This window comes from Sorex fumeus, unplaced genomic scaffold, assembly GCF_029834395.1.
Source record: "Sorex fumeus unplaced genomic scaffold, SorFum_2.1 ptg000008l, whole genome shotgun sequence".
Lineage (NCBI taxonomy): Eukaryota > Metazoa > Chordata > Mammalia > Eulipotyphla > Soricidae > Sorex > Sorex fumeus.
In genome coordinates this window covers 32128543-32200631 of record NW_026606065.1, presented here as the reverse complement: position 1 = coordinate 32200631, position 72089 = coordinate 32128543, and the positions used below count along the sequence as shown (strand labels likewise).

Here is a 72089-nt window from a genome sequence, read left to right as displayed (position 1 = left end):
CCAAACCATCCCAGAGACTCATGCAATTTTAAAGTTTTCTTCTTGGAAACAAGTTGTCTCTGAGATATACTCTCTGATCATAACTAACAATTTGCACTAGTTCCATTGACTTCCCCTAGCTAATAGTATCTGTGACTCATATGCCTGCAAAAGATCTTGCCTTAGTCTTATAAAATATTCAATTTTCAAATAAATTTCCCTTATTCTTTGCTTTAGTTATCCAAGAAACTATATTTTTAAGTGACAGTCGGAAGCCTCACTAGAAAGAACCTTACCATTCTGCGTATCTAGTCATTCTGTCCAGCATCTCCTACCTTGGCTCATATGTAGTACCATAATCTCTCTCAATAGCACGGAAGATGTCAAGAGGCCAGTAACTCTAATTCCTCATAACTGTAGGACAAACTTTCAAATTTAAAGGACTCAACGTATGGATTCCAGTCTCTTCCCAAATGCTCTGTTTGTCAGATTTATGAGTAGATGGGGGCAGAGAGAGGGGTATTAATGAATAGTAACATCACCGCACTCCCTGTAGTAGAATTAAGACAAGAGTTGGTTAACAACAGCCAACCTTGCATACTACCTTCATCTTCAAATCCTGTTAGCATCTACTTCCTGAAGTTGTTCATCCTCCAGAATTTAATAACATGCAAAACAACAATACTTCTCATCTTTGCAGTGTCGACAATGAACTAATTAACTCATTGAGCCAGATTTGTCCCAGCAAGTTAAGGGCTTTGGGAGGTCTATTAATCCTTTAAGGCCACTGGAGCAACATTTGCAGCTAATGGGCTCTTGTCCCTCACTTACTACCGGGGAGGGACTGGGATATTGTTAAGAAATAGAAGCCATTAATCCTCAGTGTACCCAGAGGGGCAGGTGAGAATGACTTTGCACAAATTGATGAGAAAATGTGTTTTGTTTCCTTCTCTTTTTAAGGCCAAAAAGAAATCTGAGTTATATCTAAGATAGAACTTAAAAACTTTTAGTGTACAGTCTATTTTCAAATTTGAAATCTTGCCAAAATTTATTCAATTGTTTGAAATTTTAGATTCAGTTGCTGAGCATACATTGGTAAGAAGCTTTGTTCTGGGGCAAGGGTAATTCTAGCACTTGAAAGATGCTCCTATTTCACATGTAGCCCTTTAGCACTGTCCTCCCAAAACTCAGATTTGCTCGAGCGGGCCCAGTAACATCTCCATTGTGAGACTTGTTGTTACTGTGTTTGGCATATCGAATACATCATGGGTAGCTTGCCAGGCTCTGCCGTGCAGGCGGAATACTATTTCTTGGTAGCTTGCTGGGCTCTCCGAGAGGGTAGAGGAATCAAACCCGGCTCCACCAGCTGGCCGCGCACAAGGCAAACACCCTACCACTGTGATATCGTGTGTTTTTGACATGAGGAGAAGAAAATTGTGAATTTGTTTCTAGCTTATTATCTGACTAAGTACTTCTTAGATCTTGTAGAATATACCTCTGGAGGATATTGGTTTGTGTTGGGGGAGAATGTGAAAAGAACATCTCCAACATGATTCCTGGTCTACAGAACTGGGCAGAGTAAAATGGGAATGAATGAATCCTACCCTCCAAAAACTATAGCTGATAAGAAGAGAAAGAATTTAGAATCTACCTCTCCCTGGAATTTTTCAGGAGACTAGACATCCTCATTGGCATATCCTGGAAGTCTGGAAAGACTCAAAGGCATAACCTAGTCTCTTGACCTTGAAGACTGAGCAGTGAACTATGTGAGTCTTCTATAAGTTTCCAATTCTCCTGCAAATGATTAGTGGTTGAATTGCTAAGCTCAAGATGTGGAAACTATGGGTGTAAATTTCATGGTGGAGGTGGAATTAGAATTACTTAGAGCCCGGCAAGCTACCGAGAGTATCTCGCCTACACAGCAAAGCCTGGCAAGCTACCCATGACATATTCGATATGCCAAACACACTAACAAGTCTCACAAATGTTACTGGGCCCTCTCGAGCAAATCAATGAATAATGGAAGGACAGTGACAGTAACAGTGACAGAGTTAAATTTGTTGAAACAGAGAAAAATCATTCTCTGTAATGTAAAGAAATGTAGGGCATTTAGTGACCCTGTTGTCACTGGTAGTGACCACATTGTCCTATCTATGGCCATGTGGTACAAAGCAGGAGGAGGATGGTACCTTGGTTGTTACAGAACCTACAGCTCACAAATGTTTTTATAAACTTATGTTTATTACACATACAGAACCATAAATCTCAGTGTCTATAGCTACCCTTGGGAATGAAGAGCAACCCGCATTCCCTTTCTGTTGAAATTCAGCCAAAGTGTCCAGAGCTGTGGCTCGGTGAAGAACGCCCCAAGCAAAAGGACAGCCTTGAGCTTCACAGCTGCAACAAAGTGCAAGATCTGAGAGAAATTTTAAATATTGCTAGTGTTGGTGTTTATCAAAATCCAGTCTTTTCTTGGTGCTTGATGTAATATTTAGGTCACCTAGGAAGTACACAACCTCATGGAATTCTCTCTTCCTATCATTTAGCTCTGTATCCTGGGGTCATTCCTTCTCTCTGTGCCATTTTTGTGCCATATAAGAAGGGAAGCTTTCATTTAACACTAATCAGGATCTTGTAAAGTAAAACTGTATGAACTTGTCAATGGAACCATGTAGAAATTCAGGCAAAGAGAAGCATGGTTTCCTTCTAGACCAAGGAAGGGGGAAAAGAGGAAGGAGGGAAGGAAGGAAGAAAGGATGGAAGGAAGGAAGGAGGGAGGGAGGGAGGGAGGGAAGGAAGGAAGGAAGGAAGGAAGGAAGGAAGGAAGGAAGGAAGGAAGGAAGGAAGGGGGGAAGTGGGAGGGAGGGAAGGAGGGAGGGAGGGAAGCAAATTGACAAGTGAAATATTGGTTCAATGAAAAAGCAAGAATAAGAAAGACAAAGGTGGAAATTAAATCTATTTTTTTCATACAATAATTTTGCTTGGCAGAAGTGGTTGTGAACACTTCTTAAAGCTTTGCAAATCTAAACATCAGGAATAATAATAATGATGATGATGCTGTTAAGTGCAGAGCCAGGAGTAACCCCTGAAAATCGCTAAGTATGGCCCCAATCCCCCAAATTAATATTAATAATAATGATGATGATGATAATGGTGATAATGTGATAGTCATTGTGGATCATGTAACAATCATGATGGCTAAGTAAACACTTAGAATGTTTAATTCCCTATTATTTTGTCCCAAACCATTTCAGGTAGAGCAATTGCTACCATGTCACATTTTTAGCTAAGTAAAGTTCCTTCAAGAAATTCTATAAGAAGCCAATCGATTTTGTTCCAGATATGTAGGACTCTGAGGCTTTGACCTAACCTAAAGGTATATTTTAGGTGTCTAGTGGCATGAATCGTTCTCTCCTCAAAGCAGTGTTCCACAAATTCTATTTCAGAGCTTTTATTAAGTATTTATGTTCACTGGAAAATACCTGGAATTGCTGAGATCTATACCACTTGTTAAACCCAGCCCATAACTAGAGGTGGGGTAGATTCCATCTTATACATGTGGTGGGAAATAGCAAGGACATATAAGGAAACAGGTTATTCAATAAGAAAAAAAATGTAGGACATGACAAAGACATTTTTCATAAACCAATTTTGAAATGTTTCCAAGCCACAGAATAATAAATAACCAAGATTTTAATTAATTTATGCATCCATGCACTCGTAAAACTTTCAGTGAGATGGTGCCAGGTTTTGGAGACATAATAGAAATAAAACACATCTAGACACTTTCTTCATTGAGGGTAGTACCTACACAAAAATACTAAAAAGTAATAAGTTATTTATATTCTCTACAACTTAGAATAAAGTGCAATAAGTATAATGAGTCCTCAGACAGATATATGACCGACAGACAGAAACCATGTGGAAAGGTATCCACTTTGTGGGAGCAGATGAAAGAATATTTTCTTGAGAAAATTAGAATATGAATTTCATTTGGAAAGATTATTAATATTTAGTGAGGTTGTATCCACAATAATTCTAGTTTTGCCCCAAATACACTTCGGTAAATATCACAAAGTATTTACCAAGGTCACGAAGAGCAATCAGTAGCAGTGAGTCACTTACTGAAACCTCAGACCGCCTGGACATAAAGTTGTCAAGGCTATTTTAGTTCATCGAATAGGTCGAGGCACATGGAGCCAAAATAATTACCAAACTGTTTCATGTGAGGTGTTCTCTGGCAGGCGAGCTTCACTTTCTCACATTTGAGTTGATTATAAAATGCCAAGACACTTGAGAGGATTTTTGCCAAGTCTGTATCTTGACCTGCTAGAGTTGCCTCTGCGATCTAACCCTCTGTCAGGATTTTCACCTGAAGGTGAAGAAGCAGGTTCTAACATAGAAAGACTGGGTTCAAAGTCTACCTCGGAGCTTCATTAGGCTGTGTGATCATGTCCAAGTGATTTGAACTCTTTGTAGAATGGAGAGTTTACTTCTTCACCTCTGGAAGTAGAAATGCTCATTAATCATCCACTAAGAATCTGCTGTGGAGACTAAGAGAGCCAAAGCAGGAAAAAGCAAAGAATACAGGGGTTTGTGCACCATCAGCTCTTGAAAGAGGTTCAGTGACAGAGTGCCAGTCTTACGTGCCTGAGATCATGAGTCTGATCCCTGGTATCAGTTCCATCATTCCCAGGTCTGAGAGTGTGTTCCTCAGAGTACAACCAAAGCGTGAGCCCCTGATCACTGCAACAACCACCCAGGGAAGAAAAGGTAGGGAGTCAGGGTAAACAATGCAGTTGTTTTTACAAATCCATGATGTGAACTGTCTTTCCCATCTCTCCCCCAAATATCTTGTTATTCAATGGTGGTTCTATTAGAAGTAGAACTGTGTACCCTAAGTATTCATATATTAAAACCATTTGCCCTGGAGCCTCCAAATGTAACCATCTTGGAAACAGGCTCATTTCAAATGTAATTAGTTCCCCGCAATGGAATACTATGCAGCTGTTAGTAAAGATGAAGTCATGAAATTTGCTTATAAGTGGATGGACATGGAGAGTATCATGCTAAGTGAAATGAGTCAGAAAGAGAGGGACAGAGATAGACTCATTTGTGAAATATAAAATAGCATAAATATAAGATTAGCACCCAACGGCAGTAGAGACAAGGGCCAGGAAGATTGCTCCATGGTTGGAAGCCTGCCTCATGAGCTGGTGGAGAAGGAAGCTGGAATAGAGAAGGGATCACTAAGTCAATAATAGTTGAAGGAATCGCTCGGGATGGGAGATGTGTGCTAAAATTAAATAAAGGACAAACATGATTGCGGGTAAAAAGAAAATTGTCTGCCATAGAGGCAAGGGGAGTGTGGGGTGGGGGTGGCAGGAGGGATACTGGGAACATTGGTGGTAGAAAATATACACTGTTGGAGGGATGAGTGTTTGATCATTGTATGACTGAAACTCAGTCATGAAAGCTTTTTAATTGTATCCCATGATGATATAATAATAATAATAAAATATGCAATTAGTTTACATGGTGTTCAGACCAAGTCCTTGATTCAAAGCAACCGTTGTCCTTATAAAATGGGAATGGGCCTCTGAGCTTAGGGCAGAGGTGGAAGATGCATAACAGGCCAGTGAACACCAGAGAGGACCTGCAGACCACTAGTAGCTGCGAGAGAGACCTGGAACAGAACTTCCCTAGCACTCTCTGAAGAAATGGCCAACTGACACCCAGATCTCCAACCTCTGCCCGTCTCTGAGAAAATGCTTCTGTTGTTTCAGCCTCCCAGTTTGTGCTACCTTGTCCCCTTATTCATCATCCAGCTGCTTCTAAATACCCTCACTCCATGCCTTGGCTTCTATACCCCCTCACCCACCCAGAGCACTTTGCTGTGGTCCAGCTTAGAAATCATTCAGCAGTTAATAAAGAAGTAAAACCACCCTGCCTCTGAAAGAATTCAGGGTCATAGTAAGAAATTGGTCAAAGAAAAAAGTCCCTAATAAGGATGAAAGAGTGTAAGCTTGCAAGAAATCTGGTTTGATTAATCTGCGGGTTTGAATATCCTACACAGGTTTCAGGAGGCTCTGAGACCCCTGCCTCCAGGCATGGACCAACGAGGCAGAGCCACACAGCCCCTGCAGGGCTGAGGATTATCTGGGCCACCCCACCGGTGTCAGGGAGCCTCTAAAGTTGTTCTTGGTGATGCTCTGGGGGCCATGATGTGCCAGCCATTGATGTGGATTTGGCCGTATCTAAGACAAGCACCTTAATCTTTGCACTATCTCTCTGGCCCTTGCAAGATATCTAAGGTGGCCCGAGTACAGCCCTGAGAGGGTAGATAGAAGTTATGGCAGGGTTATTGGCTCAGTGATTTTCCAGCTCGGGGTGTGGAGGGGGTCCGAGGCACTGTGGGCAGGCCGCTGTTGGAATGGAGGTGAAGGTACAGATGGGTAGGAAGGAGCGTAGGGGAGTTCCCCACTCACCTCTGCATGTACCACTTTGTACCAGTGATGCCATCAGAAAAACAGCTAGGATAAAACACTGTAGCAGTGTCCTTCCATTGTTCATCAATTTGCTCAAGCAGGCACCCGTAACTTCTCCATTGTGAGACTTTTTGTTACTGTTTTTGGCATATTGAATACACCACGGGGAGCTTGTCAGGATACTAACCTAAATGATGGAGAAATACAAATCCAGTCCAAAGTTAAGGCAATATTCTTTAGCTTACTTGATAGAAAGAGCCTGCCTTTGTGTGCTAATATTATATTACATTGTTTGCCAAATCTTCCTAAGCCTAAATTCTTCATTTGTACAATGGTGCTACTTTCTTTCACGGTCATTTTGAACATAAGATGAATTATTCCACACATTCTCAGCAGCATGCTCGTTATTTGTCAAGCACTGTCTCATGTGATGGGCTGGAGTGATAGCACCGCAGTAGGGCGTTTGCCTTGCACGCAGCCAACATGGCCGACCCGACTTTGATTCCTCTGCCCCTCTCAGAGAGCCTGGCAAGCTACCTGTGATGTATTTGATATGCCAAACACAGTAACAACAAAGTCCCCAATGGAGACATTACTGGGCCCGCTTGAGCAAATCGATGAACAACGGGAGGACAGTGACAGTAACAGTCTCATGTGATCTGGACACTTGTAAAGCATTTGAAAATTTGAATAATTTGATTCAATATTACATGCTTTATCAAACATATAAAGGTTTGAGAAAACAACTAAAGAACTGGTATTCAGATCATTATCATAAGAATTAGACTGGAGGAACAAGGAATTCAAAGCTCTAATGTATAGAGGTAAAAAATGAAAGTGTAGTGTGATAGATGACACATTTTAAATGTAATTTAGAAATGTAATCAATGCCTACATATGCTATTTAACATCCATTATGTGCTCTTAACTGTAAGTAGATCAGGTGAGTGATTTCCAAAACGACACAGTTTCTGGTCTCAGGGGAGAGAAGACATATGTATACGAAATAATCAGTGAAAATATATTTCAATCTGACAATGCCAAATACATGGAACAAAAATGAAAACTTCTAAAAAGTAAATGGGAAAAACACTACCACCACCCAACTTCACTCTCTCTATAGAAGAATCTAAAGGATTGGGGGGGGGGCGGTTAGAAATTACTTTTTCTAAGCCATAGACATCAGTCGCTAGTAAAATTTCCCTTCTGGACATCTTCTGGTTCCTCGCCTCTTGATTCCATTGTAGTTGGTAGGACATGTCACTAGTTCTGATGGATGAATGGAAAGCAAAAGAGACATGAATTGTTTCCTGGTCAATCTGAGTTTCTCTGTCACTGTCATTATCCTCAGGTATGGCAGCAAATAATGCTCTAAATAGTCACTTGGTCTTTGAGTCTGTAGTTGTAAGATTAGCACATGTGAATGCTTCTGACTGCAAAATATGGTAGGACTGGGGGAGAATGTGCAATGGTTAGCATGTAGGCCCAGAATTTTCTCTTACTGGCTTCAATTCTTGGCACCACATAGTCCATGAAGTACTTGTGGTCCCAACCCTGGAGGCTCCAAAAACTGCTATGATAGCCCTGGTTAACCCCTGCACTGCAGGGCTGGAGTAATGCAGCCTCTGTGGGTTGCTTTGAACTGCTAGCCCAGTTGATCAAGAACCACTAATGGGAGCCCCCGGCCTTTTGAGTACCACTTAAAAGGGCTCCCCTCAAATAAACATATAAAATTATGTAAAAGAAAATATAGTCAAATAATATAAGCCTTTGCTGTTTTTGAATCACTGCATGAGGTAGGTTTTGTTCTGTTACCTCACATAACCCAACTAATTCTTATAATTCAGCTTTAATTTGAGAAAGGTTAAAGAAAGAAAAGCATAGAAATATGGGAATGTAGAAACTTAAGTAAGTCAACTTCTTGGGGAAAAAAACCAAAATATTCATGTTAAATGGAGATTCTGGGGAAGAAAAAAACAAAAAAAAAATGAGTTCAGAATGCAGAGAATTTTACATGCCCCAGTAAAAACTGGGAAGTTCTTTTAGGAGCCTAATGCTCATGTTGATACAGACTAGATGAAAGAAGTTAATTTAATGAGGCAATGGCCCGTAAGAATTTGAGAAGGGACACAAATAAAGCCAGCCCATCGGCTGATTGCAGAGAGCATATGGGCTTGAGGAAAGATGTTTCCCATGAAAGAAAAGGAGAGAGAGAGAGAGAGAGAGAGAGAGAGAGAGAGAGAGAGACTGAGAAAGGGAGAGAAGGAGGGAGGGAGGGAGGGAGGGAGGAGGGAGGGAGGGAGGGAGGGAGGGAGGGAGGGAGGGAGGGAGGGAGGGAGGGAGAAAGAGAGTGCACAAAAAATTGCATGCTAATCAGGGGAGAATTTATAGATTCACCTCTAGCCAGTTGAGCTATTGGCTTAATATGTTAGACTCCAGGGGACAACTCTTGGACCTCTGATTTTGCCGTCATCATGTTTGAGTAATGGTTCTTGTTAGCCCTATAATAATGTCCTCTTTTTTCAAAAGTGAAACCTCGTAATAAAATTTTTATTGTAATCCAATGCTAACATGATTCTTCCAAACTAAGACTTATGTTTAGTGGAGTGAAACCACCCCAGAAAATATTCAGGCAACAAACTTAGAAAGATATGTTTGGTGAAAAGAACACCCGGAAGGATTAGTGTTTAAAGAGGGCTTCCTGTGAGTTGGCTGTTTCTTATCGTGTCTTGTCTTTTACTTTTAGATTTCAAACTAGTACCTTTCAATTTGAATTACTTGAAGAATCACACAGCAACACATTAAAGAATTGCAGAATCTTCATACCCCTCTTTGAGTAGTGCTGATCTAGGGAGATGAAAGAAGGGAGGTTCAGGACTAGATATACTAGTCATATCTCACCCACATTAATATGTTGAAGTCTGAAGGGCTGGACCATGGTATAGCTGATAGGGTTCTTGCCTTGCACATGATGAGTTTGAGTTTAATTCCAGGTATCCCACGTGGTCCCATGAGCCTGCCAGGAATGATCTTTGAGCACATAATCAGAAGTAAGCCTTGAGCATCTTGAGGTGATCTCATTCCCCACTCCCAAAAGAATATGTTGAAGTCTAACTTTCTCTGTAATAGTATGAGGAGGTGGGGCTTTGAAAGATAATTGAGATCCTGAGAATGGGGCCCTCAGGAATAGAATTAGTGACCAAATAGATCCCAGAGAGTCCTCTCACGTGTCCCCCACTGTGAGGATTTCCCAGAGGATGGATATTTATGGACTAGGACAAGATCTTCCCCAGACATGAAATCTGCCAGCATCTTAATTCTATTCTTTTTTTTTCTTTTGGGGTCACATCCAGCGATGCTTAGGGGTTACTCCTGGCTTTGCACTCAGGAATTACTCCTGGCGGTGCTCAGGGGACCCTATGGGATGCTGGGAATCAAACCCGGGTTGGCCACGTGCAAGGCAAATTCCCTACCCGCTGTGCTATCACTCCAGCCCTTAATTCTATTCTTTGCAGCCTCCTTGGTGAGGAAATAAAAACTTGTGTTAGCTGCTGGGCTTATGGTATTTTTTTTTTTGTTCTAGCAAAGAACTGAGTCTAGGGAGAGAGGAAGTGGCTCTGACCATGTGTTCAGGAGACCTTCAGCCTTTAGGTGCAGGGACACTGTCAAGCAGGAGCTGACCCACAGCCTCCAGACTCCACCATAAGCTCTGTGAAGACAGGGTCAGCTGTTTTCATTCTGTGGGCTGACCTGACACTTCTTAGGATTCCTTGTTCATATAACACAAAGCTGAGTAAGAGTAACCGACATGAGCTTTGCAGCTGAACACAGCAGAATCACAAGCCGATTCTAAGACTTAACAGCTTTGAGACAGGCAGAGGCTGCAAACCCGGTGGACCAAGCATGGTCCTCTGGACCTCGAAGATACTGGCCCTTCCCTCCCTGAGGACCAGAGAACACATATGAGATTATGTTTCCATGGAATATGGCAGAGTGTGTGCCGCCATGGATTTGCAGTGAGAGCTTGGTTCTGTTATGATGTTATTAAGGCCAGTACTCAAGAAGGTAGAAATTGGCACTCCTGACCTAGGAAGAAGACCAAATAAAATCAAAATTCATCTTGATTAAGTGCTGTGGCTAGGACAGTAACGTCAGATGAAGGATTAGTTGGAGAATGTGGTATAGACCTGAGGACCACAGTGAGGCACTCTAGCTCTCCAGTATGTGGGAAATAAGTTCAGCGTAGTCCGATTGTGGCCCCGTACTTGGAATGTTTGTTTTTCTATCAGAAAAAAAAATGTGTTTCTAGGGCTAGAGTCATAGTATAGCATGTGAAGGTCTTTGCTTGCATGCAGCTAACCCAGGCTCAATTCCTGCCCCGCCCCCAGCCCACTCCAAGTCTTGCGAGGAGTGAACCCTGAATATAGAGCTAGCAATAATGCCTGAGTACCACTGATTGTAGCTAAAAAAGACCACAAAACATAAATAATGTGGTTTCACTCGCATTCTAAATGTTAACTAAAATTAAAATGAACAGAAATTCCCTCTACTACCCAGTGAGGGAAACACAGAGCTGAGAAAAGAAAGGGCCTAGTTTTCCTTTCAACAGATTCAATGGAAGTGGTTCATAGAAAATATGTAGGTTATTGCTATCATTATTATTATCATACAACTCTGTGACTGTTATGATTCGTAGGCCTTTATTTAAGTTTTACCATGTTACAGACCCACCACTGCAATCTTTTCTCTATAGTGTCTCATTAAATTCACCCAGAAGGCCTTGTGAGGTTGCTACTATTTTTACCATTATTTCAGCACAAGGGAAGTTTAAATAATTTTGTTCAAGACACTGATGCCAAAGCTTGGATTGTGTCTAATGAGCCAACCGTAGGACAATGTTAGAACAGATCGGTAGTTAAGTTGTCATCGAGGGAAAATATGTTTCCCTAAGGTAGGAGAACTTGCTTTCAACATAACACTTAAATGTATGTGATGGGGCAACGTGATCTGCTTTGCCTTTAACCTGATGAGAAACTCCATGAAATGCAAAATGAAATAACAATAAAAAAGTAGATGAAGAGCATAGGTGTTTCTTCTATTATGCTTTAGTCAAAAAATGAGAAATTACAATTCAAGTTTTCCTGCAGCTTAATTATAGTCCTCTGTACTTCCAACAATACACTAAGTACTAATAATAGGGGCCATCAGAAAACAGATTCTCTGGAGATCACCCAACTCCATTGGGCCTGCTTAGGACAAGTGATAAGAAAACAATGTTCTATATGAAGGAACAGCGCGCCCCTAGACAGTGCGAACCTTTTTTTCTTGTTAATGAAGTAAAATGAACATTTTTACTGGGGGAAAAAAATCAACAGCAGAAATGAAAAGCCATTCTTGTTGCTAACCTCAGGGCTGCAAGGGAAATGCCCATTCAGCCTGTTAGCTGGGAAGTGATAAGGCACCATCAGGAGACTTTGCCCTGTGTTGCTTTGGCAGAAAGCATGAAGAAAAAAATGGTCCTATTTTTAAAGGCTTTTCTACTTCTGGTATGATTTGGGCCCTGTTTCTAAATCATCTTTGAATCAAAAGTGCAATTCTTTTTCTCCCACTTGGCTGGGATGCTAAAGAATCCTTGGAAAACGTTCAACAAATGTCATGAGCTCTATGTAAATAGGAAAAATGCAGCTATGTAGAAGAAATATCAAAGGAAAGCTTAATACCATCCACCTCTTTCTCTATTTGGAAGTAAATACATTTATTATAATGTACAAAAATGTACATGTATCTGACAGGATTGTTTTTATAGTATTGCAACGTAGTATGTAGGTAATAGCACATAAGTATCTCTAGAATGAATTGAGGAATTAAAAAAAAAACCTATGTAGAGAAAACCTCATTAAAAACAGATTAGAAAGCTGAATGCACATAATAAATCATGTTTTCATCTACCATTTTAAGTTAGTTATTTACCACCAATTTAAAAATGCAATAAATATTAAGCTTTAAACTTTTGTTGTTAGAGATAGAATATGAAAGAGCCAGTAGTATCTCTGTCTCAATCCAAACTAGCAAATCAAGTTCTGTTAGATGAGAAAGGATGTATTCTAAGAATGTATAAGTGTGTGTGTTGTGTGTGTGTGTGTGTGTGTGTGTGTGTGTGTGTGTGTGTGTGTGTGTGTAGCGGGGTTAGTGGCCACGGGGAAGGTTGGAAAAGAGACTAGGGTCTACTAAGTAGGCTGAGGTGGAAGTATTGGGATCAGGACCTAAAGGTTGAGCAGAGGAGAATGAATTCTTCCTCCAGCTTTCTATGAATTGTGAGAGCTTCATTCCTTCTCGAGGTCACCTTAAGGTCTTATAGTCGTCATCCAACTCTCACCCAACTGAAGAACTTGATTGTCCCAATCTACCACCCAAGCATAATGTATGCTTTTCCATTTGGCTGTATTTGCTGATGGCTTTGAGTTGCAATGAGGGCCTCCAAAACAGAATCACACAGAAATTAATTATAAAGCAAACATTAGTCATTTCCATTCTTCAGGTTATCTTCAATCAGCCACCAGGAGAGACTGGTCGTCTTGCTAGCCAGCATCTTTTCTCCCCTCATGCTGTACTCCCTGCTTTTTCTCTCTTTCATGAAATCTCTCTTTCTTTCTTCCCTCTTCCCACTCCACATTGAATTTGTTCTGGAAGTATTTGAGTCTTTGCTTTTTGTAAAGCCTAGAGTTTCTTCTGTATGTAAAAACCACATTGATAGAGCTATGCCACTAAACAAAAATACAGTTCTCCTTAATAGAATTCTAAAGTTTATTCTTTTTTGTCTTTTAAACTCAATTTTATTAAAAAAATTTTAAAGGAATTTTAAAGATTTTTTAAATTTTATTGAATCACTGTGAGAAAGTTACAAGCTTTATGTTTGTGTTGCACTCACACAATGATCAAACACCCATCTCTCCACCAGTGCACATTCTTAAAATAAACCTTACATCTTTCCCCTTACAATAGGGATATGTACAGAGGAGCAGATTGACCGTTCGTAATTATTAACTTGTTAACCATTACCTTTTTATTCTTCAAACTTTAAGGTATGGATTATTTCAGCAATGACATGAAGCTCAGCTAATAACAAAATTTCCAGCCAATCAATCATGATATTATCCTAGCTAAAATTATGATGAGGAGTGAACGTACCAGACTATCAGGCTGTTGCCCGTGGATGAGTGGGGAGCCACTGAACAGAAGGAAATATCCATAATAAAAATGGTGCTGCCAGCCTCCTATTCTCCTGCTTGACCAATCACAACCCCTCCAGTGAAGTGCCCAGGGAAGTCAGGATTCATAAAAATCTGTATGGGCTCCTACAGGGTGTAGACCCTTAGGTCCTGCCAATCTCGTAAAACAGAAGTTTTGCTGAGGCTCACTGTATCAGCATGGCATGAGAACTGGTCTCTACTGCCCAAATTTGGGTGGAACTTTATCATTAGAATGAGATATGCTCCTCTCATGAAAAGGAAAAGTCAGTCCTGACCTCAACCCAGGTTTCCCAGGTTTGAAGAAAATTCGATTTTTCTCACAGAAAAGAATTCAATGAGAAGACAGTGAAATAAAAATTTCACTGAAAAGGAGTGAGGCAGAAGAAACAAAGGGAGAAAACAGGCTCCACTAGAAAGAGGAGAGAATGAGAGAGAAGATACCCATAGAACAAAGAAACTATCCACCCTGATTTGGGATGTGAGTGATGGAGAGAGCCATTAAGTAAAGGAGACAAAGTTGCCTCAAGTAAAGGAGGAAAAGTTCTAGCCAGAGTAGAAGTGGTTGGGCAAGCCCAGAAATGCAGTGCAGCCCACTTGCTTTTGTAAAGTTGATTGTGTATGGCTTTCCCAAGATGTTGGTGTTTGTGGCTTTCTGTCCAGAGGAGAGCATTGTCAAGGAAGAAGGACTTTGATTTCAGAGGGCTCCATTCTGTCTGGTCAACCTTTTGTTCCACTGACACATTCCTCAGCTGAGGGAGTCCAGACTTCTCCCTTTGGGCTGACATCATTCAGGACTCTTTTGGTCTTTGTTCCTGGTGAATCATCTCCAAAGCCTTGGGGTTTGGGCTGGAGTCCTCAATCATAGAGCAGGAACTTCTTTTTAGATGACATCTTGGTTTAATAACTTTTAAAATTCACTGCTAAGTCCCCCACACCTCCCACCCTGCCATCTCCCCCAGACTATCTGCTTTGCCCACCCACCCACCCCTGACTTGATGCTGAAAACCCATTCTCTGACACCAGCTGAGTGTCTTACAGCTAACACAATCCTGTCAATCCCACAAGACTGCCCATGCTGCTACTTCTGATGTCCATTCCAAGCCCAAATTGGCATATAGTGTTTCTGATGAACTGGCTGCAGATTGGAGCTTCCAACAACCTTCTCCTTAAGTTCCATTAATTTCCTGCATCCAGTCAGAAAACCCAGAGAAACATTTTACTTACCAGTTTACTGGTCTGATATAAAAGTATATAACTCAGAAACATCCAGATGGAGAGATGCTTAAGGGAAGGGATAGGGACTTGGCAAGAAGTTTCCAAACCCTCTCTGGGTATGTCACCCTTTCCAAATCTCCTAGTGCCCACCCACTCATGAACTCTCTGAATCTTGTCCATTTGGATTGATTATATAATGGATCTCATTACCCATGCATGAATGATTGAATCACTGGTCATTGGTGTTTGATTCAGACTCCAGACCACTCTGCAGAGATCAGGGAGGTGGCACTGAACATTAGAACCACTTAATCACATGGTTTGAACATGGATGGGTCTCCTAGCAATCAGCCCCCTTCCTTAAGAGCATTACAAAATTCTCTTTAACATAGGAACAACTTTAGGATCTTATCACATAGGTCATTCTTAGAGGTTTAGAAGCTATGTTCCACTAATAGGGATAAAGGTCAAGTGTAGGTTTTTCTTTTTATTTAAGAATGAACACAAAAACACACACATATAAACACACACGCACACACACTCATGTTCCCGTTAGGCAAGGTATACCTTTGATGGCTGACTTTGGGTTTGCAGGAAGGTAACATATTTTCAGTGATAATAAGAGATTTGAACCTCAAGGAATCTGGTGCAGGATTATCAGCTTCCTTCTTTTCCTCTTCTCTGATCACAGTACCTGTGAGACCACTTTGACTGCTCTCTAATCTTATTTCTGGTCTGGCAGAGGCACTATATATATAAAGCCCTTACTTCTAAGGCTACTTGGGTATCAAGATAAATTTTGCAATTTACTTTCAGAAAGATAGTAGCTTAAGTGCAGGGTTGCCTGCCCCAAAGCTCTCCCAGGATCTGACCAAAGTAAGAACAGAAATGTGCAGAGCAGGGAAGACCTGGCCATGGTTTGAATTCAGCATGCAATTTAGAAAACTTGGTCCTTTGTGATGTAATTTGCAAGCGTGGTAAAAGGCACCAAATGCAACTCTTCTTCTTAAGTCTCTGTTGCTGGTGTGGTCCTTGGCTAATAAGGCCAACAACTCCAGAATCATATCCTCTTACGGGGTACTGGTCCCACACTTGCTTCTCTTTTGCAGGGGTTTAAGTTCTTGTTACCTGTCCAGTAATGTTACAATTTTTTATCACTCAGAGTTATTTTCTCTCTAGTGTGGACAAATGAGGAAATAATTACAGATGGAGTTGCCAGTCTCAAACCCCTCAATTCCTTCTACTCTCAGCATCTCTTGGCCTTATCTTGTAAAGAAGTGGTCAACTGGTCAACATTCCTAGAGCATGACTCAGAAATAGAACAATAGCACACTAGATAAACAACATGGGTCGTGGGACCATCTAAATACTCCCCCTACTGTGGTCACTTCCCCAAACTGGAAAAGTACCCCAGTCCTCTGGGCCCCAGGAAGAAGTGCCACCTTTCTGCTGGTTTCCCATCTGGTTGACTTTCCATTTCTTTGGTTTCCTTGGAATTGAGCCTTGTCTTTTGTTTGTCTTCTGGAAACAAGTATGTCTGCCTCTTTCATCTTTATTATCTAAAAACCTCCGTCTGAGAATACTAGTACTCATTCTTTCTTCGAGATCCCTGCAGATTGCTAATTCTAGTCTTACATCCCACCTGGTTTTATTTTTTAATTTATCTTGAGCTGTTTCCCCAAATACAATTTTCTTTCTTCTCAGAGTGTAGAGGAGGCAAATTGTGTCTGTGTATCCATAAGTTTTATTTTACCCTTAGACTTGATTGATGATTTGACTAAGCAGAAAAGCCCATATTTAAAATAACTCTCCTGCTATGACATTCGCCTTGCATGCAGTCAAACCAGGTTCCATCCCTGGCATACCATATGGTCCCCTGAGCACCCGCAGGAGTGACTCCTGAGTACAGAGCCAGGAATAACCCCTGAGCATCGCCAGGTCTGATTCAAAAGGCAAAAAAAAAAAAAAAAAAGAAAAAAAAGAAAAGAAATTCTCCCTTAGAAGTTTGAGGTCACTGCTCCACTATTTCTTTATTTCCCTTTTATTTGGGGGGGGGGGTCATACCCGACAATGCACAGGGTTATTCTTGGCTCACGCGCTCCGGAATTACTCCTAGTGGTGCTTGGGGGACCATATGGGATGCTCGTAATCGAACCCGGGTTGGCCGCGTGCAAGGCAAACGCCCTACCCGCTGTGCTATTGCTCCAGCCCTGCTCCACTATTTCTTGATTTCAGAGATCCAATAAGGAAACTGTTGGCAATTGGATTTTTTAATCCATGGTCTCTAGACTCTTGAAGTTTTTGGAATGTTCTCTTTATCTTTGAGACTCTAAAGTCATATTTATACCCTGTGTATTTCATGGTGCTTTTTCTATTTGAAAATGTTCCTGTGGGAATGTTTTTGGTTTGGTTTGGTTCAAACTGATAGAATACTCATTTTTATTTTTATTAGTTCTGCTGGGGTTTCATCTTTCTCTTTTCTCTGAAATTTTTCCTAAAAAGACCATTAGTTCTTCAGCACCCATTTCTTTGTCTTGTAAACCAACTTTTCATCTTTTCCATGTCTCCCCTTTCCCATAATATTTGTCAGATTTTCTGATTATTTCTGAGTCTTGAGTTTTTAAAAATTCTATTGAAGAAACAATAAAGTCATGAATGGATGGACATGAAAGAATCATCCTAAGTGAAATGAGTCAGAAAGAGAGGGACAGACATAGAATGACTATATTCATTTGTGGACTATAAAACAGCATAGTAGTAGACACTACACCCAAGGACAGTAGAAACAAGAACCAGGAGGTTTTATCCATGGTTGGAAGCCTGCCTCAAATGCTGGGGAAGAGGACAGTTGGGATAGAGAAGAGGCCACTACGACAATGATGGTTGGAGGGATCACTCAGGATGGGAGATGTGTGCTGAAAGTGGATAAAGGATCGAACATGGTGGTTTTTCAGTATCTGTATTACAAACTATAATGCCCCAAAGTAGAGAAAGAGTAAGAAGAAAAACACTTGGGTTAGTGGCAGGTGAGATGAGTGGAGCTGGTGGGAGGTATATGGGGTACATTGGGGGTGGAAAATGTACGCTGGTGGACAGACAGGTATTGGAATATTGTATGGCTGAAACCCAATTCATAAAAGCTTTGTAACTGTGTATCTTACAGTGATTCAATAAAACAAAATTTTGTTTAAATTCTATTGATTTAAAATTTTTTCATGGCTTATTTATACCTGAATATAAATTAATTTCTAAGAACTCCTTTAGACTCTTTTTTCTACCTTTGAATTCTCTTCTAATAAATGTGGTAATTTGACAAAGTTAGTCCGAGTAATATTTTTTAATCTCTTATTTCTTATCTACTTCCTCCAGGCAGTTCTTTTTGCTCATATTTCCCTCAAATGTTTTTTCTTCCTAAATTGTCCAGTCATATTTATAAATTCAACCCAAGCCTATTAATTGGGGTGACAAGTGTGGATTTCTCTGCCTTCTCTGTTTCTTCAATAAGTATCTCCTTTGCACTATTTTTCATGACTGCTGTAGCCAAAGCACCAAACACTAAGTGATATACACAACAACAAATCATTTCTCTCAGAATTATGGAGATAAGAGGTTGCACAGCACAGTGTTCTCAAGATTGCTTCCTTCTGAGGATCATGAAGAAGAATCAGTCCAAGGCTTTCTCCTTCCTCTTGCCACCTCAGGGGTCCTGGTTCAGAAAGGGAGTCCTCTCCCTGCATCCCACATCATCTTCCCTTTCTCACTGTCTCTGGGTCCAGAGGCTTCCCTATAAGAATATCAGTTATATTGGGTTAAGGACCACGCTGATGACCTCATCTTTCTTGTTTATATTGAGGTATTAGTTCCCAAGAATTCAAGTGTTTGTTTTAAGGATACAATATTCCCAACTCACACCCACCACCAGTTCCAGTATTCCTTCATCACTGTCCTTAAGATCCTTTTGGTGCCCCTCCATCCATTGGCTTGGTAAGCTCAGTTCTGTCAGCATCAGAATCTAAGATAGATTGTTTACTCCCTTGGACATTGTCTATTCTCTTGCCCCGTTTTCTTAATATACTACCTGAGGGTATGACTGTTCAGTTCTTGTCTTTCTTTTTCTGATTTATTTTGCTTATCACAAATCCCTCTAGTTCCATCCATGTTGTCACAAAATGCAAGATTTCATCATTCTAATAACTAAATAGTATTCCATTGTGTCTTTATGCCACAATTTATTTATTCGTTCATCTGTTGTTGGGCTCTTGGGTTGTTTCCAGATCCTGGCTATTGTAAATAGCACTGCAATGAACATAGATTTACATGTAATTTTTCAAATTTGTGCTTTCGTCCTCTTAGAATAGATGCCAAGGTAGAATTATTGGAAAGTATGATAGTTCTGTTTTTAAGTTTTAAAAGAGTCCCCATACTATTTTTTTTAAATATAAGCTGAACCAATTTGTATCAACAAGAAAGAGGAACTTTCCTCAGTCACCAAATCCCAGCATTGATTGTCTTTGTCTATTTTTTTTTCTTTTTGTGAAAGCCATTCTTACTGGTGTGAAATGATATCTCTCATTGTTGATGACCTCATCTTAACTTGAATCTCTACAAAAACACAATTCCTATATCAGAGAAATAGAATTTAGGACTTCGATATCTTTTGCAGAGACATAGTTAAGCCTGTAATACCTCTCGGTGGGAAATCAGTGATAGGTTTTGCATTTATTATTAGTAAGTGTCAGCAGTTGAGTCAGTAAATTCTAGATTAAATTTTTTTTCCCACAACTAGAGAGATAGTACAGCAGGTGAGATGCTTGCCTTGCACGAGGCTGACCCAGATTTGATCCCCAGCATCCCATCTGGTCCCCGGAGCATGACCAAGAATAATTAATGAGTGCACAGCCCAGAGATACTCTTGAGAATTGCCAGGTGTAGTCCAAACAGTACCAACAAGATTGGCTTCCAAAGTCCCAATCTAAAGACTGCCATAGGCTCTGTTCACATCTCTTCAAGCAGGTCTTACCTCCATCAAATATCACTGAACAGGGGAAGGATGGCTGAGAAACAGTTCCCTTATTTCTTGTTAGAACACTAACTACTAACTAGGTATCACAGACTGGTTGGCTCAGATAACAGAAAATAAATTCTCACAATTCTGGAAGTTGGGAAATTCAAGACAGAGGTGTGGGAGCTTCAGTGTGCAATGAGGCCTTTTCTGGAGTGTGATTCTTTTACTCTATCTTCATATGGCTTAGAGAGAGGCCTAGTTTTCTATTTTCTTTTATGAAGTAATTATTCCATTATAGGTGATTCACCATTCTGACTTCACTTAATCATGATTACTTGTTTGGGATCACAGCCTGCCATGATCTTGGCCAGCTGAAGTGTCCATGTTCAAGGAAATATCTACTTTTTATACCATTTCTCCACCCCCCTGATTTTATTGTCTTTCATCCCAAAGATCCCACATTTCGATATCATGCTGGGAATTATCTTTGAACATATGAGTTTAGGGCTGGGGTAAAAGACCAAACATACAGTCTCTAGCGTTTTCTTTTTCTTAGAAATTCCCTTTCTTTGGGGTCTAGAGTTAATTTAAGGATGTAGATCAAAAACTATTTTTAGTGACCGACCCCTTCTCTGTTCCAGCTGCTTTCTCCCCCAGCTCATGAGGCAGGTTTCCAACGGTGGAGCAGTTTTCCTGATCCTTATTTCTACTGTCCTTAGATTTTAGTCTCATATTATGATAGTTTATATTTCACAAATGAGTGCAATCATACAATGTCTGGCCCTCTCTTTCTGACTCCTTTCACTTAGCATATTCTGACTCATTTCACTACATATCCATACACTTACAAGCAAATTTCATTACTTTATCTTTCCTAATGGCTGCATAGTATTCCATTGATGGTTGGAGAGATTGCTTGGGATGGGAGATTTGTACTGAAAGTAGATAAAGGACCAAACATAATGACCTCTCATTATCCTTATCATAATGCCCATAAGTAGAAAGATAGTAAGAGGGAAATTGCCAAAGATGCAGGAGGAGGGGTGGGATGGGGGGGATATTGGGGATATTGGTGGTGGAAAATGTACACTGAGTGGAGGGATGGGTATTCATCATTGTATGACTGAAACTCAAACATGAAAGCTTTATAGTTATAGCTCACAGTGATTCAATTAAAAAGAAAATTAAAAACTAGTCTTAAAAATATAGCTATCTGTTCTTTGTCCAAAACCAAATACTCTGTCATTTGCTCGGGATATCGATATTATCAGCTTTTTAAAAACTCATTTTTATTGTTTAATATAATGTTTTTCAGATCTGTAGTAATGTCTTCAATCATTTTCTTTATGTTATTAATTTCTATCTTCTGGTTATTCTATTGGGGCTGGAGCGATAGCACAGCGGTAGGGCGTTTGCCTTGCACACAGCCAACATGGCCGACTCGAGTTTGATTCCTCTGCCCCTCTCGGAGAGCCTGGCAAGCTACCGAGAGTGTCTCGCCCACACGGCAGAGCCTGGCAAGCTACCTGTGATGTATTCAATATGCCAGACACAGTAACAACAAGTCTCATGATGGAGACGTTACTGGGCCCACTTGAGCAAATCGATGAACAACGGGAGGACCGTGGTTATTCTATTAAATTTCATTTTGGTTTGTTTGTTCTTGAGCTATATCCAACTGTCTTTAGTGGAAATAAAAGACAGGAGTCACTCCTGGCTCAGGAGTCACTCCTAGAGGACCTGGGGGACTATTTGCAATGCCTGGGATCAGACCCGAGTCAGCTTGTGTAAGATGAGTAGCCTACCTATCACCACTGACTCTCTCACCAGCCCCAATTTATCAATTTTATTGACCTTTTCAAAAAACATATTTTGGGATTCCGTGAATTTCCCTGTTATTGGTTTTTTACTGCACTGGTGTCTGAACTCATCTTCGTCTTTTTTTCTAGCTTGAGTTTAATGTTCTCTATCTTTTTGGACTTTTTTTGTTTATTTATTGGCAGACTGCACCTACCTGTGCTCAAGGCTTCTCTTGGTTCACGCTTAGGGATCACTCCTAGTGGTGGTCTGGGGACCCTCAGGAGTAATCCCTAAGTGTATGATGCAGAGGTTGAACCCTGGTTATCTGCATGCAGGGCAAGCACCCACCCACTGTACTATCTCTCTAGTTCATGTCTTATGGTTTCTTTTATAAATTAATTTTTATTTATTTTAATAAAGTTGTTCACAATATCTGATTACATTTAATATTTGAACACCAATCCCACCACCATTACACTTTCCCACCACCATATTTTGAATGTTTCCATCCCGAACCCCAAACCCTGCCCCCAAAGCAGAACTAAAGTAATTTATTTTGTATCATTGTTATTAATAATCTGCTAAAAATGATCCAAAAAAGATTTCCTAGAGGAAAGTATGTTAGGATTGTTGTATTTCACCCAGGAGCCATTAAGACCTTCCATAAGAGATAAGTAACATGTTGTTAAAGGTTGAACTTTATGTGCTTACATCAATATCTGTATAAATATGTTTCCCCCTAACATTGGTTGTCTTCTGCTTTAAACCCCATTAAATGTGGTGTGCTACTCTTGGTATATTAGTGGTGCAAAGTATGAGATATTGCAGTTGTGCGGTTCAGGAATAGATTCATCCTTGCGTGAGGCTTGTCTGAGCTAGTGGAGAGCGGCCGTGAGCCTGGTGGTGGTTGAGTTCTGTCGGTTTTTGGCTGTCAGGGCTGGCTCTGTTGGGGTGGGGAAGGGAACTCACCCTTCCCTCTCCAGGTTGCCTCGAATGGAACAACCTGTGTGGATTTTTTTAAGAGAAAGAAATTGCCTTATTTCCCTTTATGTTGACACAACATCACTGTACAATATTACAGGTTTTCAGTGGTCTGACTGAATTTCTCTATGTATATAGCTTCACTGCACACACCATCAAGTATCTGGCACCATGCAGTCACCAAAAATCCCTCAAAGGAGAGAGATTCTTGATCCTTCTCTATCAGAGGGTCTGCATTTAGTCCTTTTACTCTTCTGGAGTGGCAGGACTGTGATTAATGGTGAGTTCTACAAACAAGTCCAAGACTGAACTTCAGCCGTGGGCCATGGCAAAATGGTAAAAGGACAGGAATTAAATGAAATTCTGGATTAAAAATGGGAAAAGTTTCTTCCAAAGAGGCACCCTTTGAAATTCTAAAATGAGTAAGGTAAACTAAGGAACTACTACTAGGAATCAAACCTGGAAAATGACCAACTCAAAAACATGTTGCTGAACAAAATATGAGATTAATACCCAAGAATAGCTGAGATCAGCACCAGGAGGAAAACCTCCATAGCTTAGAGGCCAGCCGGGCATTCTAGGGGAAAGGGCAGCTCAGATAGAGAAGGGAGCACCAAATCAAGTGTGTTTGGAGGATCCTCCCAGGAGGGGAGATGCATGTTGAAAGTAGACTATGGACTGAACATGTTTGCCACTCAATGCCTCTTTTGCAGACCACAACACCCAAAAGGAGAGAGAGAACAAAAGGGAATGCCCTGTCACAGAGGCAGGGTGGGATGGGGGGGATGGGGGTGGGAGGGATATTATCCATGGTGGTGGAAAATGGGCACTGGTGGAGGGATGGGTATTTGATCATTGTATAATCGAAACCCAAGCACAAAAATTGTAAATCTACAACTGTACTTCATGGTGTTTCACTAATAAAAAGAAAAAAAAATGTAAAAAAAAAAAACATGTTGCTGAAAGTCCCGACAGTTCCCATCTAGCTCACATCTGGGTCCATCTGTTGGCATATGCCCAGCAGTGTAGGATATCATAAAGGATACCGTGGCTTTTCCAGAATTCATCTTTTGGGTACCTGAGTCAGGAGCAAAACCCTTCCCAGAATAGAAGTGTATTCAATGATCATCCTCGATTTTAGGAATAAAAGAGTGTGCAGAAGTTCTGATCAAGAGGGACAGTGATACAAAACCAAGTGGGGCCCCTTTTTCCTTTTTCCTCTCCTCCAGGTCAAGTGCTGGGAAAGTTCTCTTGACCAGAAGGTGGCAGAGTCCAGCCCCCAGACACCCTGGAGATTTGCCTACCCCCATTCCAGCCCCTTTCCAACAGAGCTGTTCTTCATGCTTACCTCCCACCGGGACTATTTTACCACTAGAGAGAAGACATCCAACAGAAAACCATTTCCTCAAAAAGCTCAGAGGGGCTTTGTGAGTTTGTTCACAAGTGTTGTTGATGGCTTAATGAATCTGATAGGCTTTGGGGAGCACTTTTATTTCCCCATTTTCCTGGTAGTGTTGGTAGGGAGCTGTCTCTTGGCTGGAGCTTCAGATAAAACTGCATTTCTGGTATGTCCCTGTAGGTTCAAACCTCTCATTCTGCCACCAGGCATCCACCAGGTTCTGCCTGCCCTCATCTCTTCTTCTGGCTTAAAGGGAAAATGTAAATACCCTCTTCCTTCCAAGAGTCTATTGAGGGGCGGGCTGTAAACACCATCAGCACCATCAAGCTCTCAGCGTGAGTGGAAAAGCTCTAGAACTAATGGTCCCAGCAACTTCCTTCTGCCCCAGGAAAGGGTCAGTGAGTGCCTTGGAACTGTTGTGTGCAGCCTGTCTGGGGGCTGCCTTGATGAGGTGGCAGGAGGCGAAACTCCTTTAATATCCACTGGAGGTCAATGTATTCCATTATATACACAGTGCTTCCAATTCAGTTTTAACCTTTGATGAAATCTGCAGTGCTGGGATTTTTTATGCTAGAGCAGACAGGAAATCGCAGGTGCAACTCATTGCAGTGTTGACTTACAATCGCAGTAGGCCCCTAGAATTTTTATAGGAAATTCTCTTCTTAACTTGAGTGTAAAGTGTCACGAGTCTGTAGCTTGTCTCTGTAATGTACATTAATAGGTAATATTGATTTGTGGCAATTAGATACTAGAAAAACAGTCTCGTCTCGGGCCTGACCCAGTGTTTGGAAAGATTGGAGAGCCCCCTGGCGGTTTTTCATGCCCTGAAACTGAAAGTTGGTTTTTGATGGTGGTGCTCTTTTACTGCTGCTATTTTTTTTTTCCTTTCTCCCTTCTGTTCTGTTTTCTGGTTTTATTTTGTTTTGGCTTTTGCTGGGGGAGGGGGCAGGGACACACCAGGAGGTGCTCATATGGGATGCCAGGGATGGAAGCACCCTACCCAGAGTACTCTCTCTTCAGCCCGTTTTCCTGGTTTGAAATTGATTTTCAGTTTAGATTGGCTTGGCTTGGAAATGGTCACTTCCCATTTCATGGGAAAAGCCACCCAAAGAAACGGTGTCAATTTTCAAAGGACAGACAGCCTGCTTCTTTTCTTTTCTGATAAGTCAGATGCTTATTTCCAGGGGAAATAATAAATGCGAGGTGGGGGGAGTGTTTGGGGAAGTTCACAAAGCAAAGGAATTACAGTCGCGTTATTTTGCTTCTTCAGGGACGTGTTCCCTTATTTTTAATCTATGTATTGATTGCAAAAAGCTAAAAGCCACCTCCAGCAGCCCGAAGCTATCTGTTTAGAACATCTTAAAGGTTATTTCTTCAGATTTACATAAAGCAGAGGAAAGTGGGAAAATAAGTGTCCTCACTTGAGTGTTTTAAAATATCTAAGAAATGAATGTTGAAAGCTATTACCTCTCAGATGCTCCAATCATGCCGGAAGAAAAATATTTGCAACTTTAGGTCACTGTGTTCAACGTTTGAATTAATGAAGGGAATACCCAAAGGCAAACTTGAGACAGAACGAATGGATTCTTTTTTCTGGGTGATTTCAACATTTGTTCAAGTATTTATTCTGAATTTATGTCCTTGATTTATTAATTAGGCTGAATTCTAGCAGTGCTTTGAAGCCAACCTCAGCTAAGAGTTCCCCTTGAGTGTCCCTCTGGAAAGCAGGGCTTCTGGAAGTCACTTGGCTGTTAGAATCAATGCATGGACTTTAGAGAGAGCCTGGGGAGGGATCTGAATGACTCCCAGCAGAATTTGGTTTCTCCTAAATTAGTTTATGAAATGACACCGCCATTAAAACCAAGAGCCTTGCCTGTTGTTCTGTGTGTGTGTGTGTGTGATTTTTCACTAATCTTAAAAATTATTTTGATGTTTTTATTGAACCAACATGAGAGACACAGTTACAAAGTTGTTCGTGATTGGGTTTTAGTCATATGATGTTCCAACACCTGTCCCTTCACCAGTGTACAGTGTCCCCAATTTCTCTCCCTTGTTGCTCTTAGCATGGAGGAAAAGCCCATATCTATGAGTTTAAGATGAGGAGCCGCTGGAGAGATGGTTCAGATGTTTAGGTACCTGCCTTGCACTTGCATTCTAGTCGGATCCCTGGCACCACATATGGCACCCAATGTGGTACCCACCCACCTCCCACACCTCCAGGAGTGTTACCAGAGCACAGAGCTAGGCGTAAGCCTGAGAACTGCTAGATGTGATCCAAACCCCCCTCAAAAAGAAAAGATCAACAGAAAGACAAGGAAGCACCAGATACCTCTTGATGCACGGGCTGATGAGAGCATGCAGCTGATTTCCAGTCCATGTACATGTGCTGTTGAGACCAATTTTGCTTCATCTGCCTGGAGGGAGTGAGAGAGAGGATTTGGGGACCATGACTCATAGCAGGCACTATGTTTGGAACTATGCAAAACATCAAACTCTAATGCCATCTTTTAAATTATGGAACTTATGCAATGTGGACAATTCATTTAAGAATTTGGACTAAAAGTCTAAAAAGGCCCCCAAAAGTACATTAAAGGCTCTGAGAGATGTGCCAAAAGGACCCAGTTCCCTCTTAAATAAGTTTCTATTGGCCATATGATCAATACTGGTCATTTGAGCATCAGTGAGATAATGATACAACAATGTGCTAATGAAATTCAATAATAGGTTTAGATTCAGGGACTCATTGACATAAGAACAAGCAAACAAACACCATGGGGGCCTTTTTAGAGAATTCCCAGTAAGTAAACCATTATTTTGGAAAACTTACATGAGGTAGTCACCTACTGGTCCAATTATAGGGAAGTATTTACACATATGTCTTATAATTTGGTATATCAAAAGATTGATATTGGTAGTTTTTCTAGACAGAGGCATTTACTGGTAAATTATTTAAAAATCAAAATGTCAACTTGCTATCCTCTAATGATCTACTTATCCCTCTTGTTTTGCATCACAAAAAAGTTGACCATAAGACATTATATGTCTCCAGATTGGTGTCTAAACCACAGCTCAGAAAGAGTTTCTTATTCAGAATGAGTGTCCCCTCAACTTTGTAGTTTACTTGGAGATTGTACTAACTTGAACTTTCTAGTAGTTTCTTATTTTTGTTTTTGGCTTGAGGGGTCCATATCTGGTAGTGCCCAAGGCTTACTCCTGACTCTAAGTTTACGGGCACGCCTGGCAGGGCTCTGGGGGATCATCAGGGGTGCCAGGGATTGAGCCTGACTCAACCACATGCAGGGCAAGCACCCTATCCACTGTACTATCTCTGCAATCCTCTGTACCAGTTTTCTTCTGAGCCCTCCTTTTCACTGGGTTGCAGATAAATAGGAACTAGCATATGAATCAGTGGAATCCTCAAATTATAAAAAAAAAAAAGGTAGAAAGAAAGAAAGAAAGGAAAAAAGAAAAGAGAAACTACTCAACATTTGCTTCCTAATTCTTGATGCTAGAGCAAAATATGACAATGTGGGTTAATATAAGGGCCGGAGCAGTAGCATAAAAGGTAGAGCGTTTGCCTTGCATGCAGCTGACCTGGGTTCGATTCCTCTGTCCCTCTTGGAGAGCCTGGCAAGCTACGGAGAGTATTCTGCCCACACGGCAAAGCCTGTCAAGCTATCCGTGACATATTTAATATGCCAAAAACAGTAACAAGTCTCTCAATGGAGATGTTACTGGTGCCTGCTCGAGCAAATCGATGAACAAAGAGAGGACAATGCTACAGTGCTAAGTGACGTGCTCCTAGAAGTCAGGCAGAATCTTCCACTCTCATCCTAAGAACCTAGTAGACCCTCAACTAATCGTTTTAAATAAAGCAATCAATGAATATGGTAACTGAAGAAAACCCAAGCTCCATTCTACTTGTTTAAACTAGGAACATCTTCTGTCTCCCAGACATGGGTCTCCACATTTGTAAAACTTCATTGATGCTAGAGTTGTGTAGAGCGGATCAAGTGCAATAATGAATGAAGAGAATGTTTTGAAAACAGCAAATGCCTTGTACAAATCGAGATGCATTGCCTGTGGGTTGCTTTTATTATTAATGCCCCCTTGTTTAATATTGAAGATGTCACTCTGCTTATAGTTTCTGAGGATCTGATAGACTGATGAGAAAGGAGATGGTTGAAGTCGAGTGTGCTCTTAGGCTGGGAGTCTGCTGGGTGTCTGACTCTGAGGCTGCCTTTCTAACCATTCTTTCAACAATTCCCACAAGCCTGTAAAGGAAGCATTTCTGTCCTGGCCAGATGAAGAAACAAAGGCTCTCAGTGGGTCCCTCTGCAGGCGAGATATCCCAGAAATTGAAACTCAAATCCACCTTTCTTCCATCCTATATTTCCCCCCACTGTGCCCTAAGTGAAGCTTCCAGCATGTTTGAAATGTTGCATCCATGCTGCATTCAAATAAGTAGAGTTTGACCTATGAGTATATATATTTTGAATCTTCTTTTCTTAATAAATGCTTTGAAACTGCCAACTAAAGATCCAGCAAGCTCCTTTGAACATATTTCTGAGTCTTTGTTGCATTGTATTAAAAAAAAAAGTCTATTTTGAAGACTGAGAGAATTGTAACATTACAGGATCTCTGGCTCTCCGGATTCTCTCGCAGAGCTATTTCTAACATCCTTTATTGTCCTGACATTACTACAGCTTTTGGCTTCCTTGGAAGTGTTCAAACCAATGCAACTACAGTAATTCTGTCTTGTCTCTAATGCCCTTTCACCGCATCTAAATTTTCCATGCTGTTTTGTGCTATGCTCAGGAAAATTTTTCCACGACACCTTCTAAGAATCTCGAGCTCTCTCTGGACCTGCACTCTCCTGAGGTGAAGCCACGTGCTTCTCTGCCTACTCCTGACCCTGTGAGTAGAGCTGCACTTTGCCTGCTGTTCCCTCAGAGGCCAACACTAGCCCCCCTTCCCCCACCAAGAGGCTCATTTTTGTGTACAGATTCATTTTTTGTACAGCTTCACAACAAATACTGAACCCACAAATTATTTCTCTAAAATATCTTTTCACTTACAAGATGATGGCAGAGGTAACAAGCTCTAGGGTAGAGCACCTGCCTTGAATATGTGAAGCCCTGGATTCTATCCCAAGTACGGAGAGAGAAAGAAAGAGAGGGAGAGAGAGAGAGAAAGAGAGAGAGAATGATGTCAGAGATGTTGGAACTCATTAGTGATACTACAGACATCAACTAAAAGTTTGTGGTGGATGCAAAGGGCTATTTCTTATGACTAAATGATTGAGACACTAAATTAGAATTATGTTTGCTCTCATGTGCACTCAATAAATGTTAACCATTTTTTCATTTTTAAATTTTAGGCACCATGATTTACAATATTGATAACAAAGTTTCATGCACATTTCATTAGTATACCATCCACCAAAGTGTCAGCTTTCCGCCATCATTGTCCCAGTGTCTACCACCCACAATTTTTTTCTGTTCCTTTCCACCTTCCTACAGTGACCTGCTTTCTGTTAAAGATCAATTTTCAGTTTCTGCTGCCTTTGGATATTTTTTTGTTTCCCTACTGTGTTTCTTTATACCAATAAAGAATATGAGGGATACCATTCTGTTTCTGTCCTTTCCCTGAATACCTTCACTCAGTTTGATACTCTCCAAGTCCATCCAGATAGCATTAACTTGCATAATTTCATCTTTTTTCACAGTTCAGTAGTATTCCACTGTGTTGATATACCACAGTTTCTTTATCCAGTCATCTATTCTTGGACATTTGGGTTGTTTCCGAATTTGGGCTATTGTGAATAGTGCGGAAATGAATATAGAAGAGCAAATGTCTTTTCTGAGTAGAGTATTTGGACCTTTGGTGTAACTTCCAAGAAGTGGAATTGCTGGGTCATGTGGAAGATTGATTCCTCTTTTTTTTGAAAAGTGTCCAGGTTGCTTTCCAAACTTAATGTTATTGTCAGCAATGTTAACTTCATATGGAATTTTGACTCAGTCTGTCATCTTTGCATAAGGGGATGATCCAGAATGCTCTTTTTCAGATACTTGGCAAGGGGTAGAATCAAGTGCAGAGCTCCCAGGCATTTTACTCCATAGGCTGCCATGCTCCCACAGCCCAGCCAGCAGAATCTAGGAATGTCCTAATGCAGAATCTTTTATGTAGAACCTGGCAAAATCTGGACAGATTTTTTTTCAATTTTCATTTTTTTAGTTCTTAAGATATTTTAGGAAAGTTTGCCTCATAATTGTCAAATAGAGGCCTAAATATTGGAACACGGGTCTTGCTCTTAAATATTCTAATTCCAATCTGCCTCATGCAAAGCGAATGCAGTGGAGCTGCACCCTCGATTCCACGTTGTCTGAATCTCCCATTCCTTAAAAATGGTGCTTGAGAAATTAGCTAAGAGTCTGGGGCTGAATGGCCTGATAACACAATCTCAGTGTACTATCTGTTGTTCAGCTTTGGCTGGCTGGGATTAGAGCTGCGAGGGAGACAGAATTGGGCCTTATCTCACTCTGGGGCGGCTCCAGGCTTCAGGTGAATGGCCGCATGCATAAAGCAGAGATTTGCAGAGTAGAGCGCTCTGAGGTGTCCCCCTGCCCAAATCCCCGCAAGGCAGCGCAAAACAGGGCACCGCTGAACCAAATCATCACAGAAGCCCCTGAATAATGCATGAGAGCAGGACCTTCCCTGGCACATTTGCAACTGTACTGGGAGGAACTGTAGTCGGGCAGATAGCAAAAACAAGCTCCTGGAACCGGCATGGCCTGGAATTTATTTTGGGAGCAGCCACTTGGGGAGGAGGGAGTGAACACAAATATGGCAACCACCCCCAAATTGTGACATTTTAGTGAGTCTGAGGCTCATGTCAACATCAAACAGCACTGAGACAGGACTGAAAATGTTGACTTATTGACAGGGTCCCGAAGTTGGGAGCTCGCCAAGCAACATCGAGAAACCCACCACATCCTAGCTCACACCTTTGTTTGGTCAGGTTCACCTCCTCAGTGGTGCCCAGGCTGAGAGTTAGCGAACACCTCAATGTTGCAGAAAGCTGTTTCTCTGGAGACCAATTCTTCAGGGACATGCAGGGAGTATTATCAGGCCAGGGACCTTCATCTTTCTCATGCAAATGTCAGCTTGGATCCAGTGGCAGTGCGGGTCACTTGGATCCGAGTCCCCAAATGCTTAGTCTCTAATGAGATATTCCAGCTGCTTGTTAAGTACAAAATAAACCAATCTCTTTTGGAAGAGTGTGTCCTGGCATGTCTTCCTAAGTGGCCTTGTCGCCTGAGGCTGGGGATGCCAGGTCACATGCAATGGCCCTGTCCGCCCCTTGCCACCTGTGGTTGCCTCTGTCTTTTGGCATTTTGTCCATAAAAAAGAAAAGGAGGATGATTCACCTGACTCAGAAATCTCATTCCGAGCGATAGTCTCTGCACAAATATATACAGCTTAGAATGTCAGAAGTGTTCTAATTTCTCCTCCTTCTTTTCCTTTCTTCCTTTTTCTTGGTCCCCCTTCTCATTGCAAGTCTAAAGCTCATAAGACTAAAGGGACCACACAGAATCAGGTTTGGATGCCCCTTTTCTTTGGGCTGCTGTCAGTTCGAAGGTTACTTTCTTCTTTTGGTTAGGAACCTAAAGTTCCTTGTGAAAGTCCTGTCCTGTCCTCCCGTTGTTCATCGATTCGCTCGAGCGGGCCCAGTAACAATTTGTTGTTACTGTGTTTGGCATATCGAATACATCATGGGTAGCTTGCCAGGCTCTGCCATGCAGGCGAGATACTCTTGGTAGCTTGCCGAGGCTCTCCAAGAGGGGCGGAGGAATCGAACTCGGGTCGGCCATGTTGGCTGCGAGCAAAGCAAACACCCTACCGCTGTGCTATACCAAAGATAATGCTGCCTCATAGTCTAAAGTAATTGTTGAAGGGCTTCCTCTTTTATTTTTAATCCTGATGTCTGCATTGGGCTGGAGCGATAGCATAGTGGGTAGGGTGTTTGTCTTGCACGCCGCCAACCCGGCCGACCCAGGTTCGATTCCTCCGCCCCTCTTAGAGAGCCTGGCAAGCTACTCGAGACATATTTAATATGCTAAACACAGTAACAACAAGTCTCACAATGGAGACGTTACTTGGCTCACTCGAGCAAATCGATGAACAACGGGAGGACAGTGACAGTGACAGAATGTTCATCATAGTTTAGCATAACCCTCCTAACTATAGATTTACCCTAAGGCACTCTAAAGAGAAATTAGACATACAAATTATATGTCATAATTGGATGTTTAAATTTTGGGGCCCATTCCTGGCAGTGCTGAGGGTTTATTCCTGGTCACCTGATCACCAGCAGATGTGGCTTTGGAGACCTCTAGCACCACTCACTGAGGTCACCCAGGTCATCCCCAGGGCCACAGCCCCTGATCAGCACTGCATTCTCTGGCCCTCATGCTGAACTGCAAACCTGAGAGTCCCCCTGGAAGAGACCCACCTCAGACCACCTGAGTAATGCTGGCGAGACCCATTTCCAAATAGAATGTCCTTGTCATCTCACATATTGTAAAAGAAATGATAGATCTGAGAAAAAGTGATTATAGTTAATATTCTTTTCTTTCTGCTTGGCTGTTGCTGTGAGTGTTACACATAGTGGTGGTGCTTGAAAGAGGAGCAGATGGGGTCAGGGATGGAATCCTGCCAGGCTTGTGCTCCCTGACCTGTGTTTTGGGTTTTTTAACTGTTCTGTCCTGCTTCCTCTTCTCATAAAGATAGTGTATTACATTTATAATGGAGGCGTGGAGGAGATCAATGATTTAAAAAAGACCAGGTGCCTTCAAAGTGCCCTTCCTTTGCAGGTATCACCTTTGAAGATGAGGGAGGGAGGGAGGGAGGGAGGGAGGGAGGGAGGGAGGGGGAGAGAGAGAAAGAGAGAGAGAGAGAGAGAGAGAGAGAGAGAGAGAGAGAGAGAGATGCTAAACCTCTCTTTCCTGGTGGTGAGGAATGCTGTGGATATTCCTCTTCCCTCTAGCCTATCTATTGAGAAGAGTCAAGGTCTGAACAGATCACAACCTCAAAATACTTTCACCGGCTGAAGGATCTGATTCTGTAGATGACCTCCAGGGAGTGGGTCATGCAGCAAGATGGAGTGGTATGCTTCTGTGTAAGATAGCAATATGCCCTTTCTCCATTTTGTCATCAATTCTAAACACCCTTGAACCCAATCCAAATGCCCTAACACTCTATTGTTGGTATCCTTATTCTTTTATTACCATCCTTAACAATCCTGATTCCCAAGTTCCCACTTGCTTAGACCATCATTCTTAAATTCCTTTATTTGTTTGCAAAGCTGGAATAAAAGGCGTTTTCACCACTGTGTCAGAGGGCAGCATGATTGCTCAGCTCTCCCTGCTGCCATCCCCATATCAGATACAGTACATTGCAGATAATACTCTATTGAGAGCCCAAGAATAGGCAATGCATAATGAACAAGCAGCTGTAAAGAGAGTTAAGAGGGGCCAGAGTGAAAGCACGGCGGGTAGGGCATTTGCCTTGCACACAGCCGGATCGGGTTTGATTCCCAGGATCCCATGTGGTCCTCTAAGCACCACCAGGAGGAATTCCTGAGTGCAGAGCCAGAAGTAATCTCTGTGCATCACCAGGTAAGGTAAAAAGGTAAAGGCCCTCCCGTTGATCATCGATTTGCTCGAGTGGGCCCAGTAACATCTCCATTGGAGACTTTGTTGTTACTGTGTTTGGCATATCGAATATGTCACAGGTAGCTTGCCAGGCTCTGCCGTGCGGGCGAGATACTCTCGGTAGCTTGCCAGGCTCTCCGAGAGGAGCGGAGGAATCGAACTCGGGTCGGCCATGTTGGCTGCGTGCAAGGCAAACGCCCTACCGCTGCGCTATCACCAGGTGTGACCCAAAAAGAAAAGGGGAGAGAGAGAGAGAAAGAGAGAGAGAGAGAGAGAGAGAGAGAGAGTCAAGAAATTAATTCCACTCGGAGCATTTGGAAAATGATTTCAGCCTGCAGGACAGTGGGGCAGGGGGGTGGGAGTAGGGGGTGAAGTGTTATATTTTCAAACAAAATACCCACATCAGCTGATGTTTAGATTAGACCAGTTTGTCCATGCATATTCCATGGTGACAACAAAAGTCTCCCTTAAGATGCCCACAAATATACAGTTCTTAAGTTGAAAATGATTAGATAGCAAAGCTTCAATAATGAAATCAATCACGGTCATGGTCCTCCCATTGTTCATCGATTTGCTCGAGCGGGCCCAGTAATGTCTCCATCATGAGACTTGTTACTGTGTTTGGCATATCGAGTACGTCACAAGAAGCTTGCCAAGCTCTGCAGTGCGGGCGAGGTACTCTCAGTAGCTTGCCGGGCTCTCCAAGAGGGGCAGAGGAATCGAACTCAGGTCGACCATGTTGGCCGCTTGTAAGGCAAACGCCCTACCGCTATGCTATCGCTCTAGCCCAATGAAATCAATAAGCATAAAAAATCAATTTAATGGGAAAATTGTTATGTTTTGTTACGGGGTTAAGTCCTTGTCTAAGAATTTACTGTATATTTCTAGTTGAGCCTTCTTTGTTACTGTTTTTTTGTTTGTGGAGTTTAATGTGCTTCTATTGGAATTTCAGTATTGAGGAATCAGGATGTTCAGAGACTTCAGAATCTATAATCAGAGACAATGAGTTGACATGGAGTGACTGCGGGAATTGAATTGGGCATCACTGCGGGCGAGGGGGGAGGGTGAAGGGAGTCCAGAAGTACAGGAGTCTGGGGAGGCTGGCCACCATACTCTGAGAAGACACCAGAGGTCCCTGGGCACCAGGATACTTGAAATGATCAATTTGGCCTCTATGCAGAGAATATTAGTGAATGGTACAGTTGAACCTTTGGTGTGTCTACAGTGTTGGGGTGTGGATACAACTGTGGGGGGTTGGTAGGGCGGATGCTCAGCCAGACTGCTTTCGAGAGTGACCCAGAGTTTTCAGCCACAAGGATTGGTGTTTGCAAGAATTTTAGCTCCTTGGAGATCCTCTAAATCTTTCTTTCCACCACTCATGGCATTCTTTGATGAGAGACAGAGCTCTAGCAAATCTAGTCACTTGATTATAGAGGCCATTTCAAAGTGTATAGGGTAAGAGAAAGGAGAGGAAATTGAGTGGTTCCTATGCTTTTCTCAAAGGCTAAACCAAGACCACTTTTATTGGTGAAGGCATGCACAAGTTCGCCTTCCGGAGGCAGTGTCACCATGAAAATTCCTGAAATACTGGCAGGTGAAATTTACATATTTCTTCATTCCGCATCCTCGAACAGCTGCCCAACTATGAGATACAAGGTCATGTCTCATATGCTCCGGGCAATGGAAGATGAGTGAGGCATAAAGCCTGTTCAGGATAACACATTCACTGGTCACTGGAGTGAAAATAAAGCCTGAGCAGCAGGGAATTTGGGTAAGAGTTAGAGAAGAGGCAGAAATCCCTTCCCTGCTCCTACAGAGGACTTCCGAGAAGGCTGGCTGAAGGAATTTTCACCTGAGCTGGTTGTTATGAATGCACAGAACTGTGGAGTGTGGAGATGTTAATTTTGTTGCTTGATTTTATGAGAGCTCTGCTGGCAGAGGAAGAAATAGATGGATTAAACTTTGTGCACAAGGCACTTTACAGGTTTTTCAGATAGGTGCTGGTTGACTAGGCAAGCCAAAGCCTTGTGAAAAGGAGTACTTGTAATGACCACGGGCAAAGTGACTCAGGCTACTTCTAAGGCTTATCCCGCCATTTGGGTTAACATACAGACTCTGCCTGTTTTCATGGTAGAATTGAAAGGATGATTGTAAGAAGGAAGAGGAACACAGGAGGGTGAAAAGCTTCAGCGGAAACTGATAGTGAGGGAGGAGGACACAATGACAGTGAGTCTATAGCATCTCCTGGATTCTCCCCTGATTCTCTCTTCTACACCCATGGCTCTGGGTTCTTCCATACTGGGCTCACTCCAGGGCTCAGGACCACTGTCTACCCTTGTCTCTTTCTCCTTTTGGCTGGCCTCAGGGTGCCAGAAGAATCTGCCTTAATCAACACTTTATCTATGTTAGCAATTCATTGCTGCATTCAAAGCCCTGAAAACTTTTTCAGAGTCTTTGAATTATCCCTTTTTTGTATCTCTTTATTTAGTAAGCAAGTGCATGAATTTACTAGTCTTTTCTTCTTCTTAGTGTTTGTGCATGTGTGTGTGCTGGGAATTGAACTTGGGCCTCACATGAACCTTAGCTCCATCAGGATAATAGAGACAAATTTCTTCTTTTTCGCTTTTATATTATTTTCTTTTAACTTTCTGGTCTAATTAGGCCAGTTTGCTCACTGAACATCCTTACATATTTTCTTAAATACTCTTTATCTACTTGAATCTATTACCCTTATATTCATATACTTTAGGGAATGTTATTCTTTGTTTCTGGATTCTCTACATTTTATAGGCAACTCCTTACAACTCCTTACACATACCCCCACTACACATGCATTAAATAAGCAACTTCTAGTTAAAGAAATAAGTAACAATTCCATAAATCCCTTTGTGAGTACTGAACCGTTCAAAGTAAATTCTTGAAATAGAAGGGTAGAAAAAGTAGTAAGTTTAACTCTGTAGCACTGTCTTCCCATTGTTGATTGATTTGCTCGAACGGGCACCAAAAACGTCTCCATTGTGAGACTTGTTGTTACTATTTTTGGCATATTGAATATGCCACAGGGAACTTGCCAGGCTTTGCCAGGTGGGCGGTATACTCTCAGTAGCTTGCCAGGCTCTCTGAGAGGGACAGAGGAATTGAACCCTGTTCGGCCAATGCCTGGCAAACACCCTACCTGCTGTGCTATCTCGCCAGTCTAGTAAGTTTAACATTTGAAAAAAAACCTAAACTTTATTGCTACGAATTACCTGCTGTAAAAAAATATATCCTGAGAGAGAGAGAGACAGAGAGACAGAGAGACAGAGAGACAGAGAGAGAAAAGAAGAGAAAGAGAGAGGGAGAGAGGGCAGGGAAGGAGAAGGAATTTGCCTGCTATAGAGACAAGAGGCAGTCTGGGAAGGCATGTAGAGGAGGTTATGGGAGGGAAACTGGCATCATTGGTCCTCAAAAATGGACACTGGAGGAGGGATCATTGTATGACTGAAGCCTGATCATGAATACCTTTGTAACTGTGTATCTCATGGTGACTCAATTAAAAAAACATTTTTTTAATTTCTTCTTTTTGCCAAATATGTATTAATTGCTTTTCCCTGCATATTGGCATTGAAATACAAATGAGATCATGGTGTTTGACTAATAACGATCACGATCACGATCATTCTGTAGTTCATCGATTGCCTCGAGCAGGCACCAGTAACGTCTCCTTCGTCCTAGCCCTGAGATTCTAAAAAGTACCATATTCAAGGCTCTTTCAGGGTTAGGAGAATGAGCCCCATCATTGTTACTGCTATTTGGCATATTGGGTACGCCACGGGGAGTTTGCCAGACTCTGCCATGTGGGCAATTTTCACTAATAAAAATTTAAAAATAAATAAAAAATATTCAAATTTAGAAAAAAAATAAATACAAATGAGAAATATATTAGATGATTTACATTTCCTTTTATTCTTTTGAATATTAGCCTTTCAAAATTAACACAGGATTCATTTTTAGGATTGAAGAAAAAGGTCTATTATAGACTATATTATTAGACTATATTAGCCTTTCTCATTAAAATCCATGTGTCTCATGTATTGATTGTTTCGGTGATGCCATGGACTGAACACAGATCTCATGCGTACAAGGCTTGCATTTTGTCACTCAGTCACATCTCGGTCCCTGTGATGATCATTTCTTCTTCAGAGTGGTTTACCGAGTATCTGCTGGCTCTGAATCGAGCTAGGAACACACAGAAGATCTAAGGTTCAGTTATCCAGAAAGGAACTTAAAGGGCAAACTGGGCCAAATGTTCACAGTGCACAAGAAAAGTACAGTAAAAGATGAAGTGGATGCTGGAGGCAGGAAAAGTCAGGGAAGATGTATAAGAGTTTGAACAGGACCAGAAAGATGAGCAGGGTGTAAATGAGCCAAGAAAAAAAGGCAAAGACAGAGCAGCAGTAATGCCTTTGTGTGGTCCTGAGAACTGTCTTAATCTGATTACTGTAGAGCCGGGGCAAGAGAAGAAAGTGATTCGAGAGCAGCCATGAAAAGATGTGCTCTTTGTTTTTGAACTTCATAAGCTGTAGTGGCCACATGATAATTATCAGTGAAAATAATTATTGACCTATCCAAGGCACTCTGCTTCCTAATCGTCCTGAGTACACAGGTATTTACCATCATTACCCCGGGCCACAAGAATGACATTTCTAAAGAGCTACAATTGCTTCACCGACATTCTTAAATGAATTCACCCAAGCTCTCAATGAAGTAGGTGCCACATGGAAGACCTGCAGACAGAAAGCTGTCAGGGAGACAAACAAAGTTATCTGTCTTCCGTCTGGAAGATTGACAGAACATTTCCTTACTCCGTACTTAGCAATTCTTTCAGTTAACCAAAATCATGGGGTGCCTGGGATCTTCTTGTCCTTCTCTGAGTTCCCATTGTGTCCACTCCATTTGGCCCACCTACCCCACCTCCACCACCACCAAGAACACAACACACACACACGCACATGCTTAGCATTGATGTCTGTGGGATGAGTTCCTTAAGAGACTATGACAGGTAGAAGAATAAAATAATTTCTGGAGAAGAAGATGAAGTAAAATAATTTTGTTTAGAAAATAGGAAAGAAAGGGGAGAAATAGGAAGGGGAAAGGGAAGGGAAAGAAGGGAAGGGAGGGGAGGGGGAGAGGGTAGAAAGGTCAGAGGAGGGGAGGGGAGGGAAGGGAAGATTAGGTTCAAGAAGAAAGGAAAAAAGGAGGGAAGGGGAAGGGAGGGGAGGGAAGGGAAGGGAAGGGAAGGGAAGGGAAGGGAAGGGAAGGGAAGGGAAGGGAAGGGAAGGGACACAATTTTTGGAGAATCAACAAATGAATAGATGGAATGAGGTGATAACATGTATGTGTTTCTATTTCCAACATCTGGGGGACAAGGGAAGGGAAGGGAAGGGAAGGGAAGGGAAGGGAAGGGAAGGGAAGGGAAGGGAAGGGAAGGGAAGGGAAGGGAAGGGAAGGGAAGGGAAGGGAGAAGAGAAAAAGAAGAAATTATCTCTTCCTCAAGTTGAGGCGTAGGTAGTCCCTCAATGGAGTGCCACCTAAAACTAGAGCATGGGGTATGGGCAATCCCAGAGTGGAAGTGAAAAAACCTTTTGCAATGATGGTTTAAAGGGCCCATTCCCAACTGCTCTGACTCTGGGCTTTCTGTTACATTGTCATGGAAGAACTTTTGAGTTCAGGGGTCTCTACTCAGCCTTATCAGGCCTTCTGACCCACTGAAAGTGCTCCTCTCCTAAGGAGGTTCACTCTTCTCCTTTGGAACTGGCAATAAAATGACTCTTTTTTCTGGTTGTATCTTGGTTCTATGACTTCTTGAACTTTATGGATAAAGGACCCTCGGCCTACTTCAGTAGTTACAGTGGACACGATTTTTGGAGAATCAACAAATGAATAGATGGAATGAGGTGATAACATGTATGTGTTTCTATTTCCAACATCTGGGGGACAATTGAGGTTAGCTAAAAGAGCAGGTGATGCTCTGTCTACTCTTTGGAGATTGAGTACGAAGGAACAGAAGCAGTTCCTGGCAGCTTCTGTAGTGAGGCAACAGACTCTTTGCTGGGAAGCTGCTTATGCTGACTCTTTCCATTATTTTACCTTCCATCCTGCTGTGGAGCAAGTGAGGCCAAAAAAAGAAAAACACAGGGGCTGGAGTGATAGCACAGTTGGTAGGGTGTTTGCCTTGCACGTGGCCAACCTGGGTTTGATTCCCAGCATCCCATATGATCCCCCGAGCACCACCAGAAGTAATTCCTGAGTGCATGAGCCAGGACTAACCCCTGTGCAACACCGAGTGTGACCCAAAAAGAAAAAAAAGGAAGGAAAGAAGAGCACAGATTTCAGTAAAACTCACCCCTTTCAGAATTTCCCTTAGAAACAAAACTGGGAATTCTAAGACCAGGAAGAATTTTCCATCATCTTAGAATGGAGAAGAGGCTCATGAAACTGGAACAAAGCTGGTTAGGGATTAAATTGATGTCTGTGACCTAGATTAAAACATTATTTCACTTAGGACTTTTAAATGTTTTCACCCCAATGTAGGAAAGCAACTGAAACATAAGAAGATATAGAGTGAGAAAAACAGTATTGAATTAACCATATTAAAGGAATTTTCCTTCAATAGTTGGTTATGCATCGACCCTAATTTCCTTTTTTCCTATTTGTTTTATTATGATGGCTTTGAACAGTTAAAATAAACAAAGAATCCATGAAAATGAGTCTGAGGAAAGTAATAACAATATGTTGTGAGTCACTCTACTCCTGAATAATAGTGGGACACTTTCAGTCTTATCAGTTGAAATGTCACTTATCTTTTCACATCATAGTCTGAGAGGGATAGTGTCATAGTCTCATAGTATTATAGTCTTCTTATTTACAAATTAGCCTCTTACCTATTTAAATATGACACTCATATAAATATCATACTACAATTTGGCTAGCCATTGACAAACACAATGTCAAATTGAATAAGGTTAAAACTTAAACAGAGATCATTTTAAACCTGAAATCAAAACCCTAAAGCTAAGCTATTGTGGCTCTGAGTATTTATGGGTTTCCAATGGAATGAAGATACTTAGAACTCTGGATATCTGGCAATTTCCCCACGAGTTCAAAGTCTCTCAAATTCCAAGCAACTGAATTCACTAAACATTTATGTTACAATTTGGTGATTTCCAGTCCTGAAATCCTTCTTAATATTGCTTTAAAAATCTGGATCATGTTTAAAGTTGAGATGTACAAATGAGATGGAGTCTTAATAACTGATGGTCATCATCTTTATTTGTTTTAGTCATTTGAGCTGTTCTCTGTTTCATCCAGTTAACAGAAGAATTATAACTTTTCTACATGTGAACTTATTTGACCCAGCACTCAGATCTCTCTGATTTAAATTCTTCAGCATCCATATCTCACATGACTTACTTCCTAATCATTTTTATTATGTTCATATAGTTATGCAATCATATTATGAATTGAAAACCAGCCTCTGGGGGCCAGAGATATAACTCAGCTGTAGAGCACTTGCCTTGCATCTGTGAGGCCCTGAATTCAAACACTGGTAACCACAGATAAACAAAAACAAGTCTGCTTGGAGAACAGAAATGAGAAAAAAAGAGTGCCAACACAGACCACAGAGGGATGAATAATGGCATGCCATATATGATTCAGTCCTTCTAATATCCAGGCTGAGCAAATCTTTGTCGTCAAAAGTTCCTTGTGGAGCTCCAAAGCTGTTTCTATCTTTTACTGCTTTCCCTCCTAATCTTGTGGGAAATTTTCTTCCACTGATGGAATTGTCATTCTGCCACAGCAAAAGACAACAGAGTAATGTGCAATTGTGATTGGCAAAAGCAGGGGTCCAGGCTGGTGAGTCTGTGGCAGTTTCAGTAAATTCCTCCTCCTGAGTTAGAGGGAATCGATTGTGACTTAAGTGTTTGAAGTTTCTTTAGTCCATCTCAGAATTGTCTAGACATTCAAAACAACTGAGTTCAGTATATGTGCAATTTTAAGCATTATATTCATCAATTCCTTTTTAAGTGCAGCATAAAAAATGCTGCCCTTTTTTATGCCTTAATTTTTTTAAATTTTTATTAGTGAGACACCATGAAGTACAGTTGTAGACTTACAAATCTTTGTGCTTGGGTTTCAATTATACAATGATCAAATACCCATCCCTCCACCAACACGGATCCAAGTATCCCTCTCACCCCCCATCCTCCCCATCCCACCCTGCCTCTGTGGCAGGGCATTCCCTTTGGTTCTCTCTCTCTCTCTTATTGGGTGTTGTGGTTTGCAAAAGAGGCAATGGGTGACAATCATGTTTGGTCTATAGTCTACTTTCAGCATGCTTCTCCCATCCTGGGAGGATCCTCCAAACACCCTTTATTTGGTGCTCCCTTTTCTATCTGAGCTCCCTTTTCCCCTAGCATGTGTGGCTGGCCTCCAAGCTATGGAGTAAAATTCCTGGTACTAATCTCGGACACTCTTGGGTGTTAGTTTCCTATTTTGTTACTTTATGTTCCCCAGATGAATGCAATCTTTCTATGTCTATCCCTCTCTTTCTGACTCATTTCGCTTAACATGATACTTTCCATGTAGTACCACTTGTATGTAAATTTCATGACTTCGTCTTTTCTAACAGCTACATAGTACTCCATTGTGTAAATGTACCAAAGTTTCTTTAACCAGTCATCTGTTCTCAGGCATTCAGGTTTTTTCCATATTCTGTCATGCCTTAATTTTTTATTGTTTTTTTTTTTAAAAAGACAGAGATGAATTCTTTTAAGCCAATTTAGCTTGGCCAAGAAGACAAGTACTCGCATAAAATCAAGAGGTTTCTCCTTTCATGGCGACATGACTGAAAGAATTTTTAACCCTCCAAAATTAATCCACCTTCTATTGAATACATGAGGTAGAGGGAGCTCCAAAGTGTAGTGTGGGCAGGCTGGCGCATGCACATTAAGGTCTGTTCTATCTCCTAGCCCCTTCTAATTGAGTGCATTTTACTTCTTAAAAGGGGAATTGCCTTTGGTTGCCCATATTATATTCAGTAGAGAGCTTACCATGGGAGTGAGTGAAGGACTCCAGAACAAAGGTGGAGGGAGGCAGACACCTGGGTGGAGGTGTGGAGCTGGAATAGTTCATGCAGGAAACCCTACTTAGTTTGAAAACCATGGTGGGAAAAAATAATTCATTAAAATAAGTTTAATCTAAGGGCTGTGAGGGTGATATTGACAATAAAAAAAAATCTCTAAAAATGCTAAATTTATTTCACACTTAGTGTAATATTAGTATTGTGTGTTACCCTGGTAATATTGTTGAAACAAAGGACCTTAGGAACACACTAGTGAGCTTACAAATTATTGGTGTTGGACTCTAGTTCTTAGGGAAGGCATTTAGTACACATGTATTTCAACAAATTTGTCTCAACAAAACTTATTATTATAATTGAAAATGAATGATCAAGTACAACATCATTGGTCTGACCGAGACAAGAAGGCACGAATCTCACCATGCCGTTTTCGACACTGGAGAAGAATTGTTCCTCAGAACATGCGATAAAAGAGGTGTCGGAGGCATCGGCGTCCTTGTCAACACAAACTTGGCCAAGAGCATTGATTCATTCGAATGCCTAACAACCCGAATCGGACGTTTACATTTGAATAGATGTGGCTCACTGCCTGCAGTTTCTATCTTCCTTGTCTACGCACCAACATCTCATTATGATGAAAGAGAAATCGAGAAGTTCTACATGGAGCTGGAGAAGTTCTATAAAGAAGACCACACCTTCTACAAGATCATTGTGGGTGATTTTAATGCCAAGATAGGACCGAGAAGATCCGCTGAAGAACTTCACATCAGGACCCATGGCCTAGAATGGAACGAACAGGGTGAGAGACTATCTGAGTTCATCATGTCGACCAGGACCATCCATGGTAACTCACAGTTCCAGAAGGCAGAATCTAAACATTGGACATGGGAGTCTCCCAGTGGACGATTCCACAACGAAATAGACCACATCATATTCAATCGACGGTTTTGCCTGACCGATGTCGCTGTTGTCCCAAAATTTCGAACGGGATCGGACCACCGTCTCCTTCGTGCAAAATTCTACTTCACAGAGCGGGGAGAAAGGGCTGCAAAGTTCAAAAAGAGAACTCCCAGAACAACCACCAACTGGGAACTCTTTGGCACTATTGCGGCAACATGGGAAGATGCCATTGTTGACAACATTGACGAGGAATACAATCGACTGGTTCAGCACCTCCATGAATGTGCGAGGAACTCCAAAAGAGAGATAGCCACAAAAAAACGCCTGTCTTCGAAAACTCTTGAGCTAATTCGCCAGCGTGGTTTGGCGCATGCCTTAGGCAACCGCAAGCTAACGTCCGAGCTCGCAAAGCAGTGCAGAGATGCGATCAAGGAAGACCTCAAGGTGAGAAGAGCAGAAGTACTGGTAGATGCGGCAGAAGCTGGGAAAAGTATTCATTACGCTTCGCCAACTACAAGACCAAGATGACTGCCCTCTGACGTCCTGATGGATCCATCACATCCTCCAGAACGGCAATGGAGAAGATTATCCATGACTTCTACTCAAATCTCTTCAATAGCCATGTCCACTTGCCGACATACCAAATTCCACAGGAAGGATATGTCGTTCCCAATGTTCTCCCTTCCGAAATCCGACACGCCATTTCGTTGGTAAAGAAACAAACAGCACCCGGCCCAGACAAGGTCAGACCTGAACACCTGAAGAACCTGCCGTCAGTACTCATCAATACACTGGCTTGGCTCTTCACTCGCTACCTGTCTGAATGCAAGGTTCCGTCCCAGTGGAAAACCAGCAGGACCGTACTACTGTTCAAGAAGGGAGACATCTATGACATTGGCAACTATCGCCGATCTGCCTATTGTCTGTCATCTACAAGTTGTTCACTTGAGTCATCCTAAATAGGATTGGCAGAACACTAGATGAAGGACAACCATGCGAGCAAGCCGGGTTCCGCAAAGGATTCAGCACCATCGACCATATCCACACGATAACCAAGCTCATTGAGGTTTCTTGGGAGTTCAAGATGCCGCTCTGTTTAACGTTCATTGATTTAAAGAAGGCCTTTGATTCTGTTGAGATGGAAGCAGTCATTGAAGCCCTAGCCAATCAGCGCATTCAAGCCCAATACACCAAGATCCTCCGTGAGCTGTATTGCGGATTCACTACCAGGATCTCACCATTCTACAAAGAAGTGATCGTTGATGTCAGGAGAGGGGTTCGGCAGGGTGATACCATTTCACCGAAACTCTTCAGTGCAACCCTCGAGAACATCATGCGACGACTGGAATGGGAAGGAATGGGAGTGAAGATAGATGGTCGGCAATTACACCACCTCAGCTTTGCTGATGACATTGTTTTAATAACACCAAACATCACCCAAGCGGCACAAATGCTGGCCGACTTTGACCATGAGTGTGGAAAGGTAGGACTACAGCTGAATCTTACGAAGACAATGTTTATGAGAAACAGCCTCGTTCCTGATGCCCCATTCGCTCTCAACGGAACAACCATCTCTGAATGCAATAGCTATGTGTACCTAGGTCGAGAAGTCAACATGACAAATGACCTGGCACCCGAGCTGCACAGGAGGAAGAGAGCGGCTTGGAACGCCTTCAGGAGCGTCAAAGAAATAGCTAAGAGGATGAAGAACCTCCGGCTCTAGGCACATCTCTTTGATTCCACTGTTCTTCCTGCATTAACATATGCTTCAGAGACCTGGGCCCTACACAAACAGGATGAGAATGCTACTCAGGTCTCCCAAAGAAGAATAGAAAGAGCCATGCTTGGAATATCACGTTTCACTCAAATGAGAGAAAAAATCCGGAGTTCCGACATCCGTAGATGATCAAGAATCAGGGACGTTGTCTCATTTGCCAAGGTGTCAAAAATCAGATGGGCTGGTCACGTAATGAGATTTAAAGACGACCGCTGGACTAGAGCTGTTACTGACTGGATTCCACGGGATGTCAAAAGACCACGTGGCTGCCCACCTACCAGATGGTCAGACTTCTTTGTGAAGGTCATGAATGATCGGTTTGAGGCTCTTCATGATCCCAGAGCGAACATATGCCATTGGGCTACCCTAGCACGCGACAGGGACAAATGGAGACGTTACTGGCGCCCGCTCGAGCAAATCGCCGACTAACGGGAAGTTCAGTTAAGTGATTAATTTAAAACAAAATCAGAAAACATTTACTCCCAAGTCATAAGGCAAAATTTGTTTTGCCCTAAGCTGTGTAGGCAGCATTCCATGGAACTTAAATAAAGGAAGGTTGCTCTTATGTTGGTGATAAGCCTTCATCATTTTATTTCTGTGTTTTCTATTTTCCTGTTTGTTCTTTGTTTGGGGGTCACATTCAGCTGTGCTCAGGCCTTACTTCTGGCTCTGTCTGCCCTCAGGGATCACTTCTTCCAGGGCTCAGGCAACCATTTGCGGTGCCAAGTATTGAACCCGGTCAGCTGCATACGAGGCAAGTGCCCTGCCTAGTGTACTATCTCAATAGCCTTTGCTTGTTCTTCTGGATTAAACTGTTACAGAGGCCAGTGTGACTTCCTTGAGAACTAGACTGTGTTCTATTGCAATGATTTTGTTTCTCTGTGGACATGCTCATTGTCTCTTAGCTCCCAAACACACTCCGCCTTCTCCCCTCACCACTCCTTTTAAAGCACCGGTATATTGTCCTCACCAAAGCCTCTTGCACCATTGCAGATCTTTGTGGCAAGGCAGCAATCTTCAGCTAGGAACCTCTGGGAGCCTGGTTCTACAAGCAGTGGGGTTGTCATGAGAGTAAAGAGGAACAGAGAAACTTGCCAGCTACTCCAAGTTTCTTTGTAGGTTATACTAAAGAAGGTCCTCTTGGATTTAAATATAAAAGAAATAATACTGTGTACTGTGAAGTGCAAAGACATGCCCTAATGTAGGGATATGATTTGGGCACATAAACCCTACGCCAGCTCCATTCACAAACCCAGATTTTGTCAAAATATTACATGAAACTATGACAATATGACAGGAAGCAATAATCACCAAGATGCACTGCTCCATAGACTACCCATATGTCCATCTGTCCATCTACCCATCCATCCATCCATCCATCCATCCATCCATCCATCCATCCATCCTCCCCATCCAGGGTGCAGTTATTTTAGTGTTAAGATTCTTGGGGAAGCAAAGCCCTGCCGGGTGTTATCCAACTGTGCAGAGGTCCTATCCCACTAAGCCAGTTAAGTCAAACTCAAATCCTCAGTCATACCTCAAATCACTGGTGCCCTAGAGTCCTCTTCAGCTATGTCATTCTCAAGATATCTGGGGAGACCAGGGTTCTTTCCAGAACATTTCAGACTCAGGGAAACTCTTGAGTTCATACACCCAAACTTTCTGGAGCTTATGATATCAACAGACAAGAACTAACCTTGGGTTGAGCTGGTATCACACTGACTTCTAGAAAAAAAGTGGGGTCTTAGAGTTGAAGGGGGCTTGAGGATCTCCTCTCCAACTTGCTCTACAATGGGGTCCTTTCTAAGCCTCAGTGACAAAGGGACCTCCAGGATCTGCTACAAATCTTTGTCCTACTCACAGTGATGGCATGGGCAGTTGATTACATTGGTTAAAAAAAATTCAATTATGAACTTCCCCCACTTTCATCTTTTTTGTCTTAACTCTAATGCCTAGCCCTTGCCTTTATCTGTCAGCTTTTCCCATCTCTCTTGCGTCTTTAACGCTTCTCTTGCCCTTTTAAGCCCGAGGTACCCTGATCTTTACCTATTCATTTTAGAGCTATTTATAGAATATATTTCTTCTCAATGTTCCATTAGCTGTCATTAGATGAGCCAAGACCTGCAATTAAAATAACCAAAGCAACTGACGATTAATAGGCACTCAATACATATTAATTACATTTTTGTTTTTAAAATACCACCATGCACAGGAAAGCACAGGGGTTTTAAAGTCAAATAAGTCTTGACTCTGTTCAAGTTCAGGCAAGTTCAACTGCTAACTTGCTCGATGATTTGGGGTCTTGTGCATATGCTCAGAACTTACTCCTGGCTCTGCATCTGGGAATGACTCCTGGTAGTGCTCAGGAGGCCATATGGGATGCTAAGGGTCAAACCCAGGATGACCACATACAAGTCAAGCTCTCTACCCACAGTACTGTCTCTCCCATCCCAATTCTGGGCTCTATTGTTCCTTTTCCTTACTTTCTGTGTATCTAGCACTTTAAAAGAAAAGTAAGGATTTTAGAAAAGTGACCCCTCTTAGAAAAGTGACTGGATTATCTGTGCTTGTTTCCAGAAAGCACCTAGCACAGTTTCTAGCACCTTGGAAGGGCTTCTGTGAAACACTAGTCTTCACACACCACACATCCTTCCCCGCCTTAGAATGCAGGCAAAGAGGAAAAAACAAGGGGCCAGAGCTTCAGATCCTTGCTCGTGTTCGGCACCTGTCTTTGGGTAAATACCTCCGCCTTCTAGTCTGTTTCCCTATCAAATAGTCTCATGTCTATTAAAAGGTTTGTGATCAAGATGACATAAAATATCCCATGAAATAATCACTTTCAAAAAGTGATGCACAGTTTAATGAAAGGTGTCACTGCCAGCAGTCATTTCTCAGCGAGAAATTGCTGAAAGCTGAATGTTCTGTTCCCCAAACCTCCTCCCTTCCACCCACCACAAGTGCAGGAGATGAAAAAGCCCAACCGGTTTCATACTTAAAGCCAGCTCAGGTGTGCTTTCAGGAGTCTGTGCCCCTAGGGAGAAGTCAAACCAACACATCTCCACCCCAAGCCCACCCCCATAGAGGTTGGTGCAAGAACTGTTTTTTAATTGAATCACTGTAAGATACACAGTTACAAAGTTGTTCCTGATCAAGTCTGAGTCATAGTGTTCCAACACCCATCCCTTCATCAGTACAATTTCCCACCACCCTTGTCCCCAGTTTCCCTGCCACCCTCCTTCCTGTGCCCTGCTACCACAACCTGCCTCTATGGCAGATGCATTTCTTCTCTCTCTCTCTCTCTCTCTCTCTCTCTCTCTCTCTCTCTCCTTCCATCTCTCCCTCATTTTGCCCCTCTCCCTCTCCCTCTCTCTCCCTGTCTCTCCCTAACTCTGTCTTCTCTGTCTCTCTATCTCTGTCTCTGTCTGTCTCCATTTGTCTCTGTCTCTTCTCTCTCTCTCTCTCTCTCTCTCTCTCTCTCTGCTTTCTTCCTTTTAGGCACTGTGGTTTGCAGTACTATCATATCACTTCACCTCCAGAGTGATCATTTTCAACTATCATCATCAGGTGCCTTTTCAGTCCTAGCTGTTCTCCCCCTCTTTGTGGCAAGCTTCCTTCCATGAACCAGTCCTTCTGGCCCTTGTTTCAATGGACCTTGGGTGGGATTCATTTACTTGTGTTTCACCCTCTTGACTTGTGGCTGATGCCCAGCATCTCCGCGGCCCTGGGATCAACCGTGGCTGACATTCTCCCTTCTCGTTCCTTCCAGGAATTTCTATTACATCACCATGCTGCGGGACCCGGTGTCACGATACCTGAGTGAATGGAAGCACGTGCAGAGAGGCGCCACGTGGAAAACCTCCCTCCACATGTGCGACGGCCGGAGCCCCACCCCGGACGAGCTCCCCACCTGCTACCCGGGCGACGACTGGTCCGGGGTGAGCCTGCGGGAGTTTATGGACTGCACCTACAACCTGGCCAACAACCGCCAGGTGCGCATGCTGGCCGACCTCAGCCTGGTGGGCTGCTACAACCTGACATTCATGAACGAGACGGAGCGCAGTGCCATCCTGCTGCAGAGCGCCAAGGCCAACCTGAAGAACATGGCCTTCTTCGGGCTCACGGAGTTCCAGCGCAAGACCCAGTTTCTCTTCGAGAGGACATTCAACCTCAAGTTCATCTCCCCCTTCACCCAGTTCAACATCACGCGGGCGTCCAATGTGGACATCAACGAGGGGGCCCGCCAGCGCATCGAGGAGCTGAACTTTCTGGACGTGCAGCTCTATGAGTATGCCAAGGACCTCTTCCAGCAGCGGTACCACCACACCAAGCAGCGCGAGCACCAGCGCCACCGGCAGCGGCGGCTGGAGGTGAGGAGGCTGCAGCGGGCACAGCGCGCCCACCGGTGGCCCAAAGGGGAAGGGACCCCCGAGGGAGCCGTCACCGAGGACTACAACAGCCAGGTGGTAAGATGGTGACCCACCAGCACCACCACCAGCACCAACACACACACACACACTCTCCTCCCTCTGGAGCTGGGGGAGGATGCACCTGGACCTTTGCTGCCCGTCTTCCTTGGAGAATGCTGGATGCTTCTGGAACATCTGGGTGACTGTGGCTTGACTTGGCCTCCAGCTTCCTCTGTGTCTTCATCTTTCTCCCAGCGGGAGGTGATGCGTCTTGTCCTTCTTGTTTTCCCTGACTTTTTTTTCCCTCCTGGTGAAATAAGGAGGGATGGAGGCATCTAACGCCACTGGAGAATCCTCTAGAAGGTCACAAACAGCAAGGAAGGCCTCCAGAAGAGACCCGCTCCTGAGCAGTGGCGTGGTCAGGCAAACAAACGGCACTGCAAGCAGGCACGCATGAAAAGCCGGGTGATGGCTTGGAGGTTCTGCTGAAACTGGTCTGTGGCGTCCTGTCTCTGTGCTGGGAAGGCTGCCTTGGGGAGAGAGAGAGAAAGGGAGAGCGCAAAAGAAGGACTCTGTCGGCCCTCGGAGGAGGTCGAGGCTCCTTCACCACCTGGCTGTGACTTAAAACTCTGAGTCTGGTTTAGATTGCTAAGTAGAGTAATGTGCTTTGTCGTTGAGGTTGTTGGGTTTTTTGTTTTGTTTTGTTTTGTTTTGTTTTGTTTTTTAAGCCAAATCACCACTCCTATGGACTCTTACTAAGGACTCATGCCCTGCAGAGCTCCTGCCTTGTAGCCTGAGCTCAACTTCCTGCCCAGGTTTGGGAAACAGAATGTGGAAGCAGTTGAGGGGGGCTCTGCATGGCCCCCAAGAAAGGCACCTGGGTAGGGCATGCAAGAAACCCTTTCTTACTACCTGTATCTCAGGAGAGTGCAGGTTCCTGTTTGGGGGCTTTCACAGCAAGGAATGGAAGCTCTAAGAAGGGAGGAAAAGACGGGGGGAGACTTCGTGTCTGACAGCTTGGCCCGACTACAGAACCTTCCCTTTCCTGAGGCATCTTTCCACTTTTCACATTTCTGGGATCTGTCGTCTTCTTTGATAGTGGTACCGCCTGGTTTGAAATTCTGCTCTCACAGAGGAAAAGATAGTTCAAAAGAATGTGGCCGGCAGAATAGAAGCTGAGGTAGCAGGGACCTCAAATACGTTCAAGGTCAGTGACTCAGTAATTACTCCGATTCAGGTCAGGAGACAGGGAACTCAATGAGACAGTTAATCAGAGGAGTTTAGATCAACTCTGCCTCCCGACAGCCCCCATCTCTCTAGACCGACAAACTGTTTCCTGCCTATGAGGGTTTTTCCCATTGTTAGACTGTGTTCACTGCCAGCAAAATAGGCAAGAGTGTCTAAACCTGATGACAGAAAATATGTATGACCACTGTTTTGTATTTTCACCTTTCCCAACTGAACAGCATGAACACGGCAGTTTCTCCTCTTAAGGGGCGACACCAGAAGGAGGGCAGGAATTGGAAACCCTGCCTTGGCATTGAGGGAGAGGATCAGAGTGATGAGAGTCTCGCAACAGACTGAGCATTGAAACCCTTCAAGGAGCTGAAGGCAAAGTGAGCGCACCCCCTACATCAGATTGAAAGCTCATTTCATTGATACCCAGCATGTTTGACGTTTAAGCCAGCTTTACATAAGCCACATCTCCGCCTCTGGAATGCCCGCTCTGGATGTAAGACACAATCTGCGCCTGCCTGCAGGAAGGGTCACCCTGTGTCTATCAAAGAGAGACCAGGAGTAGCCACTTGGTGGCATCCTGGCGCTTCATCGGTCATTGGAGAGAATAGTGTGGCACTGGGGTGGGGGGGGTCACCCCTGTGCCTAACATCTCTTGATTGGACAGGTGAGAAAAGTGAAAGCTACAGACAGTAAGTAGTTTTCTTGAGGGCTGGAAGCTTTCTCTGGCTGACTGCAAAACGCAGGTGTTTCAAGTCCATCATGCCCTCACTGGGATTAAGCTCTCCCCAGTTATGCAGGAAGCCAGTTCTTATAGCCCAGGAGGGTTTGTCTTAACCCAGTCAGTAGTGCCCAGAGCTGAGCCCCCCTGCCTAAGGCTCATAGTCTCTCTCCACATCGACAGCCCAGGGTGAACAGAGAAAGCAGTGCCTTTTTAGGCAATTGTGGGGTGGGCAGTATGGATGGGGGACAGCGGGTGTTAAAATGCCCAAGGAAATATATCTGGTTAGAGATTGGGTTAGAGGAGGTGAGAACATTTTCATCTTTTCGCATGCTTTCTTCTCGAAGGAGGGAAGGAAAGAGAGGGGCCACTAGGGTTAATCAGAACCTCTCTAGCTCTCACTGCACATCTTGGTCTTAGGATGTAATGTTCTGCCTGGAATGCCAGGGCTGCAACTGATGCTTCAGCTTCTGCTAATGAAATGAGTGCTCTCTCTCTCTCTCTCTCTCTCTCTCTCTCTCTTACTCTTTCTCTCTCATTCTCTCTCTTGCTCTCTCTCCTTCCCTTCCCTTCCCCTCTCCGCATCTCCCCCGTGTTTTGTCATGTGCAAAATCAAAACAAGTTTGAAAGCACTTGGATTGTTTCTTTGAAACTCACTTCCCGTTGCTGGAAGGGAATGCGCGCCTAGCCGAGTCTTGGAGGCAGCCTCTGCTAACTTCATACTGTTCCTTGGGCCCCTCTGGATTTTTATCAAAAGGCTTTCCGCAGTCTTGCTGCTGAAGGCGTGATGTATGGGGCTCCACTTGAGACCGAGAGCAGGATGTTCAGAGGAGAAACCATCTCTTTGTGTTGGCCTGAGGCCAGTGCGGAGCAAATTAAAAAGACCGACACGGGCTTCCTCTCACATATCATCTCATTCGAAAGCAGCATGCCTGTCACCTCCCCGGGGGCCTGTGTTGATGGAAAAGGAGAGGGAGGGATGCAGTTCATTCTCAAAAAAAAAAAAAATCGACTGTACACCTCCACGAGGAGGGAAGCTTGGAGAAGGGGTTGCCAGCACAAGACAGCTGGGCCTCGGGCTCCGTGGGACGTCAGTAACCCTGCCATCCCAAACCAAGTCAGTTCCAGACACTTTCCTGCTAATCGTCCAAAATGAAGCTGAAAATTCAAATAAAAATAAAAGTCCCTGGGAAGTTTCACAGTCACTGATGCCTCAAAGGCCCAGGTAAACATTTCTTTCCTCCACTTGAGAGTCACAGCCCCAGTAACAAGATGGGGATGAAATATCCTTGGGGAAGGTGCGTGGGGATTGTGTGTATGAGAACAGGTTAAGTTATTATGAGACGCTGAAACACAGATGATCTATTCTGTCTATGTCTATTTTGGTGGCCTTATTTTTAGGAACTGTAGAAATCTGCCCTGAGAGTTAGTTGGAAAACCTTTCCAATAATTGATACCATTATCGGGCCACAGTTAGGGATGTTAACCCTGGTATCTAATTGAGGCAGGTCAGAAGTAGTTTGATCAAAAGTCTGAAATATGAGAACTTGTTCTAAAATCTCAGGAAAGAAAGTCTTCCTAATGAACCTAACCCGGAGAGAAGCCCAGATCACTAGAAAGCAAGTTGAAGTCCATTGCATAGGATTCTCATTTGACTGCTTGAGCTGAGAAATTAATAGTAACAGTGACTGCATTGATATCGAAGTCATTTCTCCCTTACTTAAAGAGAAAAACTGATTTGATGGCACTGGTGTGTGCCATGACCCTCTCTTATTTCTTTCTCTCTAATGTGCACCTTCATCCCATGGTCCAAAATGGCTGCTGAAGGGACTGGAGCAATAGCACAGCGGGTAGGGTGTTTGCCTTGCGCGCAGCCGACCTAGGTTCGGTTCCCAGCATCCCATATGGTTCCCCAAGCACTGCCAAGGGTGATTCCTGAGTGCAGAACCAGGAGTAACTCCTGTGCATAACCGGGTGTGACTCAAAAAGAAACAAAAATGACTGCTGAAGCTCCTGCCCTCTTATTCATTACACTTCATCAGTGAGAAAGGAAAGGTAAATTGCATATATCACTTGCTATTGCATCTCTGGTCTGCAACCTGGCGAGCCATGTTTCTGGCTTCAAAGAAGGCCAAAAATGCTTTTATTCTTCATAGTGCTGAGCTGTGATAAATGTGAGGGTTCTATTATTAAAGAAACAATGTGACAATTAATACTGATGAAAACTATCAGTCTCTGACATGAAAGGAGCTTAGAAAATATCTCAAGTGCTATTCAGTGTCATCTATCTCATCATGCATTTTGCAAAGGCTAAGATTAAAATTCATAGCTTTGAATAGCACTTTGTGCTTTCCAAACATTTATACATTTCGTATCAGAGTCGATCTCTGCATTCTTGTGTGTGAAATAGGACATCTACTCACCACACTGTTCGTTTGACGTGAGGATTCAGAGAAGTTGAATGATTTCCCAAAGATTCCTGTTTATTCACAAGAAGTTGCTTGGGGCCTCTCTTCAGAGCCATTTCTGCTACTTTATGCAGCTCAGCACCAGTGCTGGGACTGGGAATTGCAAGCATATGAAATCTAAATCTTTATTGATTTCATTTTCCCTCAACTTTCCCTGAAACAGCAGTGACTTTGAAGACTCTCAGGAGAATGGGAGAGTCAGCTCCCAATGCCTGGTTCCTTGGGAGTGTCTCAGTAAGAATGAACTCTGCAAAGATCAGTAGTATGTGTGTGTGCGGGAAGGGGGCAGCGGGGGGGGGGGGGAGGAGAGGAGCAATGAAGTGGCCCAGATGCTCAACCTCTTTAGCTGGATGTTTACTTCAGCCAAGCCCCAAATGTTCAAGCTGAAGGCGGCAGGTCTGTGCTCACTTCCCTTAAGGAAGCCCAGTCTTAGAAAAAAAATTAGAATCGATAGTGACCTGAAGAGTGAAGCTTAAGGGGTGATCAATAGAGGCTCCAGTCAAAAATATCCCTCCCTTCCTCTCTGTTTCCCAGGTTCCTGAATTTTATCAGCAACTTATTGCTTTGGTTCTTAAAGGTTTTATTTTGGTCTTAAATGAGTCCCTTTGCACATTCGCCAGAGAGGAAATGCTTTAAGCTGTCATAAACTAACGTCTTCACGCTGAGCTTATCTGATTCCTGTCTAACCATGACCTGTAACTGAGAAGACCTGATTCGAGGGAATCATGCAGACACAGGGGCTTAGGGGGCTTGCGTATGACTCTGGACGAAGCGGGAGGGTTCTAAGAGGAAGCAGGTATTTCAAAAGTAGAAGGTCTTCAGTACGTGCTGGCAAACGGTTGAAAAGTAAAAAAATGACGAGTAGGGAGTTTTGTTCCCAAAGATGAGAGCGGGCTGCAGCCACGTGGACTGAGATTCTCTTGGTGCTTAAAGAAGTAGGAAGAAAGTAGAACTCTGGAGCATGGATGAGTTTGAGGGACTCGTGTAGCTGAAAACGCTGCGTCACCTGAGGGCCAAGAATCCTGATCCCATATTTTCTTAACATTTTCCTTTCCCATAGCGTTTGTGCCTCTACTGTACTAGAAGTCCAACTGGAAGTCTCCATGCTGGCTGTCGGGACTGGCTGGCTGTGTGGTCTCAGTTCTGGGGAGGTGGCCCAGTCTCCTTCTCCTGGGCATTTTCAGCATTTCTTTTCTGTTTGCTCCATTTCAACCAGACATAACAAACTCGCAACTGTTCCCTTGTCAGATTCTTCTGGACATATAAGACTCACCCCTGAAATGTTGAAGGAGCCCTTCTGGATATTAGGGCAGGCTCCGAGGCTGTGTTTTACAGACTAAGAGACTCAGAGAAGGAAAAACCTGGACCCATCCTGACCACACTGGACGCTGCTATCCTGCCTCACAAGGATGCTGAGAGTTCCAGAGGGCCAGCCTTGCTCTCACACACAGCATCACCCGCTGGACAAAAGTCCCTGAACTTCCAGGCAGGAGCTGGACGACACCCTCACAGCTTTGGGTGGAAGCACAATTTCTTGAGCCTGTGTTCTAAGTTCTCTGTGGAATTGACTGCACACTGTCATCTCTTGGCAGCTTAAGTGGTACTGTGTGACTTTCGTATTCTCCCAAACCACAGGGACTCATTGTTGGGCCTGATGCTAGTGCTGATAAACCTCAGATCTGGCCAGGAAAGCAGCATTTGGAGGCCACAGAGTTTGTGTGATGTAGCTGTTGTTACGTTTGTCTTCTGCACATCTGTCCTTTTCCTTTTTCCCGGTGCTTCTCTTTGCTTTGCTCCTCTCCCCCCATCCCACCCTCTCCACCCCACTTTCTCCACCTCAAAAGTGGAGGTTTCTGGAGTTTTCTCACTTTATTTTTCATTGAAGGTGTCAAAGATGAAAAACATGGGAAAGAAAAACAAAACTTTGGACTTTTATCTGGTGCCCATTTTAGGTGTAAAGATAGTTATTCAATAGATAGAAATTATTTCTCTCAAGAGGTACTTCCTTTTAGTTTTTGTGCAATAATATGTATGAACTCGGGTACTAGGAGATTGTATTGTGACGCTATCAATCTTTATTGCTATTTAAAAAAAATGATAGTTTGTAGAACTGAGGATTTCCATTGATGTGAAGCACAATTTAATGAATAAGTTACCATATTAAACTGTTGTGATGTCAAGAGCAATTGTTTTCTCCTGTGTTTTTGTTGGACACTTCTGGAAAATGAGAAAAGTTGGCTAAACACTTTAAGGGATTTATGGAAATTGAATCCATGGATCAACTTTGTCAAATTCTAAAAATCCATGCTTTGGATACAAATGGGGTTATTGAATGTGAAACTTTAAAAGCACAGAAGACAAAGAAAACTGTAGATTGAAATCATTTAAAATCTCTAAGGCCAGAGAAGACTTCTCAGGCTTTCAAACACATAAGCCTATGGTTGTGGGTAACTTGTGACACTCCCTGGCCCACTGGTCACATTGAAATTCACTGGGAAATGTCAAAAACTCACTTGCAGAGCGTAGGAGGAGGGACAAATTGGAAAATGAGTCTTGGAAGAGGATTGAGCAAAGGAGCCTAGAACTTAAATTTTTTTTAAAAAAAGAGAAAATAAAATGACTAAGAGAGAGAGAAAGAGTAAAGGGAAAAGGAGAATGCAGAAGAGTTCAATGGTCACCATGAGGAAAACAAATATGGGTCTCACCAAATTTCAATGAGCAAGTCTATTCAACTTTTTTTTCTTAAATGGGTAGTCCCTATATTATATATATACAATGACAAAGAAAATAAACCTCTAAGAGGAGATAGATGTGCTTTCATTAAAAAAATGTCTCTTGAATGATACCATTTATCATTTGTTCTGTAGAAGTGGGCTCTGAGGTTCCTTGAGATTTGGGGCCTCAGAAAGAAATTATTTGCCCCTCTCTGTCTCATGGAAACCATAGGCAAAGTATAGACCTGAAGCAGAATTTGGAAAGCTCCAGTGAGTGCAATTCAAAAATAAAATTAAAAAAAGAAAACATTTGTTCATGCTCACACACACATGAGTGCAACACACACAAAGTTTTATTTTTTCATTTTATTTGGAATTTCTTCATTAGTACATTTATATATGACGTTTTTCTCTTTTTCTCCCCTTTCTGCTGTTATTACAATGAGAGCATTGCTGTGATACTGGGCATGTGGGTAGGCACAAGGGACCTTACTCACAGCCTTATGTTTGCATTGCAAATGCTGAACCACTGACCTGGGTCTATAGTGAGTACACTGGATGGAATTGAGTAATACCCTGAAAGAAAAAATTTAGGTGAGAGACAGACTAAGAAACACTTAGGATTTACTTCTTTTCCCCATTCACCTTGAAAATACTGTGGAAGAATGTCAAAACATTGAAAGTATGTGCTCGATATAGTTCTGGCTTCACTATCATAGAATCGAGAGATAGACAAAATACACATTTGAAAATTAATGGAGCATAATTCAGCGAAACTCTTTATAAGTCCTGCTGATTGTTTTTTATGCTGTAAAGAAATACAGGATCTTAGTTTTTTTTGCTTTTTGGGTAACACCCGGTAATGCACAGGAGTTACTCCTGGTTCATGCACTCACACCCAGAATTACTCCTGGCAGTGCTCAGGGGACCATATGGGATGCTGGGAATCAAACCCGGGTCGGCCGCGTGCAAGGCAAACGCCCTACCCGCTGTGCTATCGCTCCAGCCCCAGGATCTTAGATAATTTGAAAAACACAAGGTACTAAAACATTTGTAGATTATAGAGCTCTGACATCTTGTCCTATTTCTTTTGATATTTTAATGCATTAGCAATTATATTAAAATATCAAGTAACAAATATTACATAAAATTTCTCTGATATCCACTTATTTACATCTTAGCACCCATTCGTCGAAACATGATTTTAATAGTTGCACATAATTCTACTATTCCTGTATTTTAGAGATATTCTGGCTATTCTCAGACTTTCTAACAATTAACTAACTCTGTAAAATAACACAGTATCCTCTGTGCAATTTGGTGAACATATTAGAGAGAGCAAAGTGAATCTTTTGATTATATTTTCCAAACAACTCTGGAAAAAAATATTTGAAGTATTGCAAAATCACATAGATGAAGCTAGATTAATTACTTTTTAAAAACTAAAATGATAACCATATAATCAGAGTAAAAGATGTGTATCTTGCCAGAACAACAACCTGACCCTGGGCTGACTTTTTCATGCTCCCAAGATGCTGAGAAGACTGGCTCCTGTCTGCCCTTCCCCGGATGAGTCTCTCCTGGCCCTGCCCTCGCCAATATCATGCCACATTTGGGCAGCACAGACATCTGCAGAAACTTGGCTCTGAAGAGCAAGGCCAGGCTTTGATTCCTAGAGGCATTTCAGCAACCAAGTAGGGCAAAAGCTTACACCCAGACTTCCTGCAAGCAAAGGATGTGCTTTAACCCTTTGTCCTGTCTCCTCCACACCCTCACAAAGTCAGGTCTTTGGAGACACAGCTCTTCCAAACTATCCTCTAGGACCAGCTCAGACTTGACTGCGGAAGTTTGCCAGCTCACTTCCTACCTTCATGCTCTCAGGTGCTCTCCATCCCACCCTTGCTTACCCTATAACCCCCCATTCTTCCCTCCACCGCCTTCTTCTAAGTGTCTCCTTTATTTTAGCACCAGTAGATTTCCCTTCTTGTCTTTAGAACACAACCAAGTTTTGAAAAAGTTATTTGGGGTGCTGGAGTGATAGCACAGTGGGTAGGGCATTTGCCTTGCTCACGGCCAACCCAGGTTGGATTCCCAGCATCCCATATGGTCCCCTGAGCACCGCCAGGAGTAATTCCTTAGTGCAGAGCCAGGAGTAACCCCTGTGCTTTGCTGAATGCAACCAAAAAAAACAAAAAAGAAGGAAAATTATTTTGGCATATTTTGTCCCAAATATCTATTGTTGGAAGAGGAATGTGGATGAGCTTGGTCTGTCAAGTTCCTAGAAACAAATCTGATCTCAAATTGCTGAGTGTCTGATTCTGCATTCCTATCGAATCTTCATTAGTTGGCATTTCAACACATTCTCACTTCCTGACTTCAAATTTTCAGAACTAACTTTGATACCTTTTCTATGTTGGGGAAACTTATCTTTGGGTGCTCAACTCCTTCAGAAACCTCCCAGTTCAGTTCATTCATTCAACGTTTTTCTAGTTGCATATGACATAATATTGGTTCATAACATGGTATGGGCTTTATGTATGAAGCACTTAATTTATAGGTCTGTATGAACGGCATCATTCTTTTCTATTTGGATGTGGTTTGGGGGCCACATACAGAAGCATTCTAGGATTGGTCCCAGCTTGCTGGTCGGTGGTATCACCTGGTAGGGATCAGGTGACAAGTGGTACCTGAGGTTGAACTTGGGTCTCCAGTAGAGCATGGACTCAACTCACTGATCTTGGAACAACTATTCTTTTTTTCTTTTTTTTTCAATAATGTAGGATTACTGCTATTTTTTCAGCCATTGATTAAACTGAATTGGGCATTACTTTTTTTTTAATTGATTCACCATGAGATAGAGTTACAAAGCTTTCATGTTTGAGATTCAGCCATACAATGATGAAACACCCATCCCTCCACCAGTGCACATTTCCCATCACCCACATGCCAGTCCTCACCCTGCCTCTATGGCAGACAATTTCCCCAATACTCTCTCTCTAATTTTGGGCATTATGTTTTGCTCGAAATGTCCCACCACCATTCAAGCTTACCTGCCAGGGGCAGACGCTAGATAATGTATTTTTCATTGTACATTTCAAATATCATGAGAGCTCACATGGCCACGATCATAAATGTAAATTTCTAGATTGTAAATGATTGGGTTCCAGGGACATCTCTCTATGGCAGAAATCCATTTTGGGATTCAACTGGGAGTCTCTGGGCAAGGGCTATTTGTGCACTAAGATGGCACCCAGAAGCAGATTGTGGGCAAGACAGCCAGTCTGCTAGGCGGGCGGGGAACCAGGGAGGGACATCCTGGGTCCTCTGCCACCATGCGGCCTGGAGATTCAATCCTGGAACCCGCATATCTGGGCCTTACTTATGGAAGCTCTTGGTCACCATCTGCAACCTCTATTCTTACTATCAAAGGACAGTGGTTGGTATCAGGCACTTTGATGGTGGCAGGTTCAGTAACTTTGTGCCTCAGTACCATTGACTTTAACAGTGCGTACCCATAGTACCTAAGCTATAAGTAAAAATGATTTTAATGTAGACTTCTAGTTCTCATCCTCCATCATACAAATGACTCTTTCTGATTTGCCCGCCCTCTCCCCTTTCCTGTCTGGCGATAGCCATTTTGTTCCCATAGTCCGATCAAAGTGTTTTTCTTTTTTCCTTTGGTTTGGTTTCTTTCTGTCCCTAAATTTCCAGGTGAACTTTCCTTAAATGCCAACATTTCTTTCCAACACACTAAACGATTATTCTCCTTATGGATGACACCCCTTTCCTTCTTCTATTCCCACCCTGCTACCTCTGTTTCTTTCTGCTGAGCATCATTTTGTTGTCCAAAAATTTTGTTACATTTTATTTATTTTCTATTCTTTATCATAGCTTTCAGCGTTTTTTTCTCAAATTGTAATTTTACATTTATGCTTAGATTTTCATCTTAATTTTTATTTTCTGTCCACCTAGTCTTTTCAAACTTTGTTTCATTTGTCTACCAACTTATCTTTTAAATCTCACCAGTTCCATCTTATGTTAACATTAAACAGTTAAACATACAACATTTGGTCAAAAGTTTACACATAGCATTTGACTGTTATATGTTTACACCTTTTTTTTAATGTTGATTTCAGGTTTTCACTGCTGCCTCTGCTATCATTTATTTTAAAGAAACTTATTTTATTTATTTCTTCTTTTTTTTTCTGTGTCATGGATCAAACCCAGGGCTTCACATATGCAAAGCAAGTGTCCTACTGCCAAGCCACATCCCTCCCCCCCCCATTCCTTTGGGGACCACACCCAACTACTTGCTCTGTACTCAAAAATCTATCTTGACGGGAATCAGGAGACCACATGAAAGCCTGGGATCAAACACAGGTCCACCACGTACAAAACAAGGCACCATACCAGCTGTATTATCTCTCTGTCCCTGTTCCTATTATTTTTAATCAACATGATGTGCTCTGATCATTATTTCTGCAAAATTTCTATCTTCTGAAGTATACTAGATTCCTTTGGGCTTTTGTGTGGGCTCACGTTTTGTAAATATTTCATGGCTACCTGAAAAGAATATGTATTGCATTATTAAATTATATAGCAATCTCTTTATAGTAAGCATATCCTTGCATATACTCATTGAAATTATGTGACATGTGTGAATTAATGCACATACAAATGCATATTTAATACTTGATTTATCAGAGTAAATGCTAAGATATCCTATTACAATGGGGTACCTTAACATTTATAGCAAAATTTAGTTTATATATCTTGGTTTTTTATTATTTAATGTTTATGGTTAACATATTTATTGCTGGGGCTAAAATGACCCCTTTATATAATTCAATATATTTTCCTTTAAAGTTAACTTTTAATAACTTTTCACAGCTATTTATCGTTTTTTATGAACATAGAGTTTATTTTCTCTGCACATACTCTATTTTTCTTTTATCTTAAGAATTGTTCTGATTTACAAATCACTATTTTCTGTTGTTTTCTAGTTCTATGAGTTTTGTCATTTGTTTTGTATTTTATGTGGTTATAGCACAGTGGGTAGGGCGCTTGCCTTGCAAGCAGCCGACTCTGCCAATCGTAGTTTGATTCCTCCGCCGTTCTCGGAGAGCCTGGCAAGCTACCGAGAGTATCTCGCCTGCACAGCAAAGGCTGGAAACCTACTCATGATGTATTCGATATGCCAAAAACAGTAACAACAGGTCTCACAATGAAGACGTTACTGGGCCTGCCTGAGCAAATCATGAAAGATGGGAGGACAGTGCTACAGTGCTACAGGGCAGAAGAGGATTTCTTGGGTATCCTCATTAGCAATGCAGTCAGGTTGGGACTGAAGAGATACCTCAGTGGGCTAGAGCACATGCTTTGCATGCAGTAGATCTGGGTCTGATTCTTAGCACTTCATGGTCTCCAGAAGTGATCCCCCACCCAAGCACTAAGCCAGAAATAACCACTGACCACCACTAAATATAGACCTCCTAAAAACCAAAAGACTAGAAAATGCGTTCATATTTATGTGACTTGTCTTTGTATAATTCAAAGATCTTTACATTTATATGTATAATATATAAGATATATTTAGCTATGTATAAATAATTTTATAGATATATTGTTACATGTTGAATGTATTTATGTATGTACAGATATATATATGTATATATATATATCATTCTATTTCCAATGGTTTATTTTAATTGCCTGATACTACAACCCTGGATTGCAAGTCATCTGGGAGTTTAGATTCCTACTGGGTTTTTGTTTGTTTGTTTGTTTTGTTTCGTTTTAATTCTTATTACAGTGATTACAGTTAGCATTATAACTATGTCAGGAGGAGAGGTCATCATAAAAATTAGGCAAGCTTTTATTCTCATTCTAAATTGTAAATACTGAGTCACTTTCAAAGACAAGGTCCTCGCACCTCTGAGAGATGTTGCATGAGTCTAATTGTTTCAGTTATTCAAACAGCTGTTGCAGTGACATAACAAGACAGGAAGATAAAGAAGAAATCAGGATCCCCCAGGTTGGTGTTCAAAAGCCACAGGGACACCTCGCTTTCAGGAAGTATCATCAGTTCCTGAGAATTTTATGTTTGTACAGTTTAATTCGTAAAAAAAAAAAAAAGTCAGGAGTAAAACTTGCATGAGGACTCTGGAAGTGCAATTTTGTTTTCTGATTTCATTTAGGGTTAACTCCATAATCTACACAAAAGAAGACAGGAAATGAAATGACTTTGGTAGCAGATAGCAACCTTTTCCTTTTTGTATGAGGATCTAATCAGTACGAACACACTGGCAATATCAATGGCAATCTCAAGGTAATAGTTATTGACTAAATATATAACATACAGAAGACTTTTCTGGCAAGGAAAACTAGTGCCTTCACCTAGCCACGGTGCTCACTTTTATCTGGGGCACAGCCAGGTGCTGAGCCCTCCCTTCTTGTCTCCAAAACTACAGGTGCTAATGACAAGAAGTCATTAAGTCCTTGCAAATCAGAGCGCCTCTCCCAGGAGCCCTGCCAGGAAGCCTGCCAGTTAAGTTTGAAGCTGAAGCGTATATATTACTGCTCTTCTAAGAAGTCACTGCTGATGGTTTGCCTTTGCACATGCAGCTGCAAACCTGCAAATCACAGCCAGTAAGCCCAACCCTGCCTGTCACATACTGCCCCACCCCCACTCCATGTTGCTCCCCCAGGTGAAGGCAAGAGCAGAGTAGCATGAGTTGTCTGTCACTGCAAGAAGGACCAGGACTGTTGTTTCTTAGGTTTTTCAACAGTCCCCTAACTCAGATTACTGTTTTTGTCCACCAGGCTAATGCCTTTGCCTCCATAAAGTATCAGTAGCGATTCCACCAGAGTTTCACCAACTTCTAAATGTGGATGCAGAATGATGGATTCTTAAACTCAGTATCTTCAGGGCCAGAGAGGTAGTACAGCAGGTAAGGCAGACTCAGGTTTGGTTCCCCAGAATTGATCTCTGAGCACAGAGCCAGGAGTATCCCCTCATCATCTCTGGATATGCTCTCTCATTTCTATCCTGTCTTCACCTCCAGTCAGTCGTGAGAAGTCTTCAATGCCGTTTTCTATGTGCTATGCCTCTAGTCCCCCATTTCTCTCTTCCTCCTATCTCCTACGTTTTGTTGATAAGAGCTTCTTACACCTATTTAAACCTTCACAGTGCTCCTGTGAGGCATTAGAACTTTTTTCTAACTAAGAAAATTGAGTAGCCTAGAAAGTCAATAATAACCTCCTCATGGATACAACTGATAAAGATTGGACCTAAAATTTGAATCACTTTAACTTCCACCCAATTTTTATTTCTCTAGCCTCCAAAGCCTTTCCGCTCAGCTGATGTTACCCTTTCAAAGACCTTGATCAACTATTCATCAGGAAGAAAACCTCAAATAACAGTTACATGGCTAAGTAAGTTTCTTGATATGCTAGACTCAACACAAAAGGGAAGAGAAGATTTTAGAGTGACAGTGATGTCAGTGGGCCCCATGGGTGAATTACGTGAAGTGGAGAGGAAAAAGGCGGTCACTTTATCCCCATCTGCCTCTGCCACCCAGGACCCAGGATTACTGGGTTCTTGTCTCACCTCTCAGAAAGGAATTTCAGGAATAGACAATCAGTGAAGTAAATAGATCTTATTTGGAGGGATTTTGAAGGTGTGGAGAGTGAGTGAGTGAGAGAGAGAGAGAGAGAGAGAGAGAGAGAGAGAGAGAGAGAAACATGCTCAAGAGAGAATGCGGGGGGAGGCTGGAGCAGGTAGGGCATTTGGGCATTTGCCTTGCACGCGGCCAACCAGGGTTCAATTCCCAGCATCCCATAAGGTCCCCTGAGCACCGCCAGGAGTAATTCCTGAGCGCAGAGCCAGGAGTAACCCCTGTGCATTGCCGGGTGTGACCCAAAAAGAAAAATAAAAAAGAGAGAGAGAATATGGGCTTCTCCAAGGGCAGAGAGAGCCCCTACACACATCCCAGCTAGACACAAAAGCGTGAAAGTACACATCTCAAGAGGGAAGATGCCCAGTTTTTTTTTTTTTTTGCATGTAGCCATCCAGTTTCGCTAGCACAATTTGTTAAAGAGGCTTTCCTTGCTCCACTTCATTTTTCTTACCCCCTTATCAAAGATTAGATGATCATATGCTTGGGGGGAGATGTCAGTATATTCAATCCTGTTCCATTGGTCTACAGCTCTGCCTTTGTTCCAGTACCATGCTGTTTTAATTATTACTGCTTTGTAGTAGAGTTTGAAATTGAGCTCCCATTTGACCCAGCAATACCACTCCTGGGAATATATCCCAGAGAGGCAAAAAAGTATAGTCGAAGTGACATCTGCACTTGTTTGTTCATTGCAGCACTCTTTACAATAGCCAGAATCTGGAAAAAACCTGAGTGCCCGAGAACAGATGACTGGTTAAAGAAACTTTGGTAGATTTACACAATGGAGTACTATGTAGCAGTTAGAAAAAATGAAGTCATTAAATTTACATACAAGTGGTACTACATGGAAAGTATCATGTTAAGCGAAATGAGTCAGAAAGAGAGGGATAGACATAGAAAGATTGCATTCATCTGGGGAACATAAAGTAACAAAATAGTAGACTAACACCCAAGAATGGCTGAGATTACTACCAGGAATTTTGCTCTATGGCTTGGAGGCCAGCCACACATGCTAGGGGAAAAGGTAGCTCAGATAGAGAAGGGAACACCAAATAAAGGGTGTTGGGAGGATCCTCCCAGGATGGGAGATGCATGCTGAAAGTAGACTATAGACCAAACATGATTGCCACTCAATGCCTCTTTTGCAAACCACAACACCTAAAAGGAGAGAAAGAACAAAAGGGAATGCCCTGCCACAGAGGCAGGGTGGGATGGGGGGGATGGGGGTGGGAGGGATAGTGGGACCCGTGGTGGTGGGAAATGGGCATTGATGGAGGGATGGGTATTTGATCATTGTATAATTGAAACCCAAGCACAAAATTTGTAAGTCTACAACTGTACCTCATGGTGTCTCACTAATAAAAATTAAAAAAAAAAAGAGGGGCAATGCAGGCAACACATGTGCTAGGCCAAGTGGGTGCAAACAGCACATGGGCTCAGGCAGCATGTGTGTGTGCTTCCTTTGTTCAAGGTGGCTTTTATAGTTTCTATCCAGGATGTCTTAGTCTGGGCTGTTCTGAAGTGTTCTCTGGGCTGAATCACTAAAGTTTATCAGATTATGGGAGAGGTCCAAAAGTATTTGAGGAATTTCCTTCATGGGCAGGGGTCCCATGCCTCAGGGTCCATTGCTGGTACAAGGTGAGGAGGGTCTTATCAGGCCTTAGTTCCTGTTTTCTGCAAGGTTGGCCTTTGCAACTTCAGAGCAATTACTTCCCAGGAAATTTATTCCCATAGCTTGGAGAGAGGGACTTCTTTATCTGCCTGTCTGCCTACAACCAACAGTAGTGGAGAGACTCCCATCTAATAAGTAAACTGATGAACCATAAATTCACTGTATCACTGTATCACTGTCATCCCATTGTTCATCGATTTACACAAGCCAGCACCAGTAAGGTCTCCATTCGTCCCAGCCCTGAGATTTTAGCAGCCTCTTCTTACTGTCTTTCCCAATGATTAGAGGCTCTTTCAGGGTCAGGGGAATGAGGCCTGTTAATTGTTACTGTTTTTGGCAGATCGAATAGGCCGCCACAGGGAGCTTGCCAGGCTCTCCATGAACCTTAAATTAGATACAGTTATCTGTGGTTGGACGGATTGGTCTTGAATCTCCCTAATGAAAAGTTCTTGGGTGTCTGTTGTTGGCTATAACAAAGAAAGTATCATTTGGGACATGTTCTGCTTCTACTTCTTAGTCTTTAGAGGAGAGAACCTAAGAAGTACATAGGTTATTTACAAAATAGCACCTTAGCACTGTCCTCCCATTGTTCATAAATTTGCTTGAGTGGGCACCAGTAATGTCTCCATTGTGAGACTGGTTGTTACTGTTTTTGGCATATTGAATATATCACGGGGAGCTTGCCAGGCTCTGCTGTGTGGGTGGTATACTCTTCGTAGCTTGACGGGCTCTCCATGAGGGTTGGAGGAATCGAACCCAGGTTGGCTGCATACAAGGCAAATTCCCTACCCGGTGAGCTATTGCTCCAGCCCATTTACAAAATAAATAAATAAATAAAAGAAATCTACCAGAATTACCGAGGGCAGCGACAAGGAAAGACTATTCACATTTAGTTTGGTTTGGGCCAGAGACAGCTCAGGGATTAAGGCACATGCAGCCAGCCCCAGCGTGAGTCCCCAGCCCCACATATGGTCTCCTGAACACTCCCGAGGTTCACCTTTTCACGTCACATTTTCTCTGTCACGTTTTCAGGAATCTCTCTAGCACCCCCAGGTCAAGAGAAAAGTACCCTAAAAAAATTAAAAGCAGCGCTTGATTTGTCCCTAATCCCAGATGCATCTCAGAAACCACTTCACCCTCACTCACTCAAGCTTGCATACCCCAACTTTGTCCTGTGTTATGAATAATTTGCTCTGGATCAGCATAAAACCAAAACCTAAACATCCTGGCAGTATTCAGGAGACCATATGTGGTGCTGGGAATTCAAACTAGGTCTGGCTGGCTCCATGCAAAGTAAGTGTCTTGGCCCAAACCATACTGAATGTAAATATAGCCTTGCTTTGTCACTGACCTCAGTAATTCTGGTCTGTTTCCTGAGCACAGAGACAGGAATAGCCCCTGAACACCAACAGATATGGCCCCCAAACCCAGAAAACAAAACCTTTTAGACTAATTTTAATCATTGCTTATTTAATCCCACAAAGACAGGTTATCTTACCCCAATATTTGTTTCTTACAGGATTCTGCTATTTTTGGATTATTTTTTTCCTGAAAAACTGGAAGTTTTTCAAGAAGCAATACCTTTTAGATGGCCTTTTAAGCTTTTTTTCCCCCTACTTTAGGACTTACTATCTCATTAACATGTGGATCCTGAACTATCTGTGGATTTCTTTGATGAAAGCCTCAAGGTAAATTGGCTTGCTTTACCTCCTGAGATGGTAATTTAGATAAAGGAGAAGAATCAGACTCTTGAACACGTTCATTGGCCTTCCATGATTGAATCTTTCCTAAACAAACAGAAGTGGGTAGCAGTGGTGGATTAACTACTTGCTGGCCAAGGGAAACCAGTTCCAGATCTAAGAATTGCCCGTTTCTTTTTTTTTTTTTTGGTTGAACTTTTTTGGGTGAGATTTATTTGTTATGTTTTGGTACTTTTTTTTTTTATTAGTGAGACACCATGAGGTACAGTTGTAGACTTACAATTCTTTTTGGTTTTTTTTTTTTATTAATTTTTATTAGTGAAATACTATGAGGTACAGTTGTAGACTTATACATTTTTGTGCTTGGGTTTCAGTTATATAATAGTCAAGTACCCATCCCTCCACCAGTGCCCATTTTCCACCACCATAGATCCCAGTATCCCTCCCACCCCCATCCCCCCCATTCCCACCCTGCCTCTCTATGGCAGGGCATTCCCTTTTGTTCTCTCTCTCCTTTTGGGTGTTGTGGTCTGCAAAAGAGGCATTGAGTGGAATTACCCGTTTCTAATCTGACTCTCCCACCACCCTCCAGACTGCTCAGGCATGAGACCAAGCCCATAGGTTCAGGACTAGGGGGCAGCCCCCACCCCTGGTTCCAGCCCACGCAGTGAGGAGAATGGTCTCGAGCCTGTAGCTACTTCAGAATCAAGTATCTCCTTTGTGATCAACCTCCCTGTTCCCTCAAAATCATGCCTTGGATGGTCTCTCACCAGGCCAGCCTTGGAAAAGTACCGGTACAGAAGCCACATGTTGCTCTGAGTTCCTGGAACAGGGAATGGTGAGTTTCTGGGATGTAAGATAAAAGGACAAAGGGTCCTGCTATTCCACAGAGAGCATCCCTCCCAGCATCACTGAATCCTACCCAGAGGGAAGGGCTGTATTGAAGGAGGACCACAGCTGGCTTTCTTTAATTTGGGAGTCCTGGTTGCTGCATCCAGTGCTCTCATGTTTAGACCTCCTGTCCTTTTCATCTCTGAACTTTAAGCCCTGAATATGCATAAAGAAATAAATAGTAGCTAGAAATTGTAGCACTGTAGCACTGTCCTCCTCTTGTTCATCCATTTGCTTGAGGGGGCACCAGTAACGTCTCCATTGTGAGACTTATTGTTACTGTTTTGGGCATGTCGAATAGGCCATGGGGAGCTTGCCAGGCTCTGCCGTGTGGGCAGGATACTCTTGGTAGCTTGCTGGGCTCTCCAAGAGGGACAGAGGAATCGAACCCCGGTCAGCTCTGTGCAAGGCAAACACCCTACCCACTATACTATAACTCCAGCTAGAAGTTACTGGGTAAAAATGTTGCCACTTCATAAGTCATATTCTCAGGTCTCATCTGAATATAGATAGATACAGATCAGCCTCTCTGCTTCCCATGAGAGTGACTTACTTAGGAGGAGTGTGAGGGACAAAATGGACCACCACCAGAATTAATCTAGCTTAGCTTAACAGGAACCCACATCGCAAAATAACTGGTTTTTCTGCCCCTGAGCAAGGAATTCAGATACAGGTGCCTTGAGTTGCAAGTCACGAGAAGGGGGGTCAGACCAGATAACCAGATGTCTCTCACAAGACCCATATCACAAGACCCAGGACTGCCCTAAAAAACCAGGACATTCCTAAGCACTGACGCAAATGCTGATCTTTAAACTATAGGCTAAGAAGTGATGTACTTTAAAATGGATTGGTCAGGAAAGTATGGGTTATTACAAATCTATTGGCTATGAAATGTGCGGGCTCTGCTGTAACGGTCACTGAAGGCCTATATAAGATCTCCTTTGGAGAAGCTTGGGGTCTTTACCCAACCTGCCGGACCTGAGTGTCTGTGTAGGCGGTTGGACCCTGGCTAGCCTGTCTTACAATAAACCCTGCTTGCTGTTTGCAGTCTCTGGAGTCTCTTTGTCATTAGAGGGAGACCTCGATCCGCGCCCTAACAGGAGCTAGTGTAGAGGGAGCTTTGTACACCACTGTTGGATGGGCTGGAGGTACAGACTCTGCTCTACACCTCTCCCAGCACCAGACCAGCCTTTCCAAAGGCCCCAGACAAACCAGGGCATCCCAGCAGTGCAGGAAAGGCCAGCCCTCAGACTAAGACCATTTCATCTGCAAGGTTACCTGGACTGGAAGATGACTGACCCTCTCCAAGAGCCAGTGTGGTCCTTTGGTTCTTAGCTCCCTAGGTCTCTGGAAACAAGTCCACACCGAATACGTAGAAAATTGCTATCAGGAATATAAAACATCTACTCAGGGCTAGCATGAAAGTACAGTAGGATGGGCATTTGCCCTGCACACGGCCTACCCAGGTTCAATCCCCAGCATCCTATATGGTCCCCCAAGCACCACCATGAGTAATTCCTGAGTGCGGAGCCAGGAGTGAGTAACCCCTGAGAATCACTGGGTATGACCTAAGAATAAAAAAATTTTTTAAAAAATAAAAAAACAGAAACCTAACCACAATGCCCAAAAGTAGAGAGACACTAAGAAGGAAACTGTCTGCCATAGAGGCATGGGTTGGGGTGGGGTGGGGGTGACAGGAGGGATACTGGGAACATTGGTGCTGAAAAATGTGCACTGGTGGAGGTATGGGTGTTCAATCATTGTATGACTGAAACTAAATCATGAAAGCTTTGTATCTCATGGTGATTCAATAAAAATTTTTTTAATTAAAAAAATAAAATAAAGGAACATCTGCTCCCTCTCTGCACCACCAGAGTTTCTGCACTAGTTTCTGGCTAGCTGTTCTTTTTGCGCATTAACTTTCAAACGGACCTCTTCCCCATTTTCCTGCAAACAGGTGAAATGGAAAGTTTACATTGGTTGAAAATATGTGATAATCATCTATAGGTACATCCTGTGTGGATGGGAAGAAAAAAATCTAGGTGCATATTCTTTGTTTTTTGTACACAAATCAGTTTCCCCATATAAAGAAGCTAGTTGAACTTCAAATACAAATGGAGAAATTACGGGTCTGCCCACAAGAGATCTAGTCTTGGAGATCTCTGTCACTGGGATCTTTCCTGTGCTTCTAGGTGGTGTCCATATGGCACACTCTAGAAATACCATCTCTACTGCTTGTAGGAGGACATTTGATCCTTTGTCACTGCAACTTATTTGATTCTCTCTTCTTTAGCAAACAAACAGACAAAAAAGGGGGCGGAGTGATAGGACAATTGGGAGGATATTTGCTTTGCATGCAGCTGACCCAGTTTCTATTCCTGGCATCCCAAATGGTACCCTGAGCACCTCTAGGAGTAATTTCTGAGTATAGAGCCAGAAGTAACCCTTAACATTACTGGTTGTGACCCAAAATTCCAAACCCCTAAAAAACAAATAAACAAAAGTAGGGTATTTGAGTGCCTTTATGTTAAGGACCATAACATTTGCACATGGATTTAACCCATCAAACCAGGACTGATGTCCTAAGAGACCAAAAGTGAGAATACAATTCACAGAGCTTCTCCTAGCTGGTTGTTTAATACATCACTATTTGCTCCAGGGTGCAAACATACTATTGGAGGCCACGTTCAAGCATCACCTTCTAAGTAGGTTGTCTGGATATTTTTTTTCATTGAGAGGGCCACACCCAGAAATGCTCAGGGGTTATTTCTGGCTCTGGACTCCGGAACTATTCCTGGATGTGTTCCTGAGGATGGGGGATGGAGCTGGGTTGGCCATATGCAAGGCAAGTGCCCTAACCCTGTACTAACACTCTGCTCCCACCTTTTAAGTACTTTCCTGCAAGGCAAATACTGTAGTGAACAAGTTTCCTTTATCCTTGCTTCCAAAAGAAGTCAGGAAGAGATGTTTGTCT

General features: G+C 42.6%; 1 protein-coding gene across 1 annotated transcript; it reads left to right on the top strand.

Annotated features, from left to right (window-relative positions):
- The first annotated feature begins 48295 nt into the window (after positions 1-48295).
- On the top strand, positions 48296-50124 carry LOC130019344 (heparan-sulfate 6-O-sulfotransferase 3-like). Its single transcript, XM_056109968.1, has 2 exons — positions 48296-48366; positions 49398-50124. Exons 1-2 carry the CDS (start codon positions 48296-48298, stop codon positions 50104-50106), a joined length of 780 nt encoding a protein of 259 aa, XP_055965943.1. The 3' UTR covers positions 50107-50124.
- The last annotated feature ends 21965 nt before the right edge of the window (positions 50125-72089 follow it).

Bases quoted from the DNA above. Each gene is read 5' to 3' on its own strand.
- LOC130019344 (XM_056109968.1), top strand. From the start codon at position 48,296: ATGCAGGCAAAGAGGAAAAAACAAGGGGCCAGAGCTTCAGATCCTTGC. The intron at 48,367-49,397 runs GTAAATACCTCC...CGTTCCTTCCAG, and splicing joins TGTTCGGCACCTGTCTTTGG to GAATTTCTATTACATCACCA.